Source organism: Chrysemys picta, chromosome 23, assembly GCF_011386835.1.
Source record: "Chrysemys picta bellii isolate R12L10 chromosome 23, ASM1138683v2, whole genome shotgun sequence".
NCBI classification, from domain to species: Eukaryota; Metazoa; Chordata; order Testudines; family Emydidae; genus Chrysemys; species Chrysemys picta.
This window is the reverse complement of record NC_088813.1, coordinates 2,411,457-2,483,545: the sequence shown is the minus strand read 5'-3', so window position 1 is coordinate 2,483,545 and position 72,089 is coordinate 2,411,457. Positions and strand designations below refer to the sequence as shown.

The window sequence follows — 72,089 nt, the reverse complement described above, 5'->3', positions numbered from 1 at the left end:
TAATACAGTGGGATCTTATACATTACATACAACGTTGCCACACATATTTTACCAGGACTATAATGATCAGCAAATGATGAGTTTTCAGAGGCATACTTTGTATAAAATCCATTCTAGTTTTGTAAGAAGGGTGAACGTAGGGATACAGACTGTCACAGCGTGATATGGTATTTAAATAAACCATGATTAATACTCCTGTTGGGAAACAGTCTCATAGTAACTGATGTGCTGCACAATCTGCTGCATTGGCACAGAAGTTGTTGAGCCCCAGAACATGCCAGGTGCTCCCTTAGGAGTTGTTTTGGGGAGGGATAGCTCAGTGTTTGAGTGTTCGCCTGCTAAACTCAGGGTTGTGAGTTCAATGCTTGAGTGGGCCATTTAGGGATCTGGGGCAAAAATCTGTCTGGGGATTGGTCCTGCTTTGAGCAGGGGGTGGGACTAGATGACCTCCTGAGGTCCCTTCCAACCCTGGTATTCTATGATTCTATGCCAATGAAGCAATGGTCTGAATTCCCAGAGGCTTGTGGGAAGGCACAGAGCTTGGGGAGGCTCACTTTCATTCCCAGAATTGTCTTTAAAGGGCTGGACTCCACCCCCCAATACCCAATTCCTTGACCCCTCCCATTAGATAGTACTGACTCCTTGCCCTTTTCTATAGCATAGTGCCTTACACTCCCCGAGCCTTTCCATCAGACAGTGCTCTGTTCCCTGAGCCCTCCCACTGGGCTCAGCAGGATTCCTTAGGGGTCCTATGCAGTGTATGAGCCCACAGTAAGCACCACACAAGGGCCCCTTGCCCTCCATCAGGGCTGTGCAGACTTGCACCAGGAGGGAGGGAGTGTGCCCCAGGAAGCGCCGACCCTTCCCAGCTGTGCAGTATGCTCCCCACACAATGCCTGGCTGGCTCCAAGGGCCTGTGTACAGGTGGCGTCATGGGCCAACCTCCCCCCTCCCTTCCCTCTGCTCTGGGGTGCATTGCGACCCTGAGGGAGCAGCCCAAGCACTCCCTGGAGTGCAGAAGTCAGGCTGTTGCTGGCCCTTCTGCTGGAGCCCTCCTGTTGCCTCCCGACACCCACTCCAGGGCCAGCCCAAACTGTCCAGAGAGTGTCGATTAGGGCTAAAGCCTGTCCGCAGATCAATCCAGGCACTGCCCCGGCTGCAGCTGGCATAGCCCAGGAGAATCTGTGGGCAGAATGGGACCCTCAGAATGGGGAGTGGCTTGCCAAGGTCATTGGCAACAGGATCTAGGGCCTGGCACCTGCCATGGCTGGTTTGATTACGATGCCTTCTTCTAGGGGCCCATGTGACCAAAGCAGGGTGGCGCCTCACCCCCCTCCTGGGCACATGTCTCCACAGCACTGGCAGCACCAACATGTGCCCTTGCCAAGGGGCCAAGGACTGGCGGGGCAGGGGGAGGGAGCTAAAGCCCAGTGGTTGACGGTGATGTGTGAGGGAGGATTGTAGTGTGCAGGTCCAGGCCGTGTCCCTTGCGTGGGAGCAGTCTCCAGGCCCTGAGTCTTCCCTGGTGCGGTGATTTACACCTGGGCAAAAGGAGCATGCAACCCCTCCCCCTGGAATTCTGACCATTGACACTAACTCTGCCCGAGATTTTGACACAAGGTGCAGGCAAGGGAGCCAGGCTGCAGGGTGCCAAGCAGGGGGTTAGGCCCACAGGGGCCTGGCAGGGTGCCAAGCAGGGGGGGTCAGACCCACAGGGAACAGGCAAGGTAGGCAGGCTGTGGGTCAAGCCCACAGGGGCCTGGCAGGGTGCCAAGCAGGGGGGATCAGACCCACAGGGAACAGGCAAGGTAGGCAGGCTGTGGGTCAAGTCCACATGGGCCTGGCAGGTTGGGGATCAGGCGCTCAGTCTGGCCCTTTTTCAGACGCACACCCACTTTGCCTATTAACGCTGTGGGAGAAGGGGGCAGAGCTGGCAGGTAAATAGCAGGTGGTGGTCGTCCATGGACTCTTTTGAGTTTTCATTGAACTATTGAAGAACAGCTTCCATCTCAGCCTGGCACCACAGTGTCTCATGGGAGGTGTAGTTTGGATTCCTGCATTTTGACCTTGTGGGCTGGGCAATGTGGCTGTTTGTAAGCGCACAACAAGATTGATTGGGCCCAGGAATCCAGTGCCTTGTTCCAGAGCGTCATCTACTGGCACCTTATCTATGAGCTATTTACACAGAGCCAGGCAGAGCACGCTTGGAACAGGTCATGGGGTGCAAAGGTGGACTTTGATCCACCTTCTTCTTGGCTATGCCCCAACATCTGGGACAGGGAGCACAGGGCATGAGCCACTACAGCCTCGCTAGCAGCCCAAGGTTTCCCCAAGGCAGGGGAAGGTTACAGAGGCTGCTCACTGGCTTTAGGGCTGCTCCGCACCAGCAGATGATGAGGAGTGCTCTCCTCTCCTGGGGAACTGAGCCTTTGTGCCACGTGGCACCAGCTCATACTGTTACCTCATAGGAAGCAACTTGTACATAGCACCAGGAGTGCTGTCTAAATTAGTGTGCCACAGCCAGATCAAAGCATGAATGAATGCAGGATTGCTGGCCATGCATGGGGGTCACTGGCTCTCACCCCTGGTAGGGACCCTGGAGAATCCCAGGGAGTGGTGAATGAACCAGAGAAAACACTTCCTCTGGGCCTACCTCTTCCTGCCTGCCCCCCCCCAAGTGCCCCTCTATAAATAGCAGGTTGGTGACTCATTCTGGGGACAAGGCTGGCTCGATTCTCTCTGCTTTCTGTTTCCACTGCGCTCACTCACGGGCTGGACGATGCCAGGTTTTTCTCTGTAAACCCTGCACAGAGTTGTGCAGCAGCACTCTGGAGAATTTCAGAGCATGGTGCCCTGCGAGTGAGTCAGAGGGACCTTATGGGGACCCAGCCAGGGACAGGGAAAGGCCACTGCTGATGCACAGAGAGCAAGTGCAAGGCCTTGGCATGCCAGGCCCTGGGAATCTCCCTGCAGCCTGAGGGCAGGGTTGGGGCTGACCACTGCAGAGGTACATGGCCAGGGGCCTGGGGCACAGTGTGGGGTCTCTCAAGTGCTTAAGTGACTTAAGGAGAACATAAGAACGGCCACGGGGTCAGACCAAAGGTCCATCTAGCCCAGCATGCTGTCCCCTGATAGTGGCCAATGCCAGCTGCCCCAGAGGGAATGAACAGAACAGGGAATCATCAAGTGATCCATCCCCTGTTGCCCATTCCCAGCTTCTGGCAAACAGAGGCTAGGGCAGTAGTCTCCAAACTTTTTTGCACAAGATCACTTTTTTAATTTAAGGGCAACCCAGGATCTACCCCACCCCTTCCCCGAGGCCCCACCCCACTCACTCCATTCCCCACCCCACCCAGTCACTCGCTTTCCTCCACCCTCACTCGCTTTCACTGGGCTGGGGCAGGGGGTTGGCATTTGGGATGGGGTGCGGGCCCTGGGCTGGGGCCGAGGAGTCGCAGTGTGGGAGGGGGCTCTAGGCTGAGTCTGTTGTACAGAGAGAATACTGCTGTTTGTTACTTATCATTCCTTATTCTCCTATTTAAAAACTTTCAATCAACTTGGGAAGAGAAGCAATACCATGTGACCCACCATGTGCCACAAATGAATAATGGCAAACAGGAAAGAGTCCGAGAGAACAGTCTATGAACACTAGAACTGGGCAGGAATTTTAAAAAATGTTTTTTCGTTGGAAAATGGCAATTTGTCAAAATCAGAACTGCCCATGGGATAAGAATGATTTTGATGAATCTCCTGATTAGAAAAAATAAGTTTTGAAATTGTTGAAACAGCCCACTTTATTTTTTAAATGAAATTCTTTAGGTTTTGGTTTGAAATGACTTTTTGTTTTGAAATTTTAGATAATTTATACTAAAGAAAGATGGTAAAGATCAAAATTGGAACAAAACATTTCAAAATTATCAAAAAAAAAAGTTTTGATTTACCTGATCTGAAATTTTATTTGATTTTATTTTTGGTTCACAAAAATTGTTGAGAATTCAACTTTTTTATTTTATCCCAATTCAGCACAGGAAAAATCGCAGGATGAGAAATCTTGTGGGATGGGGAAAACATTTCCAGTCCAGATCTAGTGAACACCCTATTGACTGAAAATTGTCCATCCAAGACGTACTCATGAATAACAAATCAGACCAAAGGAAATCAGGGTTGATGCATGTATGGGAAAAAGGGGTTAAATTTATTCACAATGAATACGTCAACCAGCTTTCCCCCTGAGGGACTGAACATAGTTCAGGGGGCAGGGGACTCCCCCGAGACAGGCAGTTTCTAGTCAGACGTTGTTTTCTTCCTTGCCTCCTTTTTTTGGTTCATGCAAATATGACGTGTGGTTTTGTTGTTTTTTTATTTGGTCTGTCTAGAAGTTGTTCAGTGGAAGTCCCAGCTATGCAAATAGCTGCAGTTCTGCTGTGTCAATTCTTGCCTGTGTGTGTGTGTGTGTCTCTCTCAGACATCTAGTAAACTGCAGTGACTAGAAAGAGCCCTCAGATCAGGTGGTAATTGGCAACAAGAGCAGATAAAGTTTAAAAAACTGAATCAAAGAATGAGAAGGAGGGGGTGGGGAATGTTCAGCTCTGTAGTTTCACACTGATGGTTCTCCTTTTGTTTTTCACAAGGTGGCACCGGGCAGGGAAGTGCCGGAGGGGCAGAAAGAGCCTTTGAAGTTTAATCTGAGCTAGTTCTGAGGAGTGGAGTGAACTGGCAGGTGTAAAGGCAGCTGATAGAGCCATATTCCCCACAGGAGAAGGTTCCCGCCCTGATGCAGAGAGATATGGGGTAGGTAACGTATCAGCTCTGCTGAGGGACCCCTGGTGGGGTTTCCAGTATTGATTCAGCAATATCTGTCAGAGGCTCAAAAACTTTATTTTCTTTTTGTTCTGCTTTTATTCCCCTCTCCCTTGCATTTCCCATTCGCAGACGTCATTTGAGATCTGGAGGCAGATTCGTCTCTCATTTGCAACAGTGTGGATCAGAAGTGAAAAAAATGGTAGCCTCATTGTTTTCACCATGGGGAAACTCAAGCGATCTGTGCCGGCAAACGCCCGAACTCAGCAGCTTCTGAGGGCAGAACCAGTGCCAATAAAACAAGGCTCGTTCTGAACTGTCATGCAAAAGAGGAACCAGCTTTTACAGCAGTTATGAAAAGCTAACTTTATGGTGTGATGTAGAGAGAAAGGATCTCCAGACCTGGGGGCCATCTAGGACTCTTGCACCTTCCTGGCTGGCACCAGGAAGGTGCAAGTAACTCACAGTGGATAGTTAGGGAAGATCCTGCCTTGGAAAGTTTCCTAATGGAAGCCATGTAGAGTAGTATTGTCTAGAGGGCTCAGGACCAGCCTTTCAGAAGAGCTGAGCCCCCAACGCACAGACAGCACGTTGAGCTCTTGTAAATCCCCTGCCCATTGATATGTGTTACTGGCCATGGACATTTTTATTCCCTAAAACGTAACTCTCCATATATGGTCTGATGTTCATTATGAACCTTCCACAGCAGCTGGGCCACTCATGACTCAGGCACTGTCTGAAACACCCCACGCAGAGTTGTTGCTCAGGAGACCCAGGAGCAAACCTGCCACCATACACTGCCCAGAGACAGCCCATAACATCATGTGTCAAACCAGAGACTCGGGACTAGGTTCCTGCCTCCCCCATGGGACACTGTGAGTTTGGGGGTTGGCCCTGCAACCTGCTCCAGAAGCTCCAAGTAGCAATGCCTTCTCCAGCATTACAGGAGCAGTCTACAGTATGTCTATAGCCAGTGGGATGTGCCAAGCATATGCGTCTCCTCACAGGGTACCCCTTACCCAGCCTTAATTCAGGCTGGGATGGTGAGATATTTCCTGCGGCACCTTTCCTGGCCTACTCCCTGAACACTGCAATGGTATTTTCATGGCACCATTACCTTCATGTTCACCTTCACCTCCAAGCTAGACCTGCACGCAAGCAGCACAGCTTTGCTCTGTGGCTGCATTTTGATCGGTTCTGGAGCTGGGATCCACTACAGAGAGGGGCCAGTTGATATATGAGTCTGGGTTTGGATTCCAACCTCCTGTCCAGGATTCTGGTGCAGCCTATGCTCTGGACACAGTCCCTTCCCCAGGGGCAGGGCGCTCTGTGCTTCAGCCAGGGGTGGAATGCCACTGTTTGGCCCTACGTGACACACCAGCAAAGCACTGGCACTGCAGAATTTCGAAGAAAAAGGCTCCCACCAAAGCTCGTGTCTGCCTGAGAAATGATTTTGTGGTTTCTGCTCTTCACAAATGCAGAAACGCCCTCAGGCAGCTACACAGGTAGAACAAGAATCTACAACCCCAGCCGCCTCCATGGTCCTGCCCTGGAACAGCAATGCAAGCAGCTCTCAAATCAAGACTGAACTGTGCGTGCTGCCCCCACGCTGGGAGGAAGGAGGGTGCCGAAAGGCTGATCTGTTCCTGGGCACTAGGCTCTAACAGGCCCCTTCACCTAGTAAGGGTGGGCACTCAGAGGCACTCATTAGAGCACTCATGGTCTTCATCCCGTTCACTCACATAACCAGGATGTGGAATGCTCTTCCCCGCTACATGGATGGATTCTCTCCACTCATGTAACCAGCCCTTTGATTCCTGCTCCCAGCTACTTCGAAGCTGGCTACACAAAAGAATAAGCAGCCCCAAGCTAGGCTACTCCCAACTGAGAGAGATGATTAACAAGGATCAAATCTTTAACCAGGCACTCTCGCCAATGGCTCTCACATGGCTGCGTGCATGTGGTGTGTTTGCATTTGCATGCATATGTATGTGTGAGTACATGCTTATCTTTCTGCCTGCAAAACCTGTATTTCCACAGCCAAACAGACATTTGTGTGAGCAAACCAGGTAATTCCATGCACAAACCATTGTCTAAGCATGCAATTAGCCAGCTTATGTATGTGAAAGTGCATGTGCCAATGTGGACACTGATTCAGGGCCTGTGTGCTGTGTAGAAAGGCAGTTCACAAAACATGTAGAGAGACAATATGTTCACTTCCTGGAGGCTCTGACTGGCACTCTAACACAGACAAAACTAACTCAAAGGCTAACACTGAAATCCAAGAAGGTGGGCATGTGCTTTTCGTTTCTTTCCCAGGCAGCCTCAGAAGCAGAACAAGAATTACACCTCTACCTCGATATAACGCTGTCCTTGGAAGCCAAAAAATCTTACCTCGTTATAGGTGAAACCACGTTATATCGAACTGGCTTTGATCCACCGAAGTGCGCAGCCCCGCCCCCTCCCGCTCCCCCCCGGAGCACTGCTTTACCGCGTTATATCCGAATTTGTGTTATATTGGGTTGCGTTATATCGGGGTAGAGGTGTATTTAAAGGAGGAAAAGAGACAATCTCATTACGTGAGAGTCACAAGCAAGAAGGGGGAATATGGAACTTAAAGGCATTCCCTAAACATCGAGCCTAAGAATCCAAAGCTGGTGTCATTTTGTTCTTTGTCTTTCTAGGTCAAAGTGGTTTAGAAACAACAGCTGGTCTTGACTCATCTCTGTTATGCACGCAGCAGAGCAGAGCAGTCACACCAGCAGAGCAAGAGGAAAAACGTGGTGGAGAGACAGTGGAAATCCATTATACAAATCTCTGTGGGGCAGGGGCCATCCCTGACTATGCCCTGGTCTACACTACAGAGTTAGGTCGAATTTAGCCACGTTAGGTCGATTTTATAATGAATGCTTCTACACAAGCAACCCCGTTCCGTCAACCTAAAGGGCTCTTAAAATCGACTTTTATACTCCTCCCCGGAGAGGGGAGTAGTGCTAAAATCGACCTTGCCGGGTCGAATTTGGGGTAGTACAGACGCAAATCGACGTTATTGGCCTCTGGAAGCTATCCCAGAGCGCTCCAATGTGACCGCTCTGGACAGCACTTTCAACTCCGATGCACTAGCCAGGTACATGGGAAAAGCCCCGGGAACTTTTGAAATTAATTTCCTGTTTGGTCAGCAGTCCCCCCAGAATCGCAAACAAGCTCCAGCATGGAGTGAACAGGAGACACTGGATCTGATTGCTGTTTGGGGAGAAGAATCTGTGCAGAAGAGCTTCGATCAAAAAGAAGAAATGCTAATTTATATGCCAAAATCGCACAGGGCATGATGGACAGAGGCTACAACAGGGACACACAGCAGTGCCGCGTGAAAATCAGGAGCTCAGGCAAGCCTACCAAAAGACAAAGGAGGCAAACGGTCGCTCTGGGTCAGAGCTCCATACATGCTGCTTCTATGATCAGCTGCATGGCATTCTGGGGGGGAGGACCCTACCACTACCCCCACCACTGTCCGTGGACATCTTCAAGGAGGGAGTCTTATGCAACACGGAGGAGGATTTTGTAGATGAGGAAGAGGAGGAGGAGGCAAATGCGCAGCAATCAAGCGGTGAATCCATTCTCCCCGGCAGTCAGGACCTTTTCATCACCCTGGAGCCAATACCCTTCCAAGGCGGATCCTGGACCCTGAAGGCGGAGAAGGCCCCTCTGGTGAGTGCACATTTGTAACTACAGTACAGGGTTTAAAAGCAATTGTGTTTAATGTTTGATTTGCCCTGAAGATTTGGGATGCATTCACAGCCAGTACAGCTACTGGAAAAGTCTGATAACGTGTCTGGGGATGGAGCGGGAATCCTCCAGGGACATCTCCATGAAGCTCTCCTGAAAGTACTCTGAAAGTCTTTGCAGAAGGTTCCTGGGGAAGGCTGCCTTATATCGTCCTCCACAGTAGGACACTTTACCATGCCAAGCCAGTAGCAAATAGTCTGGAATCATTGCAGCACAAAGCATGGCAGCGAATGGTCCTGGGTTTTGGTCGCATTCAAGCAACATTCGGTCTATATCTTTCTGTGTTAGCCTCAGGAAAGTGATGTCATTCATGGTCACCTGGTTGAAATAGGGCAATTTTTGTAAGGGAACAGTAAAAGCACCCCATTCATGCTGGGCTGTTTGCACTTGGCTAAAAGGGATCATCCCTGAGAATAGCCACACGGCGAGGGGAGGGGTGAAGGGATCATCCCAAATAGCCATGTGGAGGGGTGGGGGGAGGGGTGTGCTGCACATCCACCTGAAAACCGCAGCCTCTCCTTTTAAATGTGAAACCCAACCGGCATTGCTTGCTATGGGAAAGGAGGGTGCTGCAGTTTGAAAACATTCCCACATGTTATGAAGGCGTTAGAAGCCAAACCCACGTACCCTTTGACTTACCATGGCTGCCTGGAAACCGAATTCTGTTGCCCAGCTGAATGTGATGTGTCACCATACCAGCAGGCGCTCAATATAAAAGGCAAAATGTGACCTTATACCTAAAGCACATTTGCTGTCTGCTGTGAATTGCTTGATTCACTGTGAAAGAGTCTCCCTTTTGTTCTCAGAAATGTGTCATCTTAAATATAACTCTCCCTTTTTATCCCCCCGCAGGTGCAAATGTTTCTATGCTCTCCCTATCATCTCCATCCCTGAGGTTATCACAGATTAGAAGGCGAAAAAAACGCACTCACGATGACATGTTTTCCGAGCTCATGCAGTCCTCCCGCACTGATAGGGCACAGCTGAATGCATGGAGGCATTCAGTGGCAGAGTCCAGGAAAGCATTAAATGAGCGTGATGAGAAGAGGCAGGATGCAATGCTGAGGCTAATGGGGGAGCAAACGGACATGCTCAGGTGTCTGGTGGAGCTGCAAGAAAGCCAACAAGAGCACAGATCGCCGCTGCATCCACTGTACAACCGCCTGCCCTCCTCCCCAAGTTCCATATCCTCCTCACCGAGATGCCCAAGAATGCGGCGGGGGGGGGCCTCAGGGCACCCAGCCACTGCACTCCAGAGGATGGCCCAAGCAACAGAAGGCTGCCATTCAAACAGTTTTGATTTGTAGTGTGGCTACAATAAGCAACGTGGCCATGTCCTTCCCTCCTCCCCCACCCCACCCTACCCCACCCAGGATACCTTATCAGTTATCTCCCTTTTTTTTTAATTAATAAAGAAAGAATGCATGGTTTCAAAACAATAGTGACTTTATTTCCATTGCCATCTGTGATCGAAGGGGGGAGGGTGGTTGGCTTACAGGGAGTTAAAATCAACAAAGGGGGCAGGTTTGCATCAAGGAGAAACACACATAACTGTCACACCGTAGCCTGATGAGTCATGAAACTGGTTTTCAAAGCCTCTCTGATGCACAGCACGCCTACCTGTGCTCTTCTAATCATCCTGTTCAAAATTGGCAGCTAGGCGATTTGCCTCAGCCTCCCACCCCGCCATAAATGTCTCCCCCTTACTCTCACAGATATTATGGAGCACACCGAAAGCAGTAATAACAATGGGAATATTGGTTGCGCTGAGGTCTAACCTAGTCAGCAAACAGTGCCAGCGAGCTTTTAAATGTCCAAAGGCACATTGTACCACCATTCTGCACTTGCTCAGCCTATAGTTGAACTGCTCCTTACTACTGTCCAGCCTGCCTGTGTATGGCTTCAAGAGCCATGGGAACAAGGGGTAGGCTGGGTCTCCAAGGATAACTATTGGCATTTCAACATTCCCAACAGTAATTTTCTGGTCTGGGAAGTAAGTCCCTTCTTGCAGCTGCTCAAACAGCCCAGAGTTCCTAAAGATGCAAGTGTCATGCACCTTTTCCGGCCATCCCACATTGATGTCGGTGAAACGTCCCTTGTGATCCACCAGTGCTTGCAGCACCATTGAGAAGTACCCCTTGCGGTTTATGTACTGGTTGGCAAGGTGGTCCAGTGCCAAGATAAGGATATGCGTTCTGTCTATCACCCCACCACAGTTAGGGAATCCCATTGCAGCAAAGCTATCCACTATGACCTGCACATTTCCCAGAGTCACTCTCCTTGTTAGCAGAACGTCAATGATTGCATTGGCTACTTTAATCACAGCAGTCCTCACAGTAGATTTGCCCACTCCAAATTGATTCCCGACTGACCGGTAGCAGTCAGGCGTTGCAAGCTTCCACAGGGCTATCGCCACTCGCTTCTCAACAGTCAGGGCAGTTCTCATCTTGGTATTCCTGCACATCAGAGTGGGGGAAAGCAACTAACAGAGTCCAGGGAAGTGGCCTTACGCATCTGAAAGTTTTGCAGCCATTGGGAATCATCCCATACCTGCAACTCTATGTGGTCCCACCAGTCTGTGCTTGTTTGCCGGGCCCAGAATCAGCCTTCCACTGTATTAACTAGCCCCACTGCTGCCATGATGTCCCAATTGCCACAGCTCGTCCTTTCAGGAACGTCTGTGTCCATGTCCTCCTCACAATCATCCTCGTGCTGCCGTCTCTTAGCCAGGTTCTGCACATACTACAGTATAATGCGCAAGGTGTTTGCAATACTCGCAACAGCAGCGGTGAGCTGAGCAGGCTCTGTGCTTGCCGTGCTATGGCATCTGCACGGGTAACCCAGGAAAAAAGGCGTGAAATGATTGTCTGCAGTTGATTTAACGGAGGCAGGGAGTGATGACATGTACCCAAAACCACCTGCAACAATGTTTTTGCCCCATCAGGCATTGGGAGCTTAACCCATAATTCCAATGGGCAGCGGAGACTGCGGGAACTGTGTGATAGCTTCCCACAGTGCACCACTCCGTGAGTCGATGCTAGCCACGGTAGTGAGGACGCACTCTGCCGACTTAATGTGCTTAGTGGGGACATACACAATCGACTGTATAAAATCGATTTCTAAAAATCGACTTCTATAAAATCAACCTAATTTCATAGTGTAGACATGCCCTATGTGTTTATGCAGCACCTATTATGATGAGGTCTTGGGTACTACAATACATGCAACTCTGCTAATAACCCCAAAGGCTGTCATCCCAGGTGGTCTTTGGGATTCAGCAGGAGCTAACAGGGGTGCTGATTTCTTCTGGAAATTTCTTCTCTCTGGTCAGGTCAGGACGTCCCTCAGGATTAGGACAAAGAAGGTTCCGGGTCCCAGGAGATGGTGTGGGGGTGGCAGCCATGGATGGTGAAGCTTGCTGCAGTGGTGTCTGTCCTTTCATCTGAGCTTCTTCTTGTTCTTTCATTCTTTCCCCATAAAATTTCTTACTTTAAGGACCCAAGAAGGGAGCGAGGGGTGGAATAGCCCAACCCCTCATTATTTTGTGCTCCACTTAGTACTAGTATCCAACATACCAATTTTGGCTCATTAACTTCCAGCTCCACATCTGTTTTTAACAAGCATCATTTCAACCCAGTCTTTGAATCAGATCAGCTTGGCCTTTTTGTTTACACCAATTCAGTTCTTCTGTCTCCCTTTTGTACCTTTTCTCTTCAACCTTAGTTATTGTAGGTTATTGTAACATCTTATGAACTTTTACATACTTTTTACAGTTGAACACACATTTGGGTAAATCATAGAATCACAGAAGATTAGGATTGGAAGAGACCTCAGGCGGTCATCTAGTCCAAGCCCCTGCTCAAAGCAGGACCAATCCCCAACTAAATCATCCCAGCCAGGGCTTTGTCAAACCGGGCCTTAAAAACCTCTAAGGATGGAGATTCCACCACCTCCCTAGGGAACCCATTCCAGTGCTTCACCACCCTCCTAGTGAAATAGTTTTTCCTAATATCCAATCTAGACCTCCCCCACTGCAACTTGAGACCATTGCTTCTTGTTCTGTCATCTGCCACCACTGAGAACAGCCTAGCTCCATCGGCCCAGCTGTCACAACGGGCACCACCCGTCCCTGATACACATCAGGCAGGCTTTCGTCTAGATTCCTTGTTACTAACAAATAATCAGGATGACATAGTGTCAAAACAGCATCATAGATCCCCCTACAAGTTGTCATATGGGATCATTGTTCCTTATATCCTAGGATCATGACTACATCAGCAGCCAAACTCTGATCCTTCAGTCCCTCGTCTAGCTCTGCCATGCTGCCCCAACTCATGGTATGATGCAGAACCTTGGTGAAGAGGCTCCATGAGACAATCAGCCAATGGCCTAAGGCTTGGGTAATATCTTTACACATATCATTCATGGCTTGTTAATGTTGGAGATGAATTCTTTCAGGCTTTCAGCTAGCGGGATGAGCCTCGCTGCCCGCATCTTCATCGCACATTGCCTCGGCTCTGATAGAGTAGAACAGCTTGGGTAACTCTAACAACTCTTGATTATGAGCTCAGACACATTTGACACAAACATAACAATAAGACATGACATGCCCACACAATGTGGATGTGAGGTAACTCAAGCATGGAACAAAGGTCTAGCAGCCTCATTAGATCTCTCAGGCCAGCTTCCTCCATGAGTCATAGAAATGTTTTCTGCGTAAAGCCACCTAAGATCCCACATGACTGTTTCCATGCAAGGCCAATGGTGTTTTCACAGAGATTTCCACAAACCCTCTAGATCTCAGGGCCCATTCCTGGTTCTCAAGCCCTGTCTGTGCATCTGACATTATAAGGAAGTGACTGTGGTTCTACAGGATGAATCAAAGTAATTTAGAGTTGGTAACAGTCCACATGAGTCCACCTGCAGTGGAAGGATTTCAGATCTGGCTGCATTACAACAAGCCCCAGCTGCAGAAGTGAGCCATTAACAATTCACTCGCTAAAAGCTCTTGTTTTTTTCTTCCAGGAGAAGAGCCTGAGCTTTTGATATGTGCCATGCAGGTTCCAGGGTGGCTGAGAAGGCAGGATGTGTTACTTAGCTTCCTGGGTTTATCAGTAATCTCCCTGGAGTCCAGGGAGATTACTGATAAACCCAGGAAGCTGAATAGCAGATACTGCCTCCTCAGCTGCCCCAGAACCTGCATGGGGCATAATAAGCAAAACTTCTCCTGCCAAACCTGCAGCCAGTGTCCGGCGTCCACAGCTGTGCCAGGGCAGGCTTAGCCTACCCTGGCCTGTTATACCCACCACCCATGCTAGCTAATAAGTGTGCACAGACAAGGATGGTAAGCAACCAGCCTCCTCACCCCAGGCACAGGGCAGACAAGGCACTGATGGAATGGAAGGATGATACTGAAGAATCCAAACCAAAATCTCCCTTAGCAGCCCTTCCCTTGGAGATTAGGCTGCTAGTCAACAAGCATTGCCTCTCAAAGATTGCTGCTGCTGCTGCTGTCCAGCGGCACCCCATGACTCCAGCCTGGAAGGGGCTAATGTATCTGATGCACTGAGAGTCTTTGGGGAGCTAAATCCTGACCAGTAACAATTAAATTGTTAAGTATCAGAGGGGTAGCCGTGTTAGTCTGGATCTGTAAAAAGCAACAGAGAGTCCTGTGGCACCTTTAAGGCTAACAGATGTATTGGAACATAAGCTTTCATGGGTGAATACCCACTTCGTCAGATGCATGTGAACGAATGAAATTGTTGAGTTCTTTACTCTGTTTCTGAGGGAGCGAGATGGAAAGATTTGAGAGTACAGCCGAATATTATAGAACTGATGTACAAATATTTGTGCTAGTGAAAGCTCTATTCACCATTATTTGTGGAACTCTGTTATTTGTTATTCATAAGTGCTGAGATGATGAGTGTTCACAAACATTAGGGGAAATGTTCATGAATCCCAAAAATATCACAAAAGAAGTCTAAAAATTCCCCTCGGCAGCACGTGCTCTGTTCATTATTCACTATTCATCATTCATTATTATCTAGATTTAGAAGGCCTGATAGTCAATCAGGGAGCAGAAATGACATCACTTTCCACTAACAGTCGAGTGATTTTTCCTGACATGTTTAAGCTCACACACATGGATAATCATGGGAAATGAGTTATAAACTGACACGGATGTGCTGAGATCAGGATTTGACCTAAAAAGCACAATATGAGTGCTAAGTATCATTACTTAAGGTAAGTGAGAGATCGATCTATCTAGCTATCTATCTGTCTGACTCATATGGCCCATATCACCATAATATTGGCACAGTTCTCAAGTATAAATTACAATTATAGTAATACACTCTCTTTTACCCAGTGGCAGTTGTTTTTGTTGCTGGTGTGCATGCATGCCTGTGTGTGGGTGGGTGTGTAACGAGCCAATTTCAACATGTGAGTTTTGCATTTAATTCTGAATGTGATGGATGGAGGTAAGCCATGAGCTTTATCAGTGAGGGTCTGTCTACTCTGCAATAAGAAACGTGTGGCTGGCCTATGCAAACTGACAGATTAACAGCGCTTGGGCTAAGGGGCTATTTAACTGTAGTGTAGACGTTTGGAGCCTGGGCTCTGGGACCCTACAAGGTGAGAGGGTCCCAGAGCTCAGACTGCAGCCAGAGCCTAAACATATACACTGCAATTAAACAGCCCCTTAGCCCAAGCCCCTTAGCCCAGCTGGCCTGGGACAGCCATAGGTGTCTAACTGCAGTATAGACATACACTAACAGTCCCATAAGCTGCAGTGTCACTACCATAAGCTGCAGCAGTTTGGATCACTGCTGTGCAGTACTGTAGCTCTTTCTATGTAAGGGAAGGACCATTCACAACCCAAGGCCCTGGGGTCTAAAACAATCGGACCATAGCTTGTATCACCCTCATTGTGACTGATCCTCCAGGTTTGCCACAGCCAACATGACCACTCTGTTTGGTAATGCCGATTTGGCTCAATCCGTGTTAATGAGGTTCCCAGGTTCCCGGGGCTCCTGCTGCCTTATGGTAGCTGCAGGAGGGGAGTGTGCCTGCTTCACTCAGGAGAGGGGAGTGCTGAAATATCTCCTCCATGGACACCTGAGGACTGCATGTTGAGCAGCTGCAAGGGAGAGATCCAGGCCAGACTCACAGCACGGGGGTATGCAATGACATGTCATTAGCATGAATCTCTAGCCATTCCCCTTCCCTGGCAGCTAGCCACTGATATGCAGAAAGAAGCAATCCCGATATGGGTCCCACCGATGATTCTCCTCAACAGCAGCTAAAGACTTGATCCTGCACCAGAAATTACTTCATTCTGACAATGCTGTCTCCGGTGACGATCTGATGAAAAGCTTCCATCTCCGGAACAAATACACTTTTCTTTTCTCTAGCTGGGGAAAATAAGAGCAAACACCAGGTTTTAATGGGAGCTTCACACTGTGGGTCTGTTTAGATCCAGACTCAACCCCACATTTCCCCAACCACCACTATGAAAGCCTGAGAGGGGTTATGTTATAGGAACTCTGTCACGCTTATTTCCCACAGCAGAGAATGAACTAGACGACTCAGGGGACCAGCAATGGCCTAAAGGCCCCTCACCTTTACGCCTGGCCCTATGAACAGTGCAATGATGCAGCCATGCCATCAGCTGTATACTTCTCCATCTTCATAGATTCATAGCTTTCAAAGCCAGACAGGACCATTCTGCTCACCCAGTCTGACCTCCGGCATAGCCCAGCCCAGAGAACCTCACCCAGTGATTCCTCAGTCGAGCACAGTAATTTATGGATGAGCTAGAGCGAATCTTTTAGAATGCAACATCCAATCTTGATTTAAAGACTCCAAGGGATGGTAAATCCACCGCATTCGTAGATAAATTGTTCCAACCGTTACAAATTTGCACCCTATTTATAATTTAAATTTGTTTTGCTTCAGCTTCCAGCAAGTGGATTTTGTTCTGCATTTGTCTGCTGGATTAAAGAGCTCTCTACTATTGGAAATCTCTTTCCTCTAAAGGTACTTGTAGACTGTGATCAAGTCACTGTCTCGTGATAAGCTACATAGATTGAGACCCATTTGTTTCTCACTGTAATGCAGGTTTACCAAATCTTCAATTGTTCTTTTGTAAAACGGCTGCATCAATCCCTTTTATACTGTGTGGTCCTTTGTTTTCCCATTTAAGGACAGAAGAATCCCAGGCACTGCTACAGGCTGGGGACCGACTGGCTAAGCGGCAGTTCAGCAGAAAAGGACCTGGGGATTACAGTGGACGAGAAGCTGGATATGAGTCTACAGTGTGCCCTTGTTGCCAAGAAGGCTAATGGCATTTTGGGCTGTATAAGTAGGAGCATTGCCAGCAGATCGAGGGAAGTGATTATTCCCCTCTATTTGGCACTGGTGAGGCCACATCTGGAGTATTGCGTCCAGTTTTGGGCCCCCCACTACAGAAGGGATGTGGACAAATTGGAGAGAGTACAGCAGAGGGCAACGAAAATGATCAGGAGGCTGGGGCACATGACTTACGAGGAGAGGATGGTTTCAGAGTAGCAGCCGTGTTAGTCTGTATCCGCAAAAAGAAGAACAGGAGGACTTGTGGCACCTTAGAGACTAACAAATTTATTAGAGCATAAGCTTTCGTGGACTATAGCCCACTTCTTCGGATGCATATAGAATGGAACATATATTGAGGAGATATATATACACACATACAGAGAGCATAAACAGGTGGGAGTTGTCTTACCACCTCTGAGAGGCCAATTAATTAAGAGAAAAAAACTTTTGAAGTGATAATCAAGCTAGCCCAGCACAGACAGACAGTTAGATAACAAGTGTGAGAATACTTACAAGGGGAGATAGATTTCAATGTTTGTAATGGCCCAACCATTCCCAGTCCTTATTCAAACCGGAGTTGATTGTGTCTAGAGAACTGGGGTTATTTAGTCTGCAGAAGAGAAGAATGAGGGGGGATTTGATAGCAGCCTTCAACTACCTGAAGGGGGATTCCAAAGCAGATGGAGCTCGGCTGTTCTCAATGGTGGCAGATGACAGAACAAGGAGCAATGGTCAAAAGTTGCAGTGGGGGAGGTTTAGGTTGGATTATTTCACTAGGAGAGTGGTGAAGCATTGGAATGGGTTACCTAGGGAGGTGGTGGAATCTCCATCCTTAGAGGTTGGGAGAGTCCTGGCTGGGATGATTTAGTTGGTGTTGGTCCTGCTTTGAGCAGGGGGTTGGACTAGATGACCTCCTGAGGTCTCTTCCAACCCTAATCTTCTATGATTCTATGAAGCAAACTCTTCCTCCAGCCACAAGCAAGGAAGGAAGAAAAACCAGTGGGCAAACAGATGTGTGCTCATTGGCAGTGATTCCCTCTGGTGCCTCATCAGCATGCAGGGCCCTGTGACGATGTTCAGCATGGGCCACAGGAAGGGCAGGGAGTGGAGGCCTTGGGGGGGCAGCCGGCCACTTGCCTGGGGACACTGGTACCATCTACTCCCCCCCAAAGGCATAAAAGTTTCTCCAAAGAAGTATTTCTATGTGCCCCAGTGATAGATCATCCCTGGCAGGGAACTTCAGACTGAGAACTGCTCCAGTAGATCTTGCGCTTGAGGGTGGCCTGTCAGACCACAGCTGGGCTAGGGGCCCTATGCAGCAGCGCCGGGGGAACACAGCTCTGGCACCTCCTCTTACCTTCACTGGTGAAGCTGTTCTCACAGCCCCAAAGAGATCTTGTAGGAAAACAAGGAGAGGTCCAACAACAACAGGGAGACTGGGGGCAGTGGGAAAGTGAGTGCTTGGGCAGTGAGGAAATCATGAGCAGCAGAACAAACGCTGCAGGTCATAGAACCGTGAGCACTCAGGGGTGGCTCCAGCGCTCGCTGAAGTAAATGGTAAGGTTCCCACCAGCTTCCATGGAGCTTTGGTCAACTCCTTGCTGCACCTTGCTGAGCCCCTTAAGCCTCTGGGCGAGTGAGACTAGAGGAGAGTCATCAGCCTCAGATCCTGTGAGCGGTGGCATGGAAGCTTGGCTGTGCACAGGCCCCCTAGGGCCTCTCGGCTTAGGCAGTGCCATGGAGGGTATGTAAAGATCAGAGCCAGTGAGGAATGACTAATTCCTGCAGTTGCAACAGGGCACCATTAAACCCAGAGCATGTGTGGAAATGGGGGCTGATTTATGGAGCCAGGCAGCAGCTGGCATGAATTAAACATTTATAAATGGAGATATCCCATCTCCTAGAACTGGAAGGGACCTTGAAAGGTCATCAAGTCCAGCCCCCTACCTTCACTAGCAGGACCAAGTACTGATTTTTGCCCCAGATCCCCAAGTGCCCCTCAAGGATTGAACTCACAACCCTGGGTTTAGCAAGCCAATGCTCAAACCACTGAGCTATCCCTCCCCCCAACATGGTAGCTGAGACGTAGCTGCTCCATGCTACAGGCCATAGATAAAGTCAGGCTCCCCAGCACCCTAACTGCTTGTCCAATAATTCAATCAGTGGGAGCAAGGCTGGGGCAGGCGAGCGGCAAATCGCTCAGGTGTTGCGATATGATAGCTCGGCCTCTGGCAATGTAGCACACAGGCCGTACACCATGCCTCAGGAGAACAGCTGGCTGGGGGGAGATGCTGGGGAAAGCAGAGCTGCGTCCCATTATTATTATTACTCATTTGTACTGTGTTAGCAGCCAGGTGTCACGTTATTGATTTGAACTGGGACCATATAGAACATGGTTGCAACCAAAGTCCTGTAGTGGCACCAAATCTTGTATAAAGGGGGTCAAATGAGGTGTCTAAGACAAGGTTATGATTTGCTGGTTATGATTATGCTGTCTATATGTGTGTATCCATTTTGTAGTTGAAGTTATGAATATTGGCTATGAATATTGGCTCTATACTGTCTGTATTTCAAACTTATGCTATGCTACTGGGAGACATCCCAGACAAGTTGGTGTTAGCTCTGCCTAGCCTGCTTGATGGCGCATTAAGGACCATCAGCTATACAATGGACCCATTGAGAGAAGGCAGATATGCCTTGTAACTCAGCAAAGTATTCAGGGACTTGCCCATGTGACTCCAGGCTCCATTTTGCTGTAATTTTCCACAGTTTGAACAAAGAGGTGTTCTTACACCTGGAAAAGACTATAAAAAGCTGATGCCTCATCTCCATCTTGTCTTCAATCCTGCTTCTTACCTCTGGAGGGACTTTGCTACAAACTGAAGCTCTACACAAAGGACTGAATGACCCATCCCAGCCGGCGATGTATTCCAGAGACTTGATTTTGAACCTGCAGTTTATTTCATCATTGATACAAGCCTGAACCAAGAACTTTGCCATTACTGTATTTAACTGATTCCATTTAACCAATTCTAGCTCTCATCTATATCTTTTTCCTTTTATGAATAAACCTTTAGATTTTAGATTCTGAAGGATTGGCAACAGCATGATTTGTGGGTAAGATCTGATTTGTATATTGACCTGGGTCTGGGGCTTGATCCTTTGGGATCAGGAGAACCTTTTTTCTTTTATTGGGGTATTGGTTTTCATAACCATTTGTCCCCATAACGAGGGCACTGGTGGTGATACTGGGAAACTGGAGTTCCTAAGGGAATTGCTTGTGTGACTTGTTCTTAGCCAGTGGGGTGAGACCAAAGTCTTCACTGTCTGGCTGGTTTGGTTTGCCTTAGAGGTGGAAAAACCCCAGCCTTGGGCTGTAACTGCCCTGGTTTAGCAATTTGTCCTGAATTGGCACTCTCAATTGGGTCCCGCCAGAACCAGCATCGTTACACCAGGGCCAGCAGTGAGACTGACGCTGACACTGCTCTCCAGGGCACCAGGGCAGGGGCGTTGGAGAGCTGGGTGAGAAGCACAGGAACAGGCGGTTCGGGGAGTGACCTGCGAGGGCTGTGCACTGGGCAGGTGCCTCCCAGTGTATGCTAGCACAGCTGCAGAGCTGGGGCTCAACACTTGTGATGAATCGCAGGGAGCTAGGCAGTGTACTGCCCCCAGTGGTCAGGACCTGCTGTTGCGCATTGAGCTCTGTAGAGGGAAAGCCGGATATGCCACACAGGCCCAACTTGTTCTGGTCTCCCTGGTTTTGACAGGCCGGCTCCTCCCTCCGTGGCCCAGTTGGAGCTAGAATCATCATCAGAGGGAAGCACAACACCTGGCACTGAAAAGTCCCATTCAGCTGGTTCACTGGGTTTGGGGGTTTACATCTCTCAGGCCATCCCCATGCCCCGCAGCCATGAAACCAGTGGGAAGCCCACTGTGCCCAGCCAAACGATGGTCTCTGTGACCTCTAAACAGCCAAGCTGCATGTGTCATAGTCTATCTGTTCTCAGGCCAGCACTCTGCCTGGGAAGAGCACAAAGGGAGCATTGCCCACCAAGAGTCAGGGTCAGCAGGTTTAGTTGTCACAGTGTTCAAAAGATTCACAAATTTGAACACCCAGGATTCTTCATGTAACTGTGCCCCAGCAGGTGCATTAGCCTGTGTTTGCCATTCATTAGGCTCCTGCTGGAAAAGTATCAGTTGTCCAATAAGTCAGCAAGAACAATACCATGTGACTAAGGTTTGCCGATGCCATGAGAACGCAAGAACTGCCGGATTGGATCAGATTCGAGTTCCATCTAGCTCAGTTTCCAACAGTGCGGTCATCAGTAGGCCCTTCCAAGGACAGTAAAGCACCCACAATAGCTATGTGGGGAAATCTGCCCCCCACATTAGGGCTCATCCTGGTCTCTAACAGTTAGAGATCAGCTAAAGCCCTGACGCCTGGGGTTTTAAATTAATGAGAATAGATAGATAGATAGATAGATAGATAGATGGATGGGGTGGATCAGGATAGATAGATGGATGGGGTGGATCAGGATAGATAGATAGATGGGGTGGATGGGATGGATCAGGATAGATAGATGGATGGGGTGGATGGGGATAGATAGATAGATAGATAGAGGGGGTGGATGGGGATAGATAGATAGAGGAGGTGGATGGGGATAGATAGATAGATAGATAGATAGAGGGGGTGGATGGGGATAGATAGATAGATGGGGTGGATGGGGATAGATAGATAGATAGATAGATAGATAGATAGATAGAGGGGGTGGATGGGGATAGATAGATAGATAGATAGATAGAGGAGGTGGATGGGGATAGATAGATAGATAGAGGAGGTGGATGGGGATAGATAGATAGATAGATAGATAGATAGATAGATAGATAGATAGATAGATGGGGTGGATGGGGATAGATAGATAGATAGATAGATAGATAGATAGATAGATAGATAGATAGATAGATAGATAGAGGGGGTGGATGGGGATAGATAGATAGATAGAGGAGGTGGATGGGGATAGATAGATAGATAGAGGAGGTGGATGGGGATAGATAGATAGATAGATAGATAGATAGATAGATAGATAGATAGATAGAGGAGGTGGATGGGGATAGATAGATAGATAGATAGATAGATAGATAGATAGATAGATAGATAGATAGATAGATAGATAGATAGATAGATGACCAATCATACATCATGAATAGGGAATAAATAAAGACTGCACATTGTTTACCTAAACTCTGGGATGAATACTTAAAAATAACTAAGACATGACAGGAATCAGCATCAGTTCCTGACTGATTCCTGCAGAGCAAAGGGTTCTATTTGGTGGATAAAGTAATTCACCCCAATAATGTGATCAGCCCTAACTTGTCCCAGTCAGACCAGGGATGGAGGCACAGCGAAAGGCAAGCCCCTCCTGTACCTATGCCTCACAACACCCCTCTGAAAATCACGTCCAGCTGCAAAGTGCTAATGGCGAGCAGGTTGTGGGCACGGTGGGAGACGTTATTTACCAAACTAATTTCAGCATTTAATTATGGAGCATCAGCTTTTCCCCTTTGCTACTGCAATGCCCAGCCCAACTTTGGCAGGATGTGCTGTGCTGTCTGGAGCCCTGCCCACAATCCACTTCATTGCTTTCCCCATCACAGCTCATCACATGGACAGGGATTTAGACGGGAAAAGCAAGAGGCAGTGGAATCCCCAGATGGTGCTTTCCCAGCCGCCAGAGCAGCAACAAACAGCGACCTCTGTGTGTCCTTTGGCTTCTGCTGCAACCTGACAGCTAAGAGATCCCTACCTGTGCAGAGGGAAGGCCCCTCAGGGCTGACTTCCAGCCCCAGGGACGAGAGCAGCAAAAGGCAGGGAACTCACCGGGAGGACTGGGCTGGCCCAGATTTAGAGGAGATGGGACTCAAACGAACAGGAGTTTCTTCCCAAAGTCAGAAGAGGACAAACCATCCCCAGAGCAGCGAATTCTGCTGTTGCAAGCAGAGCAGTAATGCATGTTGGCAGCAGCCAGAAGGCGAAAGGGTAGGTTACAAGGGAGATTATTTCTGTTGATATCCACACAACAAGCACCAACACACAATCTCCCCCCCACACACACACACACACAAGTCACTGCTCATCTCTCTAGCTCTCGTAAGGTTTCCTGAGGTGCTGACCAGCTGCACTGGGGTGTATTACCAGAAGAAGTTGAGGGGTGGGGGGAAGGAAAGTTGTGTCAGAATATAGAAATTCTCTGTCCCAAGCAGCATCATGAACGAGAAAAACTGGACAACTATTGCTTTCCTAATGACCGTGTCTGAAGTCGGGGCAGGGGGAATGGAAGACATACCGGAGCACATAGACCTATGAAAAGTTAGGGGCATGGGGCAAACCAAAGTATGGGGTGGGGGGCAACTGCCCCCTGTGCCCCATAGCAAACAATGCCCCACTGTGTTCCCTAAACGCAGAGGTGCTCCCATTAATCTCAGTCACTGGGTAAGCAGGGGCTCCCCACAGCTCCCCCTCCTTGGCTGATGGAGCTCCCCCTTCTTGATTCAGTCTGCTGTAACCCCTGCCTACGCCTACCCCAACCCCCCACACTCAGAAACGTGCCTGCACGCACCATTCACAGGCTCACCACTCACTCATGCACTGATTGCCATGTGGCCATGCAAATGAGTGCTATCCAGGACAAATTGTCTTCGGCAAAAGACCCAGGGTTGATGCTCGCACCACAGTCTTTGGCCTCCTGCCAATGAGTCTATGAACCGATGATCCTAATAAAGCCCTGTGAGATGTGCTGGGACATTCCAACCTGCTGCGTATGGGTCCACGGTGCTAGGCACTGTACATATGTGGGCAGGCTTGGTCCTGCCCCTAAATCCTTGCAATCTAATCTAAGACACGGATCAGGACATGAGAACAGATGGGGGAGGGCTGTAATAGGATTGTGCAGTTATATTGTAGCCCTGGCCTACGATCCTGGCTCCAAATGAGACAAAAGGTTTTTATGAAACGAATAAACATCTGCTCTCTCCAGCCAGCCCTGCCCAGCCAGCAGGGGCTGATGTCGGGAAGGTGGCCCTGCAGATGAGGGGGTTCAGTTAGGGACTGGAAGGAAGAGAGGTCAGTGGCGCAGCACAGGGTGCTGTGTAAGGGGCAGCGGGAAGGAAGGTCAGGGATGTTTGGGGCGGAGCTGACATGCTTTGAGGAGAAAAGAGCATTCGCTACTGGGATGGTGCAAGGGCGGGAACAGAGACGCATGCTGTGCTCCATGGCCCAGCCATGAGAAAGCACCTGCACGCAGCAGCCAGAGGAGAACTGCTCCCACCTGAACTGTTACTGGCAGGCACCCTACGGCTCCACCGTTCCCTGCCCCGGAGGGCGGGACAACACGCTGACTCTGAGTTCATCAGCTTTCCGCGTAACTCACAAGAGGAGAGCCGTGCCCTCTAAGGGCTTTTGGCATCAAGTAGCTTCTGAATGCAGCATCCCTGAGCTTCTGGAGCAGGCGTGCTCCACTCCCCCGCGCCGGAAGGCCCCTTTGCCAGCAGGGGCAACAGGTTTGTATAATTTTTGGTGATGCCCAGACACGCCCCCTGCCCACAAACCTGCCTTGTAAACCAAATATATATTTTTAAATCATGTAAAAATGGACTGGAAACAGTAAGCGTTTAACAGTTTCCCTATATTGCACAATGTGGGAGTGTGTGTGTGGGGGGGAGGGAAATGAGGGCTCTGGGGTGGGGCTGGGGATGAGGGGTGTAGGGTGTGGGAGGGGCTCAGGGCTAGGGCAGAGGGTTGGGGTGTGGGGGGATGAGGGCTCTGGCTGGGGATGAGGCTGCCAATCATGTGTGCGCCTCCTCCCCTCCTCCTTCCACAGGTGCAGCAGCCGCCTCAGCCTGCCGCCGGCGCCACTCTTGGGGGGGCAGGCCTCCGCGGGGGGGGCTGGCTTGGGGAGCAGGGGGGAACCACCCCCCAGTACTCACTGGCGGCGCAGCTGGGGCCGGGTCCCTGCATTTCCCGCTGCTGGTGAAGGGGTGGAGTGGGGGCGGGAAGAGGCGGGGCAGGGGCTGGAGCAGTACGCAGCTGCGTGAGGCACCAGGATATGTGGTGCCCCAAGTTTCCTGGTGCCCTACGCAGCTGCGTACTTTGCGTATGGGTAAGGATGGCCTTGGGCGGCAGGCAGGGCCAGAGGAGAGACCCAGCTCCGAACATTGGTGGAGCCGGGCCCCCAGGCCCTGAATATTCCTGAAGCCCAGGAGCCACGGGCCCATACAACTCGCCACCCCTGTCTGCCAGCCCTGCTGCTCCTGTGGGGAAGCCCAGAGCATGGGGTTGTTCATATTCACAGACTACCGCACACGAAGGATTGCTTCCATTGGAAGCAAGGCACAGGGGGAAGGTTTCCGGCCCAGTGCCAGTGGGGATCTTCAGAGGAGTGCTAGGGAGGAAGGAGTCAAGTCCTAGGGCCCTCAGTGGCAGTTCGGGGCCCAGCCCTAAGGAGTGAGCAATGCGACTCTACAAGGAGCATTTTACTAGCAAGGGTATCTACACCTGAGCGGCCCCGTTCTCAGCGCCAGGGGAGCTGCAAACTGGTTAGTTAGTTTGCAGCCCCAGGGTTCCCACTTAAGTTTTGGGTAAAAACAGACCCCAGGCCTCTCATGGTGACTCCCACCGTTACCCCAAGCAGTGGGGTTTTCCTGGTTTCTCACTGAAAGAGGAAAACCACGACATTTGGCCATCAGACCATTGCTCAGCCACACTCTGAGAGCCAGTGGACCTGGCCCAAGATTCCAGTTTGTAACTCAACACCCAGCGTGCCTGCTGTGGGGGCTCCTCCAGAAATGGTGACACAGGGGCCCAAAGCAAACTCACAGCTGGAAACTGTGAAGGGGACAGAAACCCTGATCCACAGTTTGCAGCTCAGATCCTTCTTGCCTACAGCAAGATAGGTTTGCCAGGTGTCCAGTTTTTTGCCAGAACGGCCAGTCGATTAAAAGTCCATTAAAAGTATGGTTGGCATGGAGCTGGCAGGCTCCCAACCTGGCTCACCACGGCTCCCAGCAAGCAATGACATGTCCCTCGGCTCTAGGGTGACCAGACATCCTGATTTTATAGGGACTGTCCCGATATTTACTTGTTTGTCCTGCGTCCCGACCCATGTTCGGTCGAGACGCGAATTGTCCCAATATTTTGCACTCCGGCGCACAGGCGGAGGGGGCTTGTGCCCCCCCCAACTCCGCCCCGGCCCCGTCCTGACTCTGCCCCCTCCCTGCCCCATTGGATCCCTGCCCTGGCCCCGCCTCTCTCCCAAGCACACCGCAACACTCCCTCCCAGGCTTGCACGAATCAGCTGTATGGCGGCTCCAAGCGCTGGGAGGGAGGGGGGAGAAGCAGTATGCGGCAGCTCCCTCAGGGGAGGCAGAGGTGAGCTGGTGCAGTGCGGGGGCAGGGTGGGCACCTGCCAGTGGGTGCTCAGCCCCCACCAATTTTTCCTATGCTCCGCCGGCGACCCCCCCCCCCATGTCCCGATATTTCATGTCCCTCATCTGGTCACCCTACTCAGCTCCTAGGCAGAGGGACGGCCACGGCGGCTCCATGAGCTACCCCAGCATTGGCCCGAGCACCAGCTCTGTAACTCCCATTGGCCAGAAACCAATGGGAGCTGCAGGAGCAGTGCCTGCGGGCAGAGGCAGCACACAGAGTCCCCTGGCCCCTCTGCCTAGGAGCCGAGGGACATGTTGTTGCTTGTGGGGAGCCGCTCGAGGTGAGTGCCACCCGGAACCCGCACTCCTCACCCCCTCCCATGCCCCAACCCCTTGCCCCAGCCTGAGCCCCCTCCTGCACCCTGAGCCCCTTGGCCCCAGCCTGGAGCGTGCTCCTGCATCCCAAATCCCTCATCCCTGGCCCCACCCCAAAGCCCGCACCCCCAGCCCAGAGTCCATACCCCCTCCCACACCCCAACCCTGTGCTTCAGCCCGGAGCCCCCTCCCACATGCTGAACCCCTCAGCCACACATCCCAGCCTGGAGCCACCTCCTGCACCCTGAACCCCTCATCCCTGGCCCCACCCCAGAGTTGGCAACCCTAACCGAAGCCCTCACCCCCCTGCCCCCCAACCCCTACCCCAGCCAGGGGGAAATGAGCGAGTGAGTGAGGGTGGTGGAGAGCAAGTGACAGAGGGAGAGGGGATGGCATGAGAAGGTGGCAGGGCCTTGGAGAAGGGGTTGGAAGTCGGGGCCTGTGGCTGTAACTGTTGTCTGGGACTTTCTGTCGCAGGTAAATGTCCCACCTTGGGCTCTGAGAGCTATCTGGTGTCCTCGCTGCAAGAAGCTCTGGCTTTGGGGCTCACTCACTAACCAGGGGAGCTTTGCTCTTTGTCTCATGCCATAAAATAAAGTGTTTGTCACCCCCCTTTCCAGAGGATTAGTGCCTAGGTTTGAAATCTGTCTCCCCCGCCAACAGAAAGTTCTCCTGCTCCCACGTATGTCAATGGAGTTGAAAGTCCCCGTTTTTATCACTGTCTATGATAGGGTTTGAGTGTTGGCAAGAGCTCAGGTCTGGCCTACACTAGAACTTTTCACCCATAGAATTATTTTGGTTGGGGGGGGGGGAGAGATTTTTACCAGAATAGTTATACTAGTAAGAGCCCTAGTGTGACACAGTTGTACTGGGATGAGCTGCCTTGTAGCAGTATAGCTATTCCCCTTCCCATGTGGGAGCAGCTAAACTGGGATAATGCAGCTTTATTATCAATGTAATTGCACCCACACTAGTGGTACAATTAAAGAGGTGCAATGTCCTAGTGTAGACGAGGTCTCAAAAAGCTGGTGTCGATATTTTCTTTAAACTCCTCAAATCAGAGACATTGGGCTGCATTCTTCCCCTCCTGGCACTTTGTGGAGCTGTTCACACCTGTGCCAGGTCAGTGTGAAACACTAGTGTTGTGATCTAGTAGGGTTTGCACTCCCTTGCACTGGGGGATGTGAGCACACAAGGGGTGGAGAATCAGACCCACTGAGCGTCATGTCTCTGCAAACGTAGAGCACCAAACAAATAAATGCATAAATAAACGGAGCCCTTTCCCAGCCAATAGCTCTGGGGAGGGAAGAGTTAATCAGCAGTTTCTCCTCCAGGGGCTGAACTGCAGCGGGCAGGGCTGGCTGGTTTCTGTGCAGCTGCAGTTAAAGCCGGATTGGGCTGTCTGCTAGCCCCTCCCGGCCGAGGAGGAAGATGCCTTTGTGAGCAGTTTATGCATAATAGATCCCCTGGCAAGGAGGCGCTGGCTCTTCGCTCCAGATACGATTTACATGAGCTGAATAGCAGTGTAATCCTAGAGCAGCTCATCTGGAAACTGACCGTGTGAGAGGCAGCGTTTACTGGTAACCCTGCCCCCACCACGGACCCCTCTTCTGCAGAAAGGGAAACTCTCCCCCCTTCCTAGGAATGTCTGGCCTCCAAAACCCCTCAGCCAGGGACCAGCTGCTCCAAGGGCAGCCCCTCCCCCTCCAGCCCCAGCACCGCGAGCACAGCCTGCCAGTGGCTTTGCAAACAAAGGCAGCACTTCAAGGCTGCTGCTTTGAGCCTCCCCTCCCCCACCCCCGAAGTAAAAGAAGGGAGGGGAGTCAGTCGGGGGGCGGGCGAAGGAGCCTGGGGTGCTTTAGGGGCAGTTGGACCCAGCAGACTTCTCCTTTGGGCAGCTGCTTCTAGCACTAGGTCTGGGGAGCGTGTTGCTGCCCCATGTGGTGCCACCAATGGGTCAATAAAGACACCAAGTACTAGGGCCAGATCTTGTGTGACTGGTGACCAGGGCCGGTGCTTCCATTTAGGGTGCCAGGATTTGAGGGGGGGGGGCATTTTGCCACCCTCGGCAGCGGGGGGTCCTTCCGTGCTCCAGGTCTTCAGCGGCGGGTCCTTCACTCGCTCCGGGATAGGGTGACCAGATGTCCTGATTTTATGGGGACAGTCCCGATATTTGGGGCTTTTTCTTACATAGGCTCCTGTTACCCCCCCCACCCCCGTCCTGATTTTTCACACTTGCTGTGTGGTCACCCTACTCCGGGACCCCCCGCTGAAGTGCACGGAAGGACCCCCCTGCCGCAGAATTGCCGACGACGACCGGGAGCGCGGACCTAGGGCGCCAGAAACCCTGGCGCTGCTCCTGCTAGGGACATGGCTGAATGCTGGGGTGTCACAGCAGCCCTATGCCCACAGGGTTTCTAGCATGGCCAGGGCTAGGGGAGACATGGCCACTGGGGCTCAAGAACTAAGGCGGGGGGCTGAGCTGGGGATCCCTCTGTGCAGTTCCTTATATAAGGACAGGGCAGCCCTGGGTGAGGGAAAGCTGAGACTGCTCTTGGTGGTCAGAGAGGGAATTCCCTCTTGCACTGACATTCCTCAGTCGTGGGGTGAGCTCAGAGGGGACAGCTTTTAGAAAGTTTTTAGAAATGCGGGTTGTGTGATCAGGAATCCCCTGAGTTTTCAGTCCTTGAGACAAATGATGAGACACTTCCTAGCACTCAGTGGGCTACCACAACAACTCTGGTTTGTTCCCTGTCTAATGTGGTGTGTGCAGTATGCAGCCTAAGGAAAGGGAGCTGGGGCTTAGTTTAAAGTGCATTTTTCAGTGTTGTCACGTCTGAGAATATTTGGTATTTTTCTTCAAGTCAAGTTATTTTATGAGACTCAATTTTTCTTCTTTCTTTCTTGTTTCCTTCCTGGTTGCAGAGAAAGGCCTGGATGTGTGACACCCCCAGCTCAGAAACAAGAAGGCAAATGAATAGAATCCCCCACTACTGTTTTTAAATCTAATTATTTTTAAGACAATCTCATGATTTTGGGGGCCTGACTCATAGTTCTTTAAATAATTTATTTTTGAAGGCAAAAATGGCAGCATGGGACTCAGTGATTATTTTCTATTAAATGTTCCAAATCATACCTGGCTGGCTACCAGGGGAAGAGGGGGGCATTAAACTGCCAGACCCATAAGCTCCCCTTGGGATCTGAGAGTCAAGCTGATCTCTTTCTTTGTCAGCCATTCTCAGCAGTAACTGAGTTCTTCAGGCCCAGTTAGGCCCTTGGTGGTATCTGTGCCACCCCATTAGGCTTTGGGAGACTGGCCCTTAGTAAACAGTTCTGTTAATGATGCGCAAGAAGGAACAGACCCCAGCTTCCTCCCTGTTGGTTCCGCAGGGCTAGAAGGAGCACAAAGCAATAGAAATGTACTTTTCTCACTAAAGTCAACAGATCTGACTCTGAATACACACAGCTGGGCATAAAGTGACTGCAGTGCAGGAGTGAATTCCCCCAAGGAGCACATCTGCTGAGTAAGAAGGGGCCATTGTTACACAGTCACTTTTCAGAACAGAACTGCACTTTAAAGACATTTGGCTTTGCATTATGAATAGTTAAAGGTCACACACTGAGCATGGGCAGTTCGTTATTTGCCAAACACCAAAGTGTGATGCAAATATTTCCAGGTGTGAATATTTGTCTGATCATTCAAACAGCTGCCAGCGAGTGTAACTAACTTCACAATCAGATGAGGTCGGAGCTGGAGTCTTTAGGCACTGTTTAATTCTGCAAACATAGTCCTTATAAAGAGCTTTGATCATTCCCTCAGGTTGAGTGCTGCTCAACAACATCCTCTCCCGATTAACAATAACCCTCCTTAGCTCACCAGCTTGTCACTCATGCTGCGGTTTATCGAATGCTAAAGCCAAAGGCATAGTGAACACAAATAATGCAGCTGCAGATGGATGAATGCATTTTGAGGTGGATAATTGCTGGGTGGTGGGACTTGGGGCCCAGTCCTGCTCCAGCTGACTTCCATGATTGTTAGGTGGGTGAGTCAGTGCTGTAGCCAGAGGTGAGTGCTAACAGAACATTGTGTAATAACTTTGTGAGTGACATTGGACTGAAATTCTTCCTGCTCTCTCCAACCTAGCATCCTGCATTTGTACTTTACTGAAGTGCCTGGAAAGGGGGCAAGTGCTGGCATATGAGTAGGACCCTCACAAAAAAATCAGGCATGTTATCCAGGGTGCTATCCCCATGAATGCAATTTCAATCTATACGTAAATTGTTGTTCACCCACAAGGCAGAGAAAAAGCTTTGACATGTCTTACACCTGATACCCACAGAAACAGCAAAGTAAAATCTATTTGCAAATCGTTAAAAAAAAAAAACCCCTAGAATATATATAAACTAAACATTTTCCATTATAAGAAAATATAATTTGGAAAATGAAATAAACAAGGTATCTTTTTATCAGCAGTTAATGCATCAGTACAGAACCAGAAGGGCACATTACAGACACAAACACCCTCAGAGAACATGACTTTACACACAGCTTTATGTCTTTGAGGTCTTGTTTGCTCACTTGCAAACCAAAACAACTTGCTTTCTCATTAGCTTGGTCCTTTAGATCAACCCCAACTCTGGAAACCTCATTAATTCCTTTCCTCTCTGCTTTCTGTATCATTGCTACAAAACAGAGAGAGAAACCCATCCTAATTCCTTGTTATTTGTGAATGACACAGGATTAAGCAGATGGAAACAGAAACCTGATTTTGCAAAGCCAATTGATCTTTGAACTGTATGAGAAACAAACAATTTGGTTTGGCCAGCACAGTGTTGTTATGGTGTGTTTGTGTATGTGTGTAGTTAGTCATATATTTGTGATGCTAAAGCTGGAGTTATAATTCCGGTCACAAAGGTTGATAATTTTTCAAAGGAGAATACTTTTTAGGCTGAAAGTTCATGAAAGCAATGATCAGAGGCAGAAATAGGGTGAAAAGTACAATGAATATAAGCAGCTGGGTTTTGTAAAGAGAAATGGTATACATTAGAGCTTGCAAACATATCCTCATGCTTCTTTTGTATTCGCTTTCCACAAACATTCAAGTGATTGAGTTTTACTAGCACAAATGTTGGCAGAAAGTGAATTTCAAAGCTTCATGCATGAGTATCCATGGAAACGGAATTTAAAATTTGTACATGCAAGTATTTGTATCAGAAATGCTTTGCATGGCCATCCAATCAGGGAACAGAAACAACACCATGGCCAACTGACCAATCACAATTAAGAAACACAGCTTGAATTTCACATATCACATACATACAGTAAACATCAATCCACAGAGCAAAAAAAAGAAATGTGAAAAAACTTGCATCAAATCACCATCTGCTTGTGAATATTTCACAATTAGCAAATGAGTCGGACTCACTGAATAAATGATTCATTGTGGATTATTCGCTCGGTTCTAATGGAGATCTAGGTCTAGGCATTTAGATATCAGGGTGAGAGACAATTTCAGAAATAGGAGGTATCTGTCTAGGTACCACGTAAGTGTCCATCAAAGAGACACATTTCTGTATGGCAGCTGGACTCTGCAGTGATGATATCCATGTCATAAATTCCTTTTCCTCTGCATCCATAAGTAAACTGGGGAGTCCTGTGACACATTGCATTTATACATTGCATTTATTTTGCCCCTTTCACTGTGTCATTCATCCCCTGCCCTAATCTGTCTCCCTCTGGTCTAGTGTTAATGGTCCAACCTCAGAGCAGCTTCCTAATAGCTGCCATTATACGGATAGCTCCTGTGTCTGTCCCCACACGAATGTGGCTCCGTGGCTGGAAGGATTCAGTACTAGGCTGAGCCAGGGAAGGCTGGCAGGGCAGGATGCTCTCAGATTACCTCGATACTGTTCCCAGCTCGTCCCCAGGCCTCCTGGAGCTAGTAACTCACAGAGACCACATTTATCAGAAGAGGCTTGTGACTGTGAGCGACTCCGGGTTTGGGTGCCCAGCTTTGATCTCCAAGTCGGCACCTAAAAATAGCATTCCCCAAATTAGGGGAGAACTTGGCATTGAATTGGGGGTCCCAGGAGTGGAGGAGGGAAGGATCTGTGTAGCCAGTTCTGAGGGAGCTCCCCCCCTTTGGGCTATGCATGGCCCCCCTACTGCAATGGATTTGGGTGAAGTGGATGATGATTTGGCCCATTCTGGGTTTTCTTAATGGGAAACAAAAGAAAGAAACAAAGAAGAAAAACACAAAGAAGGAAAAGCTGTCTAAGGCAAAGTGCTAAGTAGTGCAGTACAGGGTTGTGCAACTGTGTTTTGTCCAGCTCTGTACCAATGTTACCTCTGTCCATACACAAACAGTCCATCTCCAGCATTGCAGACTTGCACAAATGTGGGTTGTGCAACCACTCTGTGGCCAACCATTGCACAACTCAACCCTGAGTCAAAATTCTGTACTGCTCATAACAACAGGGTCTTATACACAGGCCGTACAGTCACCAGCAGAGACGGAACCAGGGGCTTTCACCCCCAAAATCACAGACCCCCACCAGCTGAGCTAGAGGGGAAGTACCTTGGCTGCATAATAGAAGTAGGAAGTACAGTCACTGGGATGAGCCACCAGAAGGAGACACAAGGTCTGCATAGGTCAGTGTTATTGCAAACTAATGGGGATTAGACAAACTTGCCTCAGCATCTGAGGGCTATAGGAATTCAAGATCCATTTTGGAATGAGCCATGGCCACAGACACCTGGGACCAGCATGTCACACACTGGCTTAGTGTGTGCGATCATAGCACCTGCCCCCAGACTACACAGCCTGCTATGAGCTCGTATGCTCAGAAACTTTCCTGTGGTGTAACTTGGAGAACCCTGTGCGGCTGGGGCTAATGGCTCAATCCTCAGTGACGAGGCAGTGTCAGTGTGTGCATCTGGCCTCAGTGCATTACACGGGCAGGCAGAACTTCTAGTCACTTCCTTTTATTTATAACTCCTGCCTATTTAGCAAAGCGACTGTCCCTCGTTCAGCACTCGGGGGAGTGAGGTGCCAAACTCCAGCTGAAATGAAACCTGCAGCATACCCACTAGAATCACCCTTAACTCCATCTTACTGCAGTTTTTGCCTTGGAATGGAGATCCGAGAATCAGGGCTGGGGGGGGAGGAGATATTACTGGTTTACGTAGGAGTTCGCTCCCCAGGTAGATTTCCAGATGGTCAAAGCTCAGGGGCAGAGGAGAAGCCCCTTAAACACAAGTGCCTGATTGGCCTCTCCCTTTCACTGGGGTAACTCAGGGTGTATGATGAGAAGTCAGTGGAGTCACTCAGGGGACAGATTGGTTTGAGCAAGAAGGGAATCAGGCCTGAGGTTGTTTTTAAAAAGCTGCCTAGGTACTAGCGATATTGGCATCATTTTTAGTTAACCGCTGGATCAGCCTGGGGTGGATTCGCCATCCCCTGGAGTCTATAGGTCAAGACTGGGTGTCGCTGCTGTAGCTGGATGCAGGAAGCCCTAGCTGAGGTTTTGGGGCCTGTGACCTGCAGGAGGTCAGAGCGGGTGATCCGAATTGTCCCTTCTAGTTTAGACTCGCAGGGCCTATGAAAGCATTGTCTTGGTCCCTGCAAAAGAAAGTCCGAAGCAACGTTCAAATCCCAGCAGCCCCTTAGCGGGGTGTTCTCACTCCAGCCTTTCCACTGATTGCACCCACCTGCTGGCTCTGTTCATGTGAGAGGACTCAGCGCACAGGGAACGGGACTCAGTATGAGGGAATCTGCAAGCAGGGCCGGCTCCAGGTTTTTTGCCACCCCAAGCGTGGCAGAACTGGCGCTCCATTACCCAAGGGACAGAGCAGCAGGAAGCTCCCACGTGATGCTGTGGGCTCCCCAATTGGTCCCTGGCATGTTTGCTGAACACACATTTTCCTAATGCAACAAATTACAAGGAAAGCATTTTGATACTGACTTTACCCTCAGCATGATGAGTAGGGTTAAGCAACGCAGAGTGGCAATCACCTCATAAAGGACCTGTGGATGCCACACAAACCAATACAGATCATTACCCTGGATTCGCCAGCTTCAGCCACAGCTCTGGGACCTACACTGGGTAACAGTGCGGGGAGCTGAGACCCTCCCTGCAAACACTCATCCTCTCTATCAGCCACACCCCAAATACATACACACACACCCCTCCTCTCTGCGCACATACAAACACCCCTTCTCTGTATGCGCGCGCACACACACACACACACACACACACACACACACACACACACCTCCTCTGTGTGCACACATACCCCCTCCTCTCCTCTGTGTACATGCACACACACCCCTCCTCTTTGTGCACGCATACCCCCTTCCTCTGTGCATGCACACACTCACCCCTCCTCTGTGCGCAGACACACTCACCCCTCCTCTGTGCACACACACACACACACCTGCTCTGTGCGCAGACACACACACCCTCCTCTGTGTGCACAGACATACACCTGCTCTGTGCCTGCACACACCCCTCTTCTGTGCACACACACATACACACACACACCCCTCCTCTGTGTTCACACATACCCCCTCCTCTCCTCTGTGTGCATGCTTACACACACTTCCTCTGTGTGCACACACACACACCTGCTCTGTGTGCACAGCCATACACCTGCTCTGTGCCTGCACACACCCCTCCTCTGTGCACACACACATACACACACACATCTCCTCTGTATGCACACACACACACCCTCCTCTGTGTGCACAGACATACACCTGCTCTGTGCACACACACACCCCTCCTCTGTGCACACACACACACACACACACACACACCTCCTCTGTATGCACACACACACACCCCTCCTCTGTGCCTGCACACACACACATACACACCTCCTCTGTGGGCACACCCACCTGAAATATCTTTGTGAGATGAGTTTTATGGACAATTCTCCAGCTAATTTTAAACCCTAAACAGACTAGCCAGCTGTTAAATTCTACCCAAGGCTAAGCCTGATTTCCCTTTCCGTCACACAGGTGTAACACAGATGTTGTTGGGGATTGGTCCTGCTTTGAGCAGGGGGTTGGACTAGCTACCTCCTGAGGTCCCTTCCAACCCTGAGATTCTATGATTCTATGAAATCAGGAATCAGTCCCTTGAATCACTGGAGTGATACTGCTGTAAGCACAATTGGGATCAGGGCTCTGACTGTAGGGGCCAACCCCTCCATTGACGCAAGACCCTAGAGCAGTCAGAAGGATTGAGCTGGCAAAACCCATCACTTTTGGTGCCATCCCCAACCCTCATAATCCAGAAATAAAACCTGCCTTTTATTAAACCAGAGAACGTGCAAATGACCTGCAGCCCCACCTGCTCCCCACCCCAGTGGAAGTCCATGAGTTCAATGGAAGGTTCTCCATTAGGGCCATACAACAAAGCAGCAGTCGGCTTCCAGGAGGCCTGGCTTTGTCATTTCCTGGGGTGGATCTTGTCTCCATTCTCTGCATTCACTGCGATGCTTTACCCCCGGGTGTTTGATTTCAGATGCAGCCCCAGTGTCAGGATCAGCGCTGCCAACCCATGTTCCACACCAAGGTGCTGACAGCCCCTGTGTCCCAGCCCACTACCCCTCATCCAGTCATTTAGCACAGGGGAGCAGCAATGCCACGGATCCTTATTTTTGTGGCTGACTGTGTAGCACACCATGAACCTGGATACACAGAGCACCTGGGAAGGCCTGATAGGACATAAAGAATCCTGAACATCAGGACACAGGCATACAAGGAACAGAAAATAGCCTCTAAGTCCTTGGGGTGATGAGGGAAGCAAAGACATCCTGGCTGTGCCTTCTGTTGCCCCTTATGCCCAAATAAATCTCTAGATTCAGAGACGATAAGGCCAGATGGGGAGACTGTGATTATCTAGACCAATCCCCTGCATAATGCAGGCCAGGGGACTTCCCTGAATGAATTGCTGATTGAACTAGAGCATGTCTTCAGAAAAATATCCAAACTCGAATCCACCACAGCCCTTGGTAAATGATTCCAAAGCTGTTCCTATCAAATACATTTCCTACAACCCATGAGCATCAGGCCCTGCCTTCCTGCCCTTCGCTGGAGGACCCAAGCAAGACCACTAGTGATGTCACGCAAGGCTGAGCTGCAGCACCCCTCCCTGCAACTGGGCCAAGACAGGATGTGAGACTCCTGAGCTGTGTCTATGGTCCAGAAGTGACCCATTGCTGATAACGGGTGTAGGCAGCAGGTGCAGCTGTACTGGACTTGATCAGTTCCGCTGCAGGTATAGACCAGGAGAGAGCATGTTGTGTGTTGTTTCAGACACCAGGTTTCAACCTGGCTACTGAGGTGGTGCTGAACACTAGATCTGGTGGGAAAATAATGAGCTAGACCAGTTTTCCATAGGAAAATGTACTTTTATCTCAACCAAAATGTTTCACGGGAACATATCTATTTTAACAACATTTTTGATGGGAAAGACAAAATTAATTCTTTTGACTGTATCATTTCAGTTCAGTTCATTCTGTTTTTATATTATGTTAAATATTAATTCTAATATATTTATATCTGCCATTTCATCTAATATATAATGTATTATCTTTAATGTTTCAATGTAATATAAAAAAAAATGAAAGGAATCAATGTTATCAAAAATAAATTTTTACCCTCTCGAAATGAAACATTTTGACATTTTCTAAACAAATCCAAATTTTTCAGAATTTTCATTTGATGGGAAATTTCAGAATTGTGGCCTCCCATTCTGCTCTGGGTCACTTCCCCCAAAATGTCAGCTTTCCCCCCGAACGGCCATTCCAGTGTGTGGCCAGCTGTAAGACGCACACCGTTTGCCAGGATTTGCACTTGCAGCTACAGTACATGCAGCACTTACTCCTGTGGTCAGGCACAAGTAGTTTGTGTTACATAGACACAGGCCGGTTCACCAGACAGGGGGAATGCCAGACAGCTCACAGCCTTGTATGACTCCACTCTCCAAAGAGTTTGCTCAGCTCCTTCAAAACAGCAAAGCAAACGAGGCCTGAAAAGAAGTCCTTTGAGGGCTGGAGGAGCAGAGGGGCTGGGAGTTAAAAATTCTGAGACTGCCTTTAGATGTGTAGCTCACTCCTGGGGCCAGGCCGATTCATTCGAGCAATCCCCAGAGGGTTAGTTCCCTTCCTGACTGGAAGCTGTTCGGATCAGGTAGGACATGCCATTCTTCAGGCCTGCAGGCACTCCACTGATGACTAATTTTATGCACATCCCATTCACTTCACTTTAGCCTCTTTGACTTCACTGGGAACTGCTCATGTAAGTCAGTATTTGCAGGCCCAAGGCCTAGGGCTGCACTGGAACAGCTCTTAATTAACCAAGGCCTGGTCTCCACACAAAATGTAGTATGTTGCTGGAACATTTATCCAGGGCTGTGGTGGATTCTCCACCCCTGACAATTTTAAATCAGGATGGGAGGTTTGTCTAACAGATCAGTGCTAGGAATTTTGCTTTGGAGCAGAATGGTCCTTCTGGCCTTGGAATGGGGCCCTGATAATGGCTGGGGCCTCAGGCATTACCATACTACACCGAATAGCCACATAATAACAGCAGTGACTCAGCTTCCATCAGAATCTCCTGCAGGGTGTCCCCAAAGCTCTCCTCTGGGGCTGATGCTCTCCGGGTGGGGTCTGAGCTCTCAGGTTCTTTTTATTTAAATGTGAAGGAAAATCCAGTCAAGTGAGCAAGAAAACAATTAACTTTTCTCATTTAAAAAAGCCCACAAGAATTAAGATGTGCAAATGAATGACTCAGAAATAGCTGAACTTTCAAACTCTGCAGACACTTAAACCTGAAAGAGTAAGTTTAGAATAAAGTTATTAATAGTTAAAAATTAGCTTGGCACCAGCACAGCCTGTCACCTGGAGAAGGCTTGGAGTTACATAATGGGCAGCACTCTGGACTTGTTCTTAGACACCAATCTCCCACTTAGGGTTGCCAACCCTCCAGGATTGGCCTGGAGTCTCCAGGAATCGGCCTCGATCTCCCGGTGACTATTGAATTCGGGAGATTTTAATAGAATGTTTTTAAGAAAATGATATTAGGTCATGTTGGAATAAAAAATCTCCCAGAATAGCTTCAGTCAGATTTGGCAACCCTACTCCCACTCAGAGTAAATCTCTCTTTGTGTTTCTCTGCAGATTTCCTTTGGGGCCAAAACTTTCCCCTGCTGGATTGAACCCGACAGTGATTTCATGAGCAAGAGGAGTGTGGACAAAATACAATTTGCAGCTAAATCCAACCTAGCTGCCTGAGGTGTCAAAGATCAAACCGGGCACATGGCAAAACTCCCTGGGGAGCGGTCTCTGTGGGAAGGCTGAGAAACTTGCAAACAAAAATAACATTTACAGCTGCTAAGGCTCCATTTGGGGTGGGCACGATCCAGGTGCAACAGCAGAGTGATGTGTGGAGCCCCAGGATGGGGGGTGACGGGGGAGAGGATGGGAGGGCTGAGTATCAGGCGAGGGGCATTGGCAGAGCTATATGGGATAGTGGGGGGTGGCTGCACAGTAGGATGGGGCATTGGCAGAGCTGGGCTGGGGAGGGACGATGGGATGCTGCATGTCTGGACTGAGGTGCATTGACCGAGGAAATCTGGGACAGGAGAAGCACCGGGGATGTGGCAGGATAAGGCTGAGGTGTGTTGGCACAGCTGTGTGACAGGAAGCCTGGAGCCGTGCCCAGGAACGAGCAGGCAGGATCCTAGCAGGGGTAATGTGTTCCTATCCCACTGGCTGCTCTGAGACCTCACGCCGCCACTACCACATGGCTCAGCTCAGAGCAGAACTCTCTGCAGCAGGGACAGACCAGAGCAGGCATCTTGGAAACTAATCCCAGGATTCTCAGATTAGCTCACTTGGGCTTTGGCCCAAATCAGAGAATCGCCCCATCAGCAGAGGCTGCTGCCTGCTGCCCTGAATGAGCAGGCACCGGACACCAGCGAACTCGAGTCAGGCTGGGAAGTCAGAGCCCCTGTCTCACCAGACACCTTCTATTCTGTGGCTGATGAATGAAGCTGAAAGGAAGGACCCCTTCCCCCAGCCTGGCGCAGCCCCCTCACCAGCACCTCCTGCATGCACTCATATTATCTGTTTCAAGCACATTTTTATGCAAATGTTTTAAACATTCCTTTCAGAGGCACAATGCAGCCCAGACTAAGCCCCTGCATGGAAACGCACATTTCTCCTGCCTCAGCTGCTCCTCCAGACAAGCAGAAGTGTGGCTCCCGACAAAGGGATATGGTAATTCTGCGCCATCTGAGGGTTGGGGGAGGGAACCAGCCAGGGGCCAGAGTGCTTTTAATAACAGAAGAAAAGCAGGGTTCCTGGCACGGCCAGGAGTCAAGGAGGAGAAAGGCCCCACAGCTGGATCAAGGGAAGTCATGACAGGCAGCCGGAGCACCCATCACAACAAAGCACTGGCTCTGGGCTCTATGCTGAGATTCACTGCAGATGCGGGATTTGGGGGCTTTTCTGTATAAGCAGAGGGTTAAAGATGCTGCCTGAAATTTATTTATACTAAAAGAACATGAGCATGGCTGCAAAGTCAAGCACTCCAAAGTTAAGAAATGCCAGCATGAAGGTTGTCTGTGCAACCTTAATCCTGACCCCTTGTGCATATGCACTGCAGCTCCCTGGGGCCACGAGCAGGTTTCAGGGAGTCCGCCAAAATAAGCCAGAGAGCAGGGCTGGTGTTAGAGTCGCTGGGTCCCAGAGCAGAAAGCTGAAGCCTGAGCAACTGAGCTTTGAAGGGTCCCCTCTGGCTTGGGGCCCCTGGCAATTGCCCTGCCTGCTACCCCCTAACGCCTGCCCTGGCTTTTAATCTACTGGATATGCAGAAAACCAGTTGTGACACAGGTGGGCCGTGGAGTTTTTATAGCATGTTGGGGGGGGAGGGCTCAGAAGGAAGAAGGTTGAGAACCCCTGGTCCACTATATCCCCCTGCATTATGATACAGTCTTTAATTCATGGCCAGATACCATTTTTTCCACGTTCTCCGAGTGCCACCCCTTCAGGGACAGGCCTTGAGTCTGCGGCTCTCCTCATAGACTCATAGACTCTAAGGTCAGAAGGGACCATTATGATCATCTACTCTGACCTCCCACATGATGCGGGCCACAAAAGCTGACCCACCCACTCCTGGAAGAATTCTCTCCCTTGACTCAGCTGTTGAAGTCCCCAAATCATGATTTAAAGACTTCAAATCGCTGAGAATCCTCCAGCAAGCGACCCCTGCCCCATGCTGCGGAGGAAGGCGAAAAGCCTCCAGGGCCTCTGCCAATCTACCCTGGAGGAAAATTCCTTCCCGACCCCAAATATGGCGATCAGCTGAACCCCGAGCATGCGGGCAAAATTCTCTAGCCAGACCCTCTGGAAAAAGTTCTCTGTAGTAATTTTTAATATCCCATCATTGACCATTGTTACTAATTACCAGCGATGGCATGTTATTGACCTATTGACTAAAATCACTTTATCCCATCAAACCATCCCCTCCATAAACTTATCAAGCTTAATCTTAAAGCCAGAGAGGTCTTTCGCCCCCACTGTTTCCCTCGGAAGGCTGTTCCAAAACTTCACCCCTCTGATGGTTAGAAACCTTCGTCTAATTACAAGCCTAAACTTCCCGACGGCCAGTTTATATCCATTCGTTCTCGTGTCCACATTAGTACTGAGCTGAAATAATTCCTCTCCCTCTCTGGTATTTATCCCTCTGATATATTTAAAGAGAGCAATCATATCCCCCCTCAGCCTTCTTTTGGTTAAGGTAAACAAACCGAGCTCCTTGAGTCTTCTTTCATACGACAGATTTTCCATTCCTCGGATCATCTTAGTGGCCCTTTTCTGTACCCGTTCCAGTTTGATTTCATCCTTTTTAAACATGGGAGACCAGAACTGCACACAGTACTCCAAATGAGGTCTCACCAGTGCCTTGTATAACAGAACCAGCACCTCCTTATCCATACTAGAAATACCTCGCCTAATGCATCCCAAGACCGCATTAGCTTTTTTCACGGCCACATCACATTGCCGACTCATAGTCATCCTGCGATCAACCAGGACTCCGAGGTCCTTCTCCTCTTCCGTTACTTCCAACCGATGCGTCCCCAGCTTATAACTAAAATTCTTGTTAGTCATCCCTAAATGCATAACCTTACACTTCTCACTATTAAATTTCATCCTATTACTATTACTCCAGTTTACAAGGTCATCCAAATCTCCCTGCAGGATATCCCGATCCTTCTCCGAATTGGCAATACCTCCCAACTTTGTGTCATCGCAAACTTTATCAGCCCACTCCTACATTTGGTTCCGAGGTCAGTAATGAATAGATTAAATAAAATCGGAACCAAAACCGAACCTTGAGGAACTCCACTGGTAACCTCCCTCTCCTGGGGGAGAAGTTCACAATTCTCCACTCTTAGACTGAGCCCTGGGCTACTGTACCCTGTAGATCAATGTGCTCACGCCGCCAGTCCAACGGGCTTTGGCAATTGGCACCTGGTTCCCTTCAGGAGTCTGAGCAGTGGGGAATACAGTGATCACACACAACCTTCTTAAACCAAACTGTCATTTATCCTTAACACTAGGAACAAAGCAGTCAGAGAAACAGATTTTAAACAACAAAGACTCTCCAGGCATGTCTGTCTTACCTACAGCCCTGCCATCTGGTGGTGGTGGACCAGGCAACCCTGGCTTCTTTAGATACCCCAATAGGTCCTGGGCATCTGCCTGAACAGCTCCCCAACAATTGCTCTGACCTCAGGGGACAGAGAGTCCTTTTAGCCATTTGTAGGCCTTTTGACCTGCCAGGTCCCAGCATTGGCCCCACCTGGCAAAACAAGTTTTGTAACTGGGCCGAGCCTAAAGGCGGAATCTTCGCAGCTAATAGCTCAGCCATTGTCTCTTAACAACCCTGAAGTGTTTACTGGGGGAGCAGAGGAACTTATCTTGACCCATTCTTCATTCTTCCTGCTTCTTTTCCTTAGAGCCCAATATCAAATTAAACCACACAGTCAACAGAAAACATCCCAATAACCAGGTTGCATGCAGTATTCGTCAGCTATTACAGAACAGGCCTACATCCTTCACAATCACATACTATTTTTTCCACAGGACCCCTGCTTCATTCATGCACAGGATGCTCAGGAAATGAAGCAGGTGTAGTGAAGGAGGCTATTGTCCATAGGGCCCCTGCCTCATTTGTTGCGGAAACTGGAAGGTGAGTAGTGAATGAGGCAGCGAAGTGCAAGAAGAGAGAGGCTGATCTCAAAGTGGAGGCAGTCGAACGACACCCTGGAGAACTGGATTCTGGCCCTGCCTCTGCCCCACAGTTCCTACATGATAATTGGTAGGTCATTTAAACCCAGCTTTTTACATGTGGCCACAATTGTGTGTTCCTCATTTTCTGGGTGCCCAACTTGAGACCCTGGGGTCTGATTTCAAAAGTGCTGAGCACTCACTGCTGCACCAGACATCAATGGGAGCCGCGCTTTGAACATATGAAGTGCTATATAATCATAGAATCGAAGGACTGGAAGGGACCTTGAGAGGTCATCTAGTCCAGTCCCCTGCACTCATGGCAGGACTAAGTATTATCTAGATCATCCCTGACAGGTGTTTGTCTAACCTGTTCTTAAAAATCTCCAATGATGGAAAGTGAGGTTTTTTACCCACGAAAGCTTATGCCCAAATAAATCTGTTAGTCTTTAAGGTGTCACCGAACTCCTTGTTGTTCTTGTGGATTCAAACTAACATGGCTACCCCCTGATACTTGACTCCAATGATTGAGATTCCACAACCTCCCTAGGCAATTAACCACCCTGACAGGAAGTTTTTCCTAATGTCCAACCTAAACCACCGTTGCTGCAATTTAAACTCATTGCTTCTTGTCCTATCCTCAGAAGTTAAGAAGAACAATTTTTCTCCCTCCTCCTTGTAACACAATATTCCAGTTGAGGCTAATCAGTGCGGAGTAGAGCGGAAGAATCACTTCTTGTGTCTTGCTTACAACTGTTGCAAAAAAGGCGAACATCATTCTAGAATGTATAAGCAGGAGTGCTTATATATCCCAGAATGATGTTTGCTTTTTTTTGCAACTGTGTTACATTGTTGCCTCATATTTAGTTTGTGGTCCACTATGACCCCCAGTTCCTTTTCTGCCGTACTCCTTCCTAGACAGTCATTTCCCATTTTGTATGTGTGCATCTGATTGTTCCTTCCTAAGTGGAGTACTTTGCATTTGTCCTTATTGAATTTCATCCTATTTACTTCAGACCATTTCTCCAGTTTGTCCTGATTATTTTGAATTATAATCCTATCCCCCAAAGCACTTGCAACCCCTTCCAGCTTGGTATTGTTCACAAACTTTATCAGTGTATCTCTGTGCCATTATCTAAATCACTGATGAAGATATTGAACAGAACCCGACCCAGGACTGATCCCTGCGGGACCCCACTCGTTAGGCCCTTTCAGCATGTCTGTGAACCACTGATCAGTGGCGTAGCCAGGTTCTAAGTGCAGGGGGAGCAAACATAAAAAGGCGCCCCCCTTGGCTCCTCCTCTGGCCACACACCCCTTGGCTCCTCCTCCGGCCGCTCCGCGCCCCCACCCCTTGGCTGGCTCCTCCAGCCACACCGCACTGCGCTCCCGCCCCTTGGCTTCTCCGGCCACGCTGTGGCTATGCTGCGCTCCCCGGGAGTCCGGGGGGGGGGGGGGCGGGCGGACACTGCTCGCTTCTCCCCGGGGCTGCAGGGAGTGGAGCAGTGGGGTGGGCAGCAGCTGGCGAGATCCCCTCTCCCCGGCGGCTTCCTGCTTCCCTCAGCCCAGCATTAGCAAGGACTCCGCCCCTTGCTAATGCTGGGCTGAGGGAAGCAGGAAGCTGCCGGGGAGAGGGGATCTGTCCACCAGCTGCGAAGCGCTCGGCCACCGCGCCTGCCGCCCCCCCCCAATGGCTCCTCCGAGTCTGGCCTGCCCCCCCCTTGCCTGCAGGAGCCCAGTGCTGGCCCGGCAGGAGCCGCTTTTGAAAAATGTGCTGAGGGGAAGTGGCTGCTTCCCCTGAACCCCCCTAGCTACGCTCCTGCCACTGATAACTACTCTCTGGGAACAGCAGCAGAGTCCTGTGGCACCTTATAGACTAACAGACGTATTGGAGCATGAGCTTTCGTGGGTGAATCCCCACTTCTTCGGATCCATCCTCCTATACGTCTGTTAGTCTATAAGGTGCCACAGGACTCTTTGCTGCCTTTACAGATCCAGACTAACGTGGCTACCCCTTTGATCTCTGGGAACAGTTTTCCAACCAGTAATGCACCCACCTTATAGTAGCTCCATCTAGGTTGCATTTCCCTAGTTTGTTTAAGAGAAGGTCATGCGAGACAGTATTAAAAGCTTTACTAAAGTCAAGATATATCACATCGACCGCTTCCTCCCTATCCACAAGGCTTGTTACTCTATCAAAAAAACCTATCAGATTGGTTTGACATGATTTCTTCTTGACAGGTCCATGCTGACTTATTATCTTCTAGATGTTTGCAAATTGATTGCTTTATTATTTGGTCCATTATCAGAAGTTAAGCTGAGTGGTCTGTAATTCACCTTTTTATAGATGGGCACTACATTTGCCCTTTTCCAGTCCTCTGGAATGTCTCTGGTCTTCCATGACTTTTCAAAGATAATTGCTAATGGCTCAGATATCTCCTCAGTCAGCTCCTTGAGTATTCTAGTAATAATAATAATACTAATAATGCTGACGGCTCTGAAAAACCTGGCATCTCAGACTGAATACCCACAGTTAGTGGGTACTTTTGGCCTTACTCTCTGTGCCCCAGCTCCCCAGTTGTGCAATGGGGATGAGTGTGCCCCGCATCACACCCCTCCCACCCAGGCACAGCCAGAGTGTGCCCCACATCACACCCCTCCCACCCAGCACAGCCAGAGTGTGCCCCGCATCACACCCCTCCCACCCAGCACAGCCAGAGCGTACCCTGCATCACACCCCTCCCACCCAGCACAGCCAGAGCATGCCCCACATCACACCCCTCCCACCCAGCACAGCCAAAGTGTGCCCTGCATCACACCCCTCCCACCCAGCCACAGCCAGAGTGTGCCCCGCATCACACCCCTCCCACCCAGCACAGCCAGAGTGTGCCCTGCATCACACCGCTCCCACCCAGCCCGCATCACACCCCTCCCACCCAGCACAGCCAGAGTGTGCCCCGCATCACACCCATCCCACCCAGCACAGCCAGAGTGTACCCCGCATCACACCCCTCCCACCCAGCCACAGCCAGAGCGTACCCCGCATCACACCCCTCCCACCCAGCCACAGCCAGAGCGTACCCTGCATCACACCCCTCCCACACAGCACAGCCAGAGTGTGCCCTGCATCACACCCCTCCCACCCAGCACAGCCAGAGTGTGCCCCGCATCACACCCCTCCCATCCAGCACAGCCAGAGTGTGCCCCGCATCACACCCCTCCCACCCAGCACAGCCAGAGCATGCCCCACATCACACCCCTCCCACCCAGCCACAGCCAGAGCGTACCCTGCATCACACCCCTCCCACCCAGCCACAGCCAGAGTGTGCCCCGCATCACACCCCGCCCACCCAGCACAGCCAGAGTGTGCCCCGCATCACACCCATCCCACCCAGCACAGCCAGAGCGTACCCTGCATCACACCCCTCCCACCCAGACAGACCCGTAGAGTACTCTGTAGTGCACACCTCTATGGTATGTCCACACTGCAGCTGGGCCTGAGCCTCGCAGCCTGGGTAGACAGACTGGCACAGCACACTAACACTGCAATGTGGACACTGTGGCACCAGTGGAGCTTTGCTAGCCACCTGTGCTTGGAGCTGGGGGTGGGGTGGGTGTGAGCTCAGGCGCCTAGCTCCAGCCTCTGCCCATGCTGCAACAGCCACACCACGATTTTAACGCGCCACTAGCACAGGTCTGTGAACCTGGGCTGCTAGACCCATTCCCAGCAGCACTGTCGACGTACCTCTGGAGTCTATCTCACCGCACCCTGCCCCACCCAGCACTCCACACACACACACACAGCGTACTGAGCATGTATGACACCCCTGTAGTTCCACGAGAGGCCGTGCTGCCGCATGGATGTGAGAGCAGCACTTGGCTTTGGCTTCCCAGTGGTCTCAGACCAAAGAGCATTTTAATGGCATTATGGGTCTGAAATCCTGCGTGGCTGGATGATACCTTGGGGCTTGTCTTCACATGAAGATCAATCTGGAGTCAAGGAGGATGTGAACTGAAAGTAGATTAACTATACATGCTTCGCTCCAGGTGTGGACATTGTCACTCTGGAATATGAGTGCTTAATTCTGAATTGGCTTAATCCACAGTAAAGTGGAATAGTTAGAATAGCTATTCTGAAGTAACTTCCCATGTAGACAAACCTTACGCTGTAAATTGTGCTAACCCAGAAACTCTGAAGCCCACCCCAAACTATGGGGATGTACAAGGCAGGAGCACCACATCCGCATCCATCCATCTTATCATTGCTAGAAAAGGTTTATTTCCACCTCCAAGGCAGGGGAGAGAATGTAGACCCCGTCCACTGCCAATCCCCACCCAAGCCTTGCGCCCAGCGTCCTCACTAGCTCCGGGCACGCCAACAACCCCCTAATCCAACAGGAATCTGCAGCGGGGCAGGGCCCTGCTCCCCTCACCTCCACCCAGGCCTCTCCTCGCTGCTAGTGCAGCCTGCTGGGACTCAACTCCCTGAAGTCCGGGTGCAGTTCAGAGCAGCCCCCAAGGGGCACTGTGGATGATCAGCTAGGCTAGGTGGGGGCTAGGGCAGTGAGTTGGGCCCCAGAGGGGGAGGTTGCCATGGAGGGGCAAGGGGCAGTGTTGAGGTGCAGCGGGGTGGGATGGCTGTTTGCCCTGCTTTATGGTACCTGGATTGGGGTGTCAGAGCAGAGCATGTTGCTGGGGATCACAAATGATATGAACCCTGGAGTCTATCCTGGCAGCTCCAGACACTGCGAGCTGAGCTGAGCTCTAAAAATAAGCTTCACGATTGCAAATTACCCTTCTCCCTCATCCCCACTAAATGTTTTCCTTTCTGATGAGCTCTTCCAGGCTGAGCCCAGGGCCACAGCCCGCCCAGCATGCTGCCAACTGCGCACAGGCTAACCCCAAGCTAAGCTGAGCTGGGCTTTGGTTCAGTTCAGCTGCTCTGCCATGGAATGTGGCTTTACAACAAACAGTTATGAGAATTGCCAGTGACAATAACAGATGGCAAATGTTTGAGTCATGGCAACATGGGAAGCAAATCCAACAAGAGATTTTTTTCAAGTCAGATAGTCTTTCTAATGCCACTTGTCCTCTGCATCTCCAGGGCTGGACCTGCCGGACACTACCCATTTCGCACCCCCTGTCCACAGCCACTCCGGGCCGCTCCAGCTAGAGCTGTGCCAGCATGTCTTTCCAGACGGCCAATTGGGCAGCGGTTATCTTGTCACCTAGTTTCATGAACCAGTGGAAGGAATGAAGCTGAGTGATTCCGGTGCTGCCCCCAGAAGATACTAGCTCCAACATGTTACCAATGCAGGGTGACCACCACCACAGAAGCAGGAACACCAGAGCAGCTCTGCTGCAAGGGGGTGGGGCTGGATTCGGACATTCCCATGAGGGGTGAACCTCCTGCTCAGTGCAGCACCTGCTCCAAAGGGACACGCCACAGCCCCCCACGGAGGAGACAGGTTAGGCAGCCTCTCCTCGCCTCTTCTCTCCATCTGGACATCTCCACAGTGCTCAGTCAGCTACCCAGCCTGGGCACTGGGGGTGGAGTGTGTCCCTGAGTCAGGCCCCATCAGTTCTCAGTGCTACCAGCAGCCACTGTGCAAATCCACCCTGCTCTTACTTGGCATTCAGTTCTCTTTTGTCAGATGAGCAAAAGTCCCTGGTCACTGCTGGACTCCAGCCACCTAGGAATGCCAGCCAGTTCAGATATATTCAGCTAGGCATCACCCTCCCATCTACAAAAACAACAAAGAGTCTGGTGGCACCTTAAAGACTAACAGATTTATTTGGGCATAAGCTTTCGTGAGTAAAAACCTCACTTCTTCGGATGCAGAAGTGAGGTTTTTACTCACGAAAGCTTATGCCCAAATAAATCTGTTAGTCTTTAAGGTGCCACCAGACTCTTTGTTGTTTTTGTAGATACAGACTAACACGGCTACCCCCTGATACCTCCCATCTAGCGGGCCCTTTCCACAACTCAAACATGGCTGACGGGATTTTGCTCCAACTTTCCAGAAAATTTAATCTCTGAGCTGAGGCCAAGAAAGGAAAATTTCAGCTCCAACAAAGGGAGATTCAGCAATTTATAATCAGTGGTTTGAACTACAGATTTACTGAGGCTATATGGGTTGAGTGGTCATGCCCACTAGAATAGATGCCAAATCTATGTTAATGGAACCATAGGCGCTGAGTTTTTCTTTTCCCTGGAAGTGTCCCATCCCCGTTGTGCCCCAAAGCCCCATCCTCGCTCCACCTCAGCCCGTCCCCACTCTGCTCCCTCCCCAAGGCCCTCGCCCACTTGTTGCTCTCTGCCCTCCCCCAAGCATCTCCCCCATCTGCCAAACAGCTGTTTGGTGGTGCCTCCAATCAGCTAATCGGGGGTGCCTCCAATCAGTTGATTAGGGTGCCACCCAAACAGCTGTGGCTGGAGGGTGCTGAGCACCCACTATTTTTTTCCGTGGGTGCTCCAGCCCCTGAGCATCCATGGAGTCGGCACCTGTGAATGGAACCCTTCTGCCAGCTGGAGCCGACAGCAACAAGGGCCGGGTTCGATATCTAGGGGTTCCTCTTAACAATACAAAACAGAACCAGCTCAAGCCCCGCCCTGTAACCTGGGAAAATTACACACCAGTCTGGGCTCCTCTAGGAGGCAATGCTTCCCCTCTCTCAAGCACTGAGTCTGTGTGTAGCAAAGAAAACTTCTACTAAAAGGGCAAAGGAACCCAGCACTAACTGGGAAAACACCACAACCATGATTCAAAAGCATGTAACCATGAGCAAACACCCACCCCAGAGCACGCTGGGCAATGTCCTTTGCCTTGGTTTCTCACCTTCCGGTGTGAAAATCTCCTTTTCCCTTTATGTCGCTTTTCCTGGTGAGGGTCGCAGTGGCAGCATGGAGATCTCCCATTTCAGCTCCTCCTGGGGGATCCCCAGAGTTCCCAGGCCAGCCAGGAGATATAATCCCTCCAGCGTGTCCTGGGTCAGCCTCGGGGCCTCCTCCCAGTTATTTTTATTTAGCGTGTGCATAGTCGTCTAGCCAAGCGATGGCATCTGCAATGGTGTGATGCAGTTCTTCTAGGCCACCGCTGAACCTAGTCAGCAGCATTCATCGACAATGTGCGTCATCATCTATGTTGTGCCGCAGCTGCACAAAGGGCTGTCACGATGGCCCAGCGATACTTGCTGGCTGCACAGAGACCTTGCCCGGTCCAGAACCTGTTCAACAGGGACCACTGGCGACGGGGCAGGTCAAAACCAGGCAGGCAGATTGTGGGGTCAGCGACGAGGGACTGGTTGGGGATTATAACAGAGTGTTTCCGCCCTAACATCCTGGAGTGGTGGATGAGACCATAGTGGGCAACGTGACGGCAAATGTGCAGCTGGTGATTTTAAAAGGTCATTGTGCAGCGGCTGGCTTGGGTTGGCGCGTACTTTCTCCAGTCACTTGCCAGTGGCAACCTCTCATCTGATATGAGGAGGAGCGATATTGCTCAGAACTGGAGCCATGGGAGTGGAGTCGGATGCAGGGTGCCGGAGATGATACGCAGGGTGGCATGTAACTGCGTATCCACTGCTTTGGTGTGTGATGATCGACTCCAAACTGGTGCGCAGGACTCCGCCACTGAATGCGAGGTGGCAAGAGCTAACGTCTGCAAAGTTGGAGCACAAGCACCCATGACAAACCTGCCAGTTTGCTAAGCAGATTGTTGCGCATGTTAACTTTAGCTGCTGTCGTCTTCAGGTGGAGTGTGCTGTCTAAGGTCACACCTAGACAGACCGGTTCTACTTCATGCTTCACCTTCTGACCATTCAGATAAACATTCAGTTCTCGGGCTGCCCTGGCATGGTGAAGATGGAACAAACTGGACACTGTTTTTATGACGCTTGGCTGGAGGTGCCAAGTCTTACAGTAGTCAGCTAACTTTACCATGTCCCAGTTTATGGTGGCATCAAGGTCGTGAAACGTCCAGGCCTGGATACCGCAACAGATGTCATCTGCGTAAATGAACTTTCACAACTCCATTGTTGGCAGGTCATTGATGTAAAGGTTGAACAGGGTTGGAGAAAGCACAGGGTTACCCCACGGCTCTCCAAGCACTTGTCTTCTCCACCATATGGACTCTGAACTGCCTATCGCAGAGGAACAGTTCAACAATGCCTGTGACCCAAGGTAGCAGGCCTTCATGAGCAGGCCAGTGTGCCATACCATATTGTACGCCGCTGTTAGATCGATGAAAACAGAGCCTGTTTTCAAGTTTCTCTGGAAGCCATTTTCAATATATGTGGTCAGCGCAAGTACTTGCTCACATGTGCTCCGGCCTCGGCAAAAGCCGGCTTGGTCAGGACTCAAAATTTTCTCCAAGTCGGGTAATATGCGCTGTAGGACCAAGCGCTCCAGTGCCTTGAAGCACACCAAAAATAATGATATAGGACGATAGGTTGATCCTTGACTTGGGTCCTTACCAGTCTTTAGGAGGGCAATGACTTTTGTGGTGTGCCATATCTTTGGTAGCCTCCCTTCACCGATGACCCTAGTGAAGAATTTCACAAGTCAAAGCTGAGCACGGGGGCCAAGGTTTTTCAGGAATTCTGGAGATATGGTGTCATAGCCCGCAGCTGTTCCACACTTGATGCTACTCAGTGTCTGTTCCAGCTCTGTTACAGTGAATGGTTCTGGGCAGCTGGTATTGTCACCATACTCTTCTCCAGCACTTCCCTGTATATTTCCCGGTCGGCCTTTCAGAAGTTCCCCACTTCTTTTTTGGAAGTCTTAACAACTGAGAACTGTAGACCTCCCAATGGGATGTGCCCAGTAGAGTTTCAACAGAAGCCTCCCGGGGGCATCCTTATCAGTTGCTGGAACCACCTCTACTGGCTCCTCTCAATCTGGAGAAGGCTCTACTCCGAGGCCTTCCCATATAGCCGAGCTCCTCACCCTATCTCGGAAAGTCAGCCCAGCCACCCTGCGGTGAAACCTCATTTCCACAACTTGTACCCGCGATCTCGTCCTTTCAAAGTTCATGACCGTAGGTGAGGAAGGGGATGTAGAGCGGCCTGTAAACTGAGAACTTTGTCCGAGAACTCAGCTCCTGCTTCATCACCACAGATTGGTACAGCAAATCCGCCGGTTGATCTCACGCTTCCGCTTGCCATCGCTCGTGAACAAAACCCCTAGATACTTCAACTCATCCAATAAGGGCAGCTGCTCCCCCTTCACTTGGAGAAAGCAATCCACTTTCTTCCGGACCCAGACCTCTGATTTGGAGGTGCTGATTCTCATCCCAGCCACTTCACACTCAGCAGCAAAACGTTCAAGTGCACATCGGAGATTGCAGTCTGAAGAAGCAAGAAGGACATCATCTGCAAACAGCAGAGATGCCACCTCTGAGTCCCTGTACTGGATGCACTCCACAGCTTGGCTGCGCCTTGATAGCCTGTCCATGAAAATCATGATCAGGAGTGGGGACAAGACACACCATTGGTGGAGTCCAACGCCAACCTAGAATAAACTTGACATAATGCCAAGAATACAAACACAACTCTTACTTCGAAAATAGAGAGACTGGATAGCATGCAAAAGCAGCATCACACCTCATACTCCCACAGCACTTCCCACAAGACATCTCAGGGACTATGGTCATATGCCTTCTCCAGGTCTACAAAACAAAGGTAGACTGGTTTAGCAAACTCCCACAACCCCTCAAATATCTGTGAGACAGCACAGAGCTGGTCCGTCATTCCATGGCCGGGACAGTGTTCCTCCTGAATCCGAGGTTCAACTAGCGAGCGTAACCTTCTCTTCAGCACCCTGGCATAAGCTTTGCCAGGGAGGCTGAGGCGTGTGATCCCCCTATAGCTGGAACACACTCTCTGAGATTGGGAGATTGGGACCACCACATCAGTTTGCCAGTCCAGAGGTGCTGCACCCACCTTCCATGTTAATCACAACACCCCAACATTGTCCAGTGCTTTCAACATCTCCAGTGAATCTCATCCACCCCTGCTGCCTGACCACTACAAAGGTACTTCACAGTCATAGCGATCTCAACAACAGAAATAGATCTGATCTCACTGGAGGCTTCTGGCTCTGCCTTCTGAAAGGAGGGTGTGTCCACCAGGTTGAGGAGTCCTGGACTCTTTGCCCCCTCATATTAGCTTCCCAGGGGATCCTGCCCATCAGTTCCCTAAGGGAGTCAAAGTCTGCTTTTCTGAAGTCCAGGGTCCGTATTTTGCAACCATCCTTTCTTCCTTTTGTCAGGATCCTGAACTCAACCATCTCATAGTCACTGCTGCCTAGGTTGCCACCCACTTCTACTTCCCCTACCAATTCTTCCCTGTTTGTAAGCAGCAGGTCAAGAGGAGTACGGCCCCTAGTTGGTTCCTCCAGCACTTGCACTAGGAAGTTGTCCCCAACACTCTCCAAAAACTTCCTGGATTGTCTGTGCACCGCTGTATTGCTCTCCCAGCAGATGTCAGGGTGATTGGAGTTCCCCATTAGAACCAGGGCCTGTGATCTGGAAACTTCAGTTAATTGTCTGAAAAAAGCCTCATCTACCTCATCCTTCTGATCCAGTGGTCTATAGCACATGCCCACCACGACATCACTGTTGTTGCTCTCACCTCTAAACTTAACCTGAAGACTCTCAACAGGCTTTTCTCCAGTTTCAAACTGGAGCTCTGAGCAATCATACTGCTCTCTTACATACAATGCAACTCCTCCACCTTTTCCTCCCATACCTGTCCTTCCTGAACAGTTTATACCCATACATGACAGTACTTCAGTCATGTGAACTGCATGTGAACAGTCATGTGAAGTTTCTGTTATTCCAATCATGTCATAGTTCCTTGATTGTGCCAGGACTTCCAATTCTTCCTGCTTGTTTCCCCGGCTTCTTGCATTCGTTTACATGCACCTAAGATAACTAACCGATTGCCCTACTTTCTCAGCTTGAATCAGGAGGCTTAGAGGGAACTCAGTTCTTGGGAGCAGATCAGGGAGGCCGTTCCTCCCAATCACTCCCCTCCAGATATCTCCATGGTTCCCCATGTGGGTGATGAAGTCCCCCAGTAGACCTGAAGAATTGGTAGGTGGCACGCTATCGAGCACGGATCCCACCGTCTCCAGAAAGATCAAGTTATCTGAACTGCTATTAGGTGCACAGGCACAAACAACAGTCAGGTTTTCCTCTCTGAGATCCAGAGTCTCATTGGGTGACCTTCTCATCTACCGGGACAAACTCCAACTGCACAGTCCCCAGCCAGGGGCTTGTGAGTATACCCACACCCACCTGGGGCCTCTCACGGGGGGAATCTCCTGAGTAGGAAAGAGACCACCCTCGGTCGAGAAGTTTGTTTCCAGACCCAATGCTATTTGTGGGGGTGAGGCCGACCCTATCTAGTTAGTACCTTTCCACCTCTTCCACCAGGTCTGGCTCCTTCCCCGGCAGCGAGGTGACATTCCACATCCCTAAAGCCATTGGTCCGTCCCTCCTGCTGCCATTCCGGCTTTGCACCCGATCCTTGCTCTTTGCTTTGCAGGTGGTGAGCCCATGGGGTGGGTCCACAACGCCTTTTCGGGCTGGGCCCGGCTGGGTTACATGGGTGACCCGGCCACCAGACACTCTCCTAATACCACCCCCAGGCCTGGCTCCAGGGCTGGGTCCTGGTATCCTTAATCCGGGTGAGGTTCACGTAGTCATTTTGGGGCTTCATGAGGGTCTTGGAGTGGATCATTTTTAGTCTGGAACTTCCCCCTAGACCTGTTCACCTAGGGTGGCCCTACCAGGAGCACTGGGCTCCAGATGACATAGCCCTGGGGTTCACTGGAACACAAGCCCCTCAATCACAACAAGGTAATGATCCTCGGAGGGGATCCTCAGAGTGTGAAAATCTTACAGACAAATGTTCCTTTATCACTCCACTCCCCTCTCCCTGCACTGCACCCCACTCACAGTTGCTGTTCTTGGTCAGTGAAGACCTGAGCTCATAGGTGCATTCACGTGAGTTCATCTCCCACCCTGGGGGGAACACTGAGCAACCCCTCCACTGCTATGTCCACCACTTTGAATGCCTCACAGTTGCTGTAATTCACTCTGCCGCCACCCCCACTATCTTCACTGCTAGTGAAGGCTGTACAGCCTCTTTGACTACAGCACTGTCCCAGAGTGGATCGCTTGGTAAACTGGGTGCAAAGAAACAAAATACTTTTCAAAATGATTATAAAGGATGCAGGCCGTACTTACATGATGGGGGATTCTACCCTGGGAAGCATTGCCTCTGAAAAGGACTTGGGGGTCACGATGGATAATCAGCTGACCATGAGCAATGCTATGGCCAAAATGACTAATGTGATCCTTGGATTTATAAATAGGGGACACTCAAGTAGGCATAAGGAGATTATTTTACCTCTGTATTTGGCATTGGTGCAACTGCTACTGGAATATTGTGTCTAGTTCTGGTGTCCACAATGCAAGAGGCTGTTGATAATTTGGAGAGGGTACAGAGAAAAGCCATGAGAATGATTAAAGTATTAGAAAACATCTCTTTTTGTGATAGACAAAGGAGCTCAATCTATTTAGCTTAAGACATATAAGGTTAAGGGTTGATTTGATTATAGTCAACAAGTACCTTCATGGGGAACAAATACTGGATAACTGAGGCTCTTCAGTCTAGCAGAGAAAACTATAACAAGATCCAACAGAAGTTGAAGCTAGGCAAATTCAGACTTGAAATACAGCACAAATGTTTAACAGTGAGAGCAATTAACCATTGGAACAACTCACCAGTGGTTATGGTGGATTCTGCATCACTGGCAATTTTTAAATCAAGAGTCTATTCTTTTCTATATAGGTTTTTATACCACAGTCATCATCATCGCCTTCCTGGGGTGCATTAAGCAAATGACTACCCATCTGTCATGTGTTGTTTGTTCTCTCATCCTATCCCCAGAGGGAGAAGCGTGTGCCGTGGAGTGTCTTGGCTAAAAGGGTGGGGTTTTTTTCTTTTTAAAATTAAATAAATATCCCCATTGCGCCGTGTTTATATGAGAGACGGCAGGTCAAAAAAATGTGCCTTGCACTTGCAGTGGAAAATGGTGGGATTTGTGCTGGTCCTTAGTTCCTCCAGGTGCAGGCACAGCTACAGACCAGCCACAGGAACATGGACATCTATGAGCAGTCTGAATGGGGGATGCAGGAGCAGGAGTGTGACAGGGCCCAGCAGCAGTGCTCTGTGAAAGTGAAGGAACTGTGGCAGGTGTATCAGAAGTCCAGGGAGGCCGACAGTTAATCTGGTGCCAAGCCATAGACTTGCCATTGTTACAAAGAGCAACATACCATACATGGGGGGGACCCAACCATCACCCTGCACACCACCATGGCTACCTCCAAGGAGCCCAAGCCACAGGCCCCTGGCATGGACAGTGAGGAGGAGGTGGAGGAGGAAGAGGAGGAGGATGGGGCATGTGACTGGAGGTGTCCAGCTATGGTGCGAGCCAGGATCTATTTGAGACTCCACCTCAATCCAGTCAGTCTCAGCAGTCTAGCACAGGCGATTCCAGTGCAGGGGAAGGTAAGTGTGTAAATGTATTTCCCATTATCTTTGAAAATTCAACTTAACAGGAAACAGCAATCTTTAATTTACTTCTACTAGACGAGTAAACAAACGAAGAGAGGTAGAGTTGCTTTTCATTCGCCCTGTAGAGTTAAGCATGGGGGGGGGGGCATGAGGAGCAGCTTGTTTGTTTATGTGCCCAGGGATGTCCCTTGAATCCTCCTGAGACAGCTTGATAAAACTTCCATGGCGGTACACTGCAATCCTCTGCCAAAGGTTTCCAGGCATGGCAGTCTTATTGCTTCCTCCATGGTAGGACACTTTCTCATGCCAGTCAGCAATAACTTCAGCAGGCACCATTGCAGTACACAGGCTAGCAGCATATAGGCCTGGGCGGCTTTGGGATGACAGCAGCAGCTGTGCTCTCTGTGCCTTTGTCACCCTCAGGAGTCCCCCCCCACACACCTTCATAGAAAAGGGTGCCAGGATTCAGTGCTATTGCCCTATACTCATAGCTTCATGCAACTGAGCAATTCCCTCTTCATCTCCCTCACCACTGGCAAGCCGTACTCACCATAGCTGGAGCTCTGAGTGGTGCAGTGCACAAGAGCTCTGAGGCAGAAGTATCAATCCGCATGTCTTGTTTAAAACTTTAGGGGAGCAAGGGAAAGGAGTTCAGAATCTTAACTTTTGCTTTTTGTTGTACCTCTGTGTTATCTGTAGCTGCTGCCGCCATTGCGGCTTTGAGGCAGTCCCCCTCCACACCCATGGAACCAGATAAGAAGGAGAATGAAGAGGACTCTGGGTGACATGTTCAGGGAGATCCTGCAAGCCAGTGCTGCATCAAACCACGAACAGAGGTTCACCTGGAGGGTGAACACTGCAGACAGCCTGGAGAAAGAAAGAGTGGACAGGAGAAAGACCCAGGAGTCCCTGCCAGAAAAGGAGAGGGAGATGCACCAGGACATCATGGAGCTTCTCTGGCCACAAACACAGTTGCTGCAGACTCTTGTGGACCTACAGGTTCAACAATCCCAGGCTCACCTCCCTGTGCAATCCATGGAGATCTCCATTGCAGCACCTCCCTCCTCCCCTTCTCAATATTGCACATGGTATCAAAGGCTGAAGCCGAGCCACTGCCATCCTGGGGGACATTAAGGACAGCCACAGCTTCACATACACTGACCTGGGAAAGCCATGGTTCGTGTATGTGTAACTAAAATGGACATGAATGTTCTTTCCCCTTCAGACGTTCTGTTCTATTAATTTATTAATTTTTTAAATGTATTTGCTTTAAAAGTGCACAGATTTTTCTTTTCACTGATTTTGTTACTGAATAAAATGCTACTCTTTGAAATATAATTAATTTTATTCGTTCACAACATATGCTGCAGAGTGCCTAGCAGTTCTGAAAGCACCAACTTACTTGTTATTGTATAGTGTGACACACAGATTCAGTGACAAACACAGTGTAATACTCATAAATGTACAGCAAGCAATGCAAAATTAATAGATGCATTGGCTGTGTTATAGCATAGATATACACCAAGCACCACACAATTCCTAACCAGCCAGAAACAGCAAGGCCAGGTAAAGCACAGTACATCACAATGATTAATGTTGCTCACTGTTAAAGTGCACTTTCAAAGCCAGCCTGAACTATATAACCCTTGTGTTTGGCTGTTCACAGTCAGCAGACAGCCCTTCCACACTAGTGGCAAATTTTTGTCCCCTTGCTTCACAGATATTATGCAGGACACAGCAGGCAGCTATAACCACTGGGGTATTTTCCTCACTGAGAGCCAATCTTGTGAGTAAACAACACCAGCATCCCTTCAATCTACCAAAAACACATTCAACTGTCACTCTGCACCTGCAGATCTGGTAACTGAATCTTTCCTTGATGCTGTCTAGGGGCTGGTGTATGGCTTCATGAGCCATGGGAGCAAGGGATAGGTTGGGTCCCCCAGGTATCTATGGGCATTTCAACAGTACCAATGGTAATCCACTGATCGGAAAAGAAAGTCCCTGTGTGCAGGGACTTTTTGAAAAGTCCTGTGTTCTTAAGGATGCAGATATCATGCATCTTCCCTGACCAGCCCACATGGATGTTGATGATGCATCCCCAGTGATCCACCAATGTTTGCATAACCATAGAAAAGTGGCTCTTTCTGTTGAGGTACTCTATAGCAAGGCAAGCTTATGCCAAAATAGGGATGTGTGTGCCGTCTATAGCTCCACCGCAATTTGGGAGCTCCATTGCTGCAAATCCATCCACTATGTCCTGTACATTGCCCAGAGTCATGGTCCTACAGGCAGGGCTGGCTCCAGGCACCAGCTCGGCAAGCAGGTGCTTGGCGTGGCCACTCCGGACGGGGCGGCAGGTCCAGCTATTCAGCAGCAATTCAGCGGACGGTCCCTCACTCCCGCTCGGAGCGAAGGACCTTCTGCCGAATTGCCGCCGCAGATCGCGATCACAATCGCGGCTTTTGGGGGGGGGGTGCTTGGGGCGGCCAAAACCCTGGAGCCGGCCCTGCCTACAGGATGCAATTAATGGCCCTGTCTAATTGCATGACAATGGCCCCCACAATAGATTTTCAAACTCCAAAATGATTTCCCACTGATCAGTAGAAATCTGGCATTGCAAGTTTCCACAGTGCAATCACCACCTGCTTCTCCACTGTCAGTGCAGATCTCATTCTAGTGTTTCCACACTGGAGAGCTGGGGAGAGCTCAGCACACAGATCCAGGAATGTGTCCTGGTGCATCCAAAAGTTCTGCAGCCACTGTTCATCATCTCAAGCCTGCATTGCAATGCAATCACACCAGTCAATGCTCCTTTCTTGGGCCAAGAAGCAGCATTCCATCACCTGAAGCTCCTCTGTGAATGCCACCATCAACCTTGAATTGGTTCTCACCATGTCCCACAACAATCTGTCCTCCAAGAAATTATCATGTTCCCCGCTGATTCAGTTCTCCTCATAGCTTTACAAATGCCAGAGGATCGTGCACCCTATGCTTGCAATGCTTGTGACATTAGTGAAGAGCTGTGCAGACTCCATGCTTCTATCAGAGGTGGCAGCTAGCAAGGTGCACGTTCATGTGATTTTGAAAAAAAGGTGCAAAATTATGGGCTATAGATGACATTATGGGATGGGAAAAGTTGCACAGTGGGAAGTTGACCCTTTGCCAGTAACCCCTGCAGCCGCACAATCATTGCACATTGGGATGGTGCACCACACTGTGCAGCGACATAAGCACTCCTGGGGAGTATGTGCCACATTAACGCAAGGAGCCAAGTGTGCACACGCACAAGTGATATACTAACTGCGGTGGCTGTGTGCTAATGTAACTTACATTGACCAAAGTTTGTAGGTAGGCATGGGCTAAGACAGTTTGATTTGTACCCCATTAAGACACAGGGTAAAACACACACCCTGTGGGAGGCTGACAGCCAGACTGGGAACTGTCCCAGGAGACTCCCTACCCAAAGAGTGCAGGACCTGGCTCTCAATGTCAGGGAAGGAGAAAGCTCAGGGGTTCACACTTTGTCCTGCCCTGTTCACTCCTCCACACAAACTGTGAGGGTTAGAAGCAGGTCCTGTGTTGGAGCCAGACGTCTGGATTTTCCACTAGCATTTGTGTTTGCAGAGATGCTGCACCGACAGAGGACAGCTGCCCTTTGAGCTAATGGAAAGTTCAAACCAATGAATTTTTCAGTGGACACGTGAAGGATTCATGTTGTTGTAGCAGACAGGAAAGTGCTGGATAACGAGTGCAAGGCAAGACAGGACATCCAGGGAGAATCCGTCCAAAATCGTTACATTTTTTAGGATAAAATACAGTTTTGTTCCTCGCATCTCCTGTTCTGGGTTGATCTTAGAGTATCCCACAGCTGAGAAGGAATGATTCTTGGGGCAATCTCAGGTTTGACTTAGGGTAATATCTGAAGTGCTTTGAGCTGATCCAGGTTGCTCTCTGGGTCTGACCCCTGGATGAGTCTGTTTGATCTCCATGGTGATATACAGTGATTTCCAAAGGGATCTAGGAGTCTTTAGGGGGATCTGGGAGGTCTCCAAAGGGATCTCTAAGGAGTCCAGGGGGGATCCAATATTTTAATTTTTTTTAATCAGAGTTGAAATCCCTGTAATAGCAGCTGACAGAGAGAATAAAGGAATTCTATACTCATAACATGTGTGAGCTCGGACAATGATTAACCAACAGACAAATTAGTCAGAAATGGAGCTGGTCAAGAATATCTAGCAAAAGTGGTCTTGTTGGAAAATGGTAATTCGTTGAAACCAAAGCTTTTCAAGAGGACATGCCAGATTCAACTCACGTGTCACCAGGGAGTTTTCTCAGGGCCAGACTGGAATCTCTGGCCAGAGAAAGCAAGAATGAGCAAAGCCCCTTCTCAACTAGCCAGTGGTGAGGGCTTCAGCTGGGCTGCAGGAGACCCAAGTTCAAGTCCCTGCTCCGCATCAGCCCAGCCCAGGTCTGTGCTCCAACCACTGCACTATTGGCTAGTCTGGGGCCTCTCTCTCATGCTGTGCTTGCTCCAGAAACACCACAATATTAACAACCTCCCTCAGAACACTGTCCTTGCCACCATGGGTGTCACCTCCCTATACACCAACGTCCTTCACCATAATGGCATCGCTGCCTATCTCAGATATCTACAAGACAATGGGCAGCCCTCAGATCTCCACCCCAAACACATCACCAAACTCATTCATTTCATCCTCACCCATAACAACTTTACATTCAGCAGCAAACACTTTGTTCAAACCAGGGGAATAGTCATGGGGACTAGGATGGCTTCCTAACAGGCCAGCCTCTTCATGGGCCACCTGAGTGAAAGACTTCTGGACAAATGTACCACAAAACCAATGATATACCTTGCGATACAGTGATGATATTTGCATCCTCTGGACAGGCAATCTAAACTCCCTCACAGACTTCCACGACAACTTTAACAACCACCTCTCGAGTACAGCATCGACATCGCTGCTCTCAGCGAAACAAGACGTGCAGATGAAGGCACCTTGAGGGAAGAGGGCACTTTCTTCTGAAAAGGAAAACCAGCAAGCGACAGGCGAATACACGGTGTTGGCTTTCTAATCAAAAACCTTCTAGTCAACCATCAGACTGACCTCCCCGTCGGCATCAATGAGCGCCTTATGACCCTCCGCATCCAATTGGTCAATAAGTCATTTGCCACTATTGTCAGTGCATATGAACCAACTCTTGACACTGAAGAACAGAAAGAATCCTTCTACACTGACCTTGATACAAGTTTGTCATCCATTCCAAAAACAGATAAGTTAATCCTCTTACGGGACTTTAATGCAAGAGTTGGCCAAGATTCTAATATATGGAGTAGCACCACTGGGAAGGAAGGAAGGAGTGGGCAAGACCAATTCCAATGGCATCCTTCTACTCAGCAAATGTACAGAGCACGACCTTGTGATCACAAACATAATCTTCAGAAAGTGACAAAGAGTCCTGTGGCACCTTATAAACTAACAGAAGTATTGGAGCATAAGCTTTCATGAGTGAATAGTGCTTGGTTGTTTCCATATTCAAAAGAGTATTAAATACATTGATATTCTTAGTTAAATATTTTTTTCTTACGATAGTGATATTGTAATATAAGGGAAACTATTAAACGCTTACTGTTTACATTATTTAATAAAATATATATCGGCTTACAAGGCAGGTGAGCGGGGGGCGGGAGGGACACCACCAAAAATTATACAAACCTGCCGCCCCTGGCCATATGCACACCTGGAAATGACAACATAAGTTGGGCTGGGAAGCCCTAAAACAGACCATTCATGAAGTTTGCGAAGAATCCATTGCCCTTGCTACCCGCCGCCATCAGGACTGGTTTGACAACAACAACATTGAGATTACAGCCCTTTTGAACCAGAAGAGAAAAGATTTCTGCGACTGGCAAAACCAACCATTGTCCAGTCAGAAACAGAGCTCTTTCCATCAGCTCAAAGCTGAAGTTCAAAGGAGGATCCAAGAAATCAAAAACAAATGGTGGGAGGACAAAGCAAAAGAAATCCAAACATTCGCTGACAGACATGATATGAAGAGCTTTTTTTGTGAGACAAAGGCCCTGTAAGGACCAAGCTCATGTGGCCTCACACCTCTGAGCTCCGAAGATGGTAGTGCCCTTCTTAAAGATAACGAATCCATCAAAGAGCGCTGGAAGGAACACAACCAAAAGCTTCTAAATTGAGACTCAAGTGTGACTGACAACACCATCGACTCCATCCCTCAGCACCCAATCTAGGAAACTCTTGCCAACCCACCAACACCTGAGGAGGTCTGCAAAACAATTAAACAAATGAAGAACAAAAAAGCTCCAGGTCCTGATGGCATACCAGCTGAAGTACTGAAAGTTGGGGGAGAAACACTGACTAACAAGCTTCACTTATTGCTCTTCAAAATCTGGCGCACCGAAGAAATCCCTGCTGACTTACGTAATGCTACCATCATCACCATTTTCAAAAAGGGAGACAGGGCTGACAGTGGCAACTATTGAGGCATTGCTTTCCTCTCCATCGCTGGGAAGATTCTTGCTGGTATCTTACTGAATTGCCTGATCCCTCTTGCAGAGGATGTGCTTCCAGAGTCCCAGTGCAGCTTCAGACCATCACGAGGCACAACTGACATGATTTTTGCAGCCAGGCAGATCTAGGGAAAATGTCAAGAATAACACCAGGAACTGAATACGGCCTTTATCAATGTGACAAAGCCTTCAACTCTGTCAGCTGTGAGGCTGTGTGGAAAATCATGACAAAGTTTGGCTGCCCAAGCAAATTTATCATCATTGTAAGACTCCTCCAGGACCAGATGACTGCCTCCATCCTGTGCAGTGGCTCTACCTCTGAGCCCTTTGTCATCCGAACTGGCGTAAAACAAGGTTGTGTACTGGCACCCACCCTTTTCTCCATTTTCTTAGCAGCTATGAAAACACTAACCCAAGACCGTCTACCACAGGGCATTGGCATCCAACATCGGATTGACGGCAACCCCTTCAACCTTTCTCGTCTCTGTGCCAGAACTAAAGTCATATCGGCAACAATAACCAAACTCCGCTATGCAGAGGATTGTGCACTCAAAGGAGGATCTTCAAATAGCCTTAATTGCTTTTCTGAAGCTTACAAAAGCCTGAAACTAACTCTGAACATCAGCAAAACAAAAGTTCTCCACTAGCCAGTCCCTGGTCAATCATCAGACCCAGCAAGGAAGATCTATATTGACAAAGAAGATCTGGAAAATGTTGAATACTTTGCCTATCTTGGCAGCCGTCTCTCACAGAGAGCAGACATAGATGTCGAGATTCAGCACAGAATTCGCTGTGCCAGCCTTGCCTTTGGTAGACTGTCTCGCCAGATGTTGAACAATCACATCAGAACACATACTAGACTTTTAGTTTATAAAGTGGTGCTAATCCCAGCTCTCCTCTATGGCTTTGAGACTTGGGTGACCTACAGAAAACACCTGAAAAAAATGGAATGCCAGCATCAGCACGTTCTTCGGAAGATCCTCAACATAAAGTGGGAGGATCATCACACTAGGCCAACATCTTCAGTGTTGAGGGCCTGATTATCCAGTACCAGCTGAGGTGTAGCGGGCACTGTGTGCACATGCCTGATGTATGCTTACCAAAACAACTGCTGTACGCCCAATTCACCAAAGGAGAAAGGAAATGGGGAGGCCAAAAGAAATGTTTTAAAGACACCCTCAAGATAAACATCAAGAGATGTGGCATTGACACCACACACTGGGAGACAGCAACCCAGAATAGGGATAACTGGTGAAGACTTGTCAGAGAGGGAACGTCCACTTTTGAGGAAAATCGCCTTCCCATGGTGTGATGTTATCTGTTAAAATATGACAATGTAGATCATTGTTGCTACCACTGTAATATAATTGCAACAATTCTTATACAAAGTGTGTCAAGTAAGATGTCAATAGAAAAGTTATGATTTGCTGAATATGATTATGCTATCTGTGTGCATGTATCATTTTTGTATTTGAAGTTATGAGTATTGGCTCTATACCTGTTCTGACAAAGTTCCTCCTCTATCTTGGTGGGTCCTGCGCTTATTGGCGGATTTTCTTGCCTCAGAGATTCACCATGTGGGTTGGGGAACAGCCCAGAGACCTTCCCCTCTGGGAGAACCCACAGTCCAGGTCAATTGGGAGGTTTGGGGGGAACCCAGGCCCACCCTCTACTCCGGGTTCCAGGCCAGGGCCCTGTGGACTGCAGCTGTCTATAGTGCCTCCTGTAACAGCTGCATGACAGCTACAACTCCCTGGGCTACAAATCTGCACCCGAGCAGGTAGTAACGCAATGTTTCCATGGCCCATTTTACAGCAAGGCATTCTCTCTCCACCACTGCATATTTTTGTTCCCTTAGAAGGAGTTTCCGACTGAGATATAGAATTGGGTGTTCCTCCTCCCCGACCATCTGTGATAGAACAGCCCCCAACCCTACTTCCGATGCATCCGTCTGCAGGATAAACTCCATGGTGAAATCAGTGGCTATCAGTACGGGGTTACTGCAGAGGGCAGTCCGTAGGTCTGTGAATGCTTCCTCTGCTGCGTCAGACCATCTCACCAGATCAGGTCCATAGGCTTTCACTAGGTCTGTCAGGGAGCTTGACCTTGTGGCAAAGTGGGGGATAAATCGTCGGTAATACCCCACCACACCTAGGAACGTCCAGACTTGTTTCTTGCAACTTGGTCGGGGCCAATTTTGGATGGCCTCTAACTTGTTCACTTGGGGTTTTACCAGACCTTTTCCCACAACGTAGCCAAGATATCTGGCCTCTGTAAACACTACAGCGCACTTGGCAGGGTTTGCTGTAAGGCCAGCTCGCCTGAAGGTATTGAGGACTGCCTCCACCTTCTCCAGGTGGGTTTCCCAGTTTGGGATATGAATGACCACATCGTCCAAGTAGGCAGCAGCATGACTGTTATGCAGGTGTAATAGCTTGTCCATGAGGCACTGGAAGGTAGCTGGGGCCCCATGTAGTCCAAAAAGGAGGACAGTATATTGAAAAAGACCCTCTGGTGTAGAGAACGCAGTCTTTTCCTTTGCATCTTCCGCAAGGGGAATCTGCCAGTACCCCTTTGTCAAGTCTAGGGTAGTCAAGTACCGGGCATTACCCAGACGGTCCACTAGCTCATCTATGCGAGGTATGGGGTACGTGTCGAACTGGGATACTTCGTTTAGTTGCCGGAAGTCGTTGCAAAATCTTGTGGTGCCATCAGGTTTGGGCACCAGCACGATTGGGCTGGACCACTGACTGTGGGATTCTTCGATGATCCCCAACTCCAGCATTTTTTTTTACTTCTGCTTTTATTTCCTCCCTTTTTGCCGCTGGCACCCGATAGGGCCTCATTGTTACTCTGGCCCCAGGGTTTGTGACGATGTGGTGATATGTCTCGGTTGTTCAACCCAGTTTTGTTGAGAACACATCTTGGTTCTGGAAGATCATCTCAGACACCTCATTCTTCTGGTCTGGTGTTAAATTGGGAGACACTCTCACCTGTTTGGAAGGCTTGTTTTCCTGGATTAGGTCTTTTTGGACTGTTGTGCATGCCTCTTGTGCATGCCAGGGTTTCAGAAGGTTAACGTGATAAATCTGTTCTTGTTTTCTGCATCCTGGCTGCCGCACCTTGTAGGTTACTTCCCCCACGGGTTCAACCACCTCATAGGGCCCCTGCCATTGGGCCAGAAGCTTGCTTTCTGCCGTGGGTATCAGCACCATAACCCGATCCCCTGGTTGGAACTGTCGCACTTTTGCCCGGCGATTGTAATGGGTTCACTGGGCCTCCTGTGCCTTCTCCAAATGTTCCCGTACAATAGGGGTAACCCAGGCTATCCGGTCTCGCATCTGCATTACATGCTCTATTATATTTCTCCCCTCATTGGGTTCCTCTTCCCAGATCTCTTTGGCGATATCTAGTATGTCATGGGGGTGACGCCCGTATAATAACTCGAAGGGGGAAAACCCAGTTGAGGCCTGTGGTACCTCCCAGATACCGAACATAAGGTAGAGTAGTAGGGTGTCCCAATCCTTCCCGTACCGACTTACCACCTTCCTTATCATAGCCTTGAGGGTTCGGTTAAACCTTTTTACCAACCCATCAGTCTGCGGATGGTAGACCGAAGTTCTCAGGGTATGTATATGGAGCAACGTACAGAGGCCCTTCATTAGCTTCGACATAAATGGGGTTCCTTGGTCGGTTAATATCTCCTTCGGTAGCCCCATTCGGGCAAAGATCCTCACCAGCTCTTTGGCTATAGTTTTAGAGGCCGTGTTCCGCAGGGGGACAGCTTCTGGGTAGCGAGTAGCATAGTCCAAAGCAACAAGTATATATTGGTGGCCCCGAGCCGTCTTCTCCAGGGGTCCCACTAGGTCCATGGCTATTCGCTCGAAGGGGACCTCTATGATGGGAAGGGGTACTAAAGGTGCCCTCAAGTGGGGACGGGGACTGTGCAGCTGACACTCCGGGCAGGAGGCACAGTACCTCCGCACTTCTTCATGTACTCCGGGCCAGAAGAACCATCGTAGGACTCGTGCCAGGGTCTTCTCTACCCCCAAATGCCCCCCAAAAAGATGACTATGAGCAAGACTTAATACAGCGTTCTGGTGTTTTTGAGGTACTAGGATCTGCTGTACGTTCTGCCCCTGTACTGGTGCAACCCGGTATAAGAGATCCTTCTTCATTATGATGTAGGGTCCTGGTCCCTGGGTTTTCCCTTCCACGGGGACTCCATCTATTTCAGTCACCTCCTTCCTAATATTGTCATACCTTGGGTCTTCTGCCTGGTCCCGTCCAAAATTTCCTCTCCCGGGGCTAATCTGCCCAAGATCTAGGGGCCCAGACTCTGTTGCCTCTACTGATTCAGAAGCATTAGGGTGGGGGTCAGACTCAGGTGCTTCTCCCTCCTGTGTGGCCTCCTTTTCAGCTGCGCGGGTCCGCCTATCTACAAGAGCGACCCTCTGGCTTTGGGTCAGTATTCAGGTTCCCAAGGCCTTAGCTCCCCTTCTTTCCCTTTTTGTCTTTCTACCCTGTCTGGGAGTGGAGAACAAATCTGGGGATATTTCAGAGAAGATTGGGGGTTGACAGTCTGCTGTGGATGCCTCACCAATTTTAGGGTCCCCATCTTTCTCCAATCCTCCTAATGGGAGTAAGTTTCCAAACCCTGGGAAGTCCCTCCCTATGAGCACCGGGTATGGGAGTTTAGGGACTACACCTGCTGCTACCTCAGTAGTGTTCCCTTGGATCTCGATTTTTACTGGGATGGTCGGGTAATAACTAACTGTCCCATGGACGCATGTTAGCCCCGTACGTTTAGCCTGCAGCAGCTGACTACACTTCATGAGCTTCCTTGAGATAAGCGTGATAGCACTCCCCGAATCAACCAGTGCTGTGGTCCCTACCCCATTTAGTTTCACTGGTCTGGTATACATATGTGGGGTGAGTGAGACCCCCACAAGGTGAATTAGAGAGCATGGATCTGCCCAGTTCCCCAGGTTACACTGCATGGGCTCCTCAGCATTGGGACATTGTGCAGCTATGTGTCCCCACTCCCCGCAGGCATAACATCTGTATGGAGCCCTAGGCGTTCCCCGGTCTCTTGGTTTGGGCAGTCTAACATCACGATCCTCTTCTCCCTTAGTGCTCCGACTCTTTGTGGCTTCTGATGGGCCTTCAGCCTCTCTCTTTTTCCACCTGGGCCCTCCTGGTGGCCCAGTCACCTGAACTTTAGGCCTTGGTGCTGCTAGTTTAACCCGGGATGCCTCTTCCTTAACTGTTCGGGTCAGCTCCCTTGCTGTCCTTCGCCTTTCTACCAGGGCGACAACCTTGTCATAGGTGGAGGGTTCGTTCTGGCTTACCCAGGCACAAAGATCTGGTGGTAGTCCCCTCTGTATCGGTCGATGACCAGAACCGCTAGTATCTCTTCCGGACTCCAGGGCTCTGTTTGCAACCACTTTAGTGCGAGATGGATGAGGTCATACAATTGGGACCGCGGGGTTTTGTCTTCCTGGTACCTCCAACCGTGATACTGCTGGGCCTGCACTGCTGTCGTTACCCCAGATCTGGCCAGGATCTCTGCTTTCAGCTGGGGGTAGTCTGCCACAGCCTCTTCAGGCAGATCATGGTAGGCCTTCTGGGCCTCCCCACACAGGAATGGGGCAAGGATGCCAGACCACTGATCTCGAGGCCAGGCCTCCCGTAGGGCTGTCCTCTCAAAGGCCAGAAGGTATGCCTCTACATCATCCTCCCATGTCATTTTCTGCAGCCAATGGCTGGCCTGTATGAGCCGCGTCCCATCATGGCTGCGATTCAGCTCTGTAAGGGACTTTACCTGGTTTACCAGTTCCCGCAACATAGCTCGGTCTTGAGCAGCCTGGTCCATCAGAAGGCGATTAGTCTCTTGCTGCAGCCGCACTGCCTCCTGTTGGGCACCTGCCTGGACACGGGTAGCCTCCTGCTGGGCCACCGTAGCATGTATCAATGCCCGCACTACGTCATCCATTGTGGTGAAAAAAAAATAAACCCTCTCCCTTTTTTTTTTTTTTTTTTTTAATCAGCCTCCTTCTTCCACCACGCTGTGCACCAGTGTGACAAAGTTCCTCCTCTATCTTGGTGGGTCCTGTGCTTATTGGCAGATTTTCTTGCCTCAGAGATTCACCATGTGGGTTGGGGAACAGCCCAGAGACCTTCCCCTCTGGAAGAACCCACAGTCCAGGTCAATTGGGAGGTTTGGGGGGAACCCGGGCCCGCCCTCTACTCCGGGTTCCAGCCCAGGACCCTGTGGACTGCAGCAGTCTATAGTGCCTCCTGTAACAGCTGCATGACAGCTACAAGTCCCTGGGCTACTTCCCCATGGCCTCCTCCAAACACCTTCCTTATTCTCACCACAGGACCTTCCTCCTGGTGTCTGATAACGCTTGTGCTCCTCAGTCCTCCAGCAGCACACATTCTCACTCTCAGCTCCTTGCACCTCTTGCTCTCAGCTCCTCACACTCACACCACAAACTGAAGTGAGCTCCTTTTTAAAACCCAGGTGCCCTGATTAGCCTGCCTTAATTGATTCTAGCAGCTTCTTCTTAATTGGCTCCAGGTGTCCTAATTAGCCTGCCTGCCTTAACTGGTTCTAGCAGGTTCCTGATTACTCTAGTGCAGCCCCTGCTCTGGTCACTCAGGGAACAGAAAACTACTCATCCAGTGACCAGTATATTTGCCATCTACCAGACTCCTGTACCCCACTGGTCTGGGTCTGTCACACTGTATGTCAAATATATTTGCTCCTGTGGTAATGCCTACAAGGTATTTAGCCTGCACATCTTGAAGGGACTATTCAAGTTAGGTGGCCCATCAAAAGAACACTTAATTCACAGTGGAAGACACCCATCTACACTGAATGGACTTTCCTGTGAACATTCCATCTGAAGTATAGGTAATGGCCTCTGCTGTTACTAAGCAAAATCATGCATGGACATGTGACTTGCCCATGTGACTCCAAACAACATCTTGTTCCCTGTGATTTTCCACTAGCTGTGCTGAAGGCTTTGTTTGAAATAATGAGTTTCCCTCCACATGGCAGAAGCTATAAAAGGCCCTGGAAACATCTCCATTTTGCCTCTTCCCTGCTCAAACCTCCGGACTATGATAAACTTGTACTAATGGGAGCATTCTAACCAAGGGGCTGAGGACCTTCCAATGATTTGGAAGCAACCAGAGACTTAACAAGCCAGCAGTTTATTCCATCACTGCCACAAGCCTGAACCAAGAACTTTGCAATTATTGTATGTATTCAATTCCTTTAACCAATCTTAACCCTCATCTTTCTTTCTTCCTTTTTATAAATAAACCTTTAAATTTTAGACACTAAAGGGTGGCAATAGTGTGATTATTGGGTAACATCTGAGCTGTATATTGACCTGGGTATGTGGCTGGTCCTTTGGGATCAGAAGAACCCTTTTATTTGATGAAATTGGTTTTAAAGAACCACGCATCATTAAGTCTAGTGTTTCTGGTGATGATACAAGGATTGGAATACCTAAGGAGGCTGCATGTCTGACTTCTTGTTAGCCCGCGTGGTGAAACAGAAGTTTACTTTTGTTGTTGGTTTGGTATATCTTATGGGAGAATAACCACCAGTTTTGAGGGGTGTCTGCCCTATTTCTCAGCAGTTTGTCCTGAATTTGGTATTCTCAGTTGTGATCCATGAAGGCACGGTGACACCTGGTCACAGAAAAATGCCAGAAAAGAAAGGAAAGACAACTGTTACGCAGCAATCGTGGCCCAAGCCTGTCTTCCAACACTGCCCGCAATGTCTGCCAACAAGCCTGTGGCTCAAGAATCAGATTACTCAGTCACCAAAGGACCCATGAAAAATAAAACCTGTGAAAGATCATCCTCGACCTCGAGGGATTGCTGACGAACAACCACTCTCTCTTGAGCACTCCGACGCCCGCATCAACTTCCTGGACACCATGATCAGTTTCAACAATGGAACCCTACGGACAACCAGATACAAGAAACCCACGGATCACCCCATTTACCTTCACAGATCCAGTAACCCCAAACACAGCACAAAATCTGTTCTCTACAGCCAGGCACTCAAACACCACAGAATATGCTCCGAGGAGAAAGTCCAGGATACACACCTTAACGCACTTAAAACTGCCTTCACCAAACAAGGACACTCCACCAAAGAAGTAGATTGTATCATGGAACGGGCCTCCCAAACACCCCAAGAGAGCCTGCCTTCAATATGGAAAAATAAAAACCAGCCCTCTGACTGTATACTGATCACCCCACATTGGAACCCACATGGGGTATAATTACACAATTACAACCCATAGTTGACAGGGACCACATCCTAAAAGAAATCTTTCCCTAACCCCCTCCTTGGCCTTCAAACCCCCCCCCCACACACACACACACACACACTCTCACCAAGCTCATCATTGGAAGCCAGCTACCCACAGACCAGGACCCATGAACTGCCAGAACAACAGATGCTAAACCTGCAGACAAATCTGAACTGCTACAATGATCAGCCCCTCTCCCCACACACGCACACCTTTCACTATTTATGGGTCCTACACATGCCTATCACAACATGTGGTATACCTCAGCCAGTTTAATGAATGCCCAAATACAAACTATCTAGGTGTGTAGTGGGAAGGTCCAATGACAAGCTGGCCTAATGGTCAGCTCATAGCTTTACAGTTTCTGCCGGCCTAGTCATCCCAGAGGGGGGCCCCAGCTGTGACCTCAGTCACCCCAGCGTGCTTCAATTGCTCCCCCAGAGATTCTGTCACTATGGAGGAGCAATTGGGGGAGGGAAGTTAGGGGGACCCAGGCCCACCCACTCCACCAGGTCCCGGCCCAGGGCCCTAGGGGTTTATCAGTGTCTGACCCAGTTGA

At 49.7% G+C, this 72,089-nt stretch overlaps 1 long non-coding RNA gene across 2 annotated transcripts; it reads left to right on the top strand.

Annotated features, from left to right (window-relative positions):
• Positions 1–39,926: 39,926 nt before the first annotated feature.
• On the top strand, positions 39,927–57,940 carry LOC112059612 (uncharacterized). 2 transcript variants are annotated; one of them, XR_002888915.3, is made up of 3 exons: positions 39,927–40,030; positions 42,902–43,136; positions 57,332–57,940. It is a non-coding gene; the product is annotated as an uncharacterized LOC112059612 (long non-coding RNA). The 2 variants fall into 2 exon arrangements; XR_010594660.1 differs by lacking the exon at positions 57,332–57,940 and adding an exon at positions 48,150–48,765.
• The last annotated feature ends 14,149 nt before the right edge of the window (positions 57,941–72,089 follow it).